Source organism: Rutidosis leptorrhynchoides, chromosome 6, assembly GCF_046630445.1.
Source record: "Rutidosis leptorrhynchoides isolate AG116_Rl617_1_P2 chromosome 6, CSIRO_AGI_Rlap_v1, whole genome shotgun sequence".
Classification (NCBI taxonomy): Eukaryota; Viridiplantae; Streptophyta; class Magnoliopsida; order Asterales; family Asteraceae; genus Rutidosis; species Rutidosis leptorrhynchoides.
In genome coordinates, this window is record NC_092338.1 from 424,826,002 (window position 1) to 424,898,090 (window position 72,089).

The following is a 72,089-nucleotide window of genomic DNA, read 5'->3' on the forward strand; positions in this document are numbered from 1 at the left end:
GGTAGGATGTACAGAATGTCCATGCTGGACATGGCCAGGGCCTTACAGATTTATACTCCTGGTGAGTTGCTATTACCCGATTGTACAAACTTGATTCATTATGGTGAACGGGTAGATAGTAACTTTGACGCTGACGCCATTTGGAGGCGTATGTCACATTTTGATGTTTTTACACGAGCAGGAGGACACTCCTATACACATATTGACAGGGCCGAGCTTCGTATTATTCATAGATTTTTGGCCAACTCGATTACACAAAGAGGTCATAATAAAGAAAAAATTACCTTATATGATTTATTCTACCTAAAGTGTATTCGGGATCCTAGAAGCTTTGTCAATATCCCTTACTGTGTTGCTTTTTATTTATCTAAAATGGTAGAGGGAATGCAGGATGGGAGTATAATAGGAGGAGGTATTTTTGTTACTCTCATTGGAGAGTATTTAGGTGTTGATAGGAACCAAGGGGGTCCATTACAGATTTGTAGAGAATAGGTTGAGCCCTTAGGATTGAAAGTTTATGTGGGTGCTAAAGTATTGAAAAGTAGACGTAACCAGGCAGTACCCTATGAGGGATCTCATCCTCAGGTAGAGAGAGGCTCAGACGAGGAAATGGAGGAGGCGGAAGACATTAGGGATGTCTTTCAAGATGCTATTCTTGACGTCCACGTTCGTATAGATGAGGAAGCAATGACGAACGCGGCAAGACATAGTATGTATGAGCAGTGGAACTCCGAGCGAGTATACGAGGATTATAGGCGACGCCAACACGATAGCTGGTTAGTTCATCAGCACCAAATCATGAGTCAGCTATCATATCAGGTACCAAATAACTATGTACCTACTCGACCTGCTCATTTTCCGCCACATAGCCCCGATATCCGACCACCCTTTAACCGGTATGACTATAACCAAGCCTATCAGAACACCTATAACCAACAATGGAACCCACCTGATGAGATGAACTGGAACCCCTATCCAGACTGATTTAGTTCCAATTGGTTATTTTTATGATTTTTATGTTTTTATCTTTTGACTTTTTCATGTTTAAACTTATGTTATTGGATAAATTTGTGTAATTTTTGTTATTTTATTATTATTGTGTACTAATATTTCATATTTAGAATTTGAAAGTGGGATATTAAGTCCCATTTCAAATTGCCATGCACGATTATACTTGTATGTATGTATATTGTCGATTGTTCAAAACAGGGTAAAACAGCGCATTTTCAAAGACTGGCATTAAGTTCAGCAAAAGCTACTAATTTTGACGACAAGATGACAAATAAATGTGATGTCACAACAGACGGAATGAACAAATGATGTGCACCATTTATCATTCAGCAAACAAACGCCAATATATTTGAAAACTTTGGTAAAATTTAATCATTTTCACACAAATCACCCTCAATAATTTAAATTGTTACTGATTTCTTGCAAATGAGGGCATTGCAAGATCTTAAGTGTGGGAAGGGGTTAAATTCTTTCGGATTTTAAAAAATTTTTTACTTTATACACTTGGTAACCATTAAAAAATACTAGTAACGTAGTAGTTGTATTAGAATCTAGTGCTCTCTGATAATAAAGAACAGCCCTAGTCTTATATACTGACTACCCAATTCTAGTAAAATTTTTCAAAATTTTCAATTAAATGAACTCAAAATCATGTTTATACATATTTATGAACGATAAAACTAGGTGTTAACACCGAAATTATTGTTACCTCGGAAAGGACATAAATTGAGAAACAAACCAAAATGTTGAAATTCATTTAAAATGGAATAGAGGACGATAAAAAAGGAAAATAAAAGCCAAGTGTGGGAAAATTTACCAAGTTATCTTAAACATATGTCACATATATCTGTAACAAATAACTGAAAATACTTTTGCTTTGGACTAAACTAAACTGTTTTACCCAATGAAAGAAAAGAAAAGATGGATCTACACGATGAATCAATTCCATCATTAAAAGGAAGTAAAGTCTTCCGAAAAAAGAAACGCGCTTCTTGATTTAGGTCATGAAGTTGTCGTCCAGATCAGCTGTAGGTTGACGAAAAATCTAGAAAAAGTCATCACTAAAATCAGCAGGAAATCCACGGACCTCAGCATTAAACAGGGTCGCCAAGTGGTCAGATTTATCCTAACCATGAGAAGGATTTATCTCGTACAATGGGGGGCACCATGCAAATTAGCTGGACAAGACTAATGAATCAGATCCCCAGAAAGGATAATCTCCTTTTAAAGATTAAAAATCAGCTTTTAAGACTGATATTACTCAATCCTTGAGATTGACTTTAAAGATTGAGAATTACAAACTCATGGAATTCGATGATATCTAAACTCGAGCTTGAACGAGAAAATATTTTGATCAAAATTACAAACCAATTTGTTTTCTGAAAACCCTATTTTCAATGCGTTCATTACCATTGAACGTAAAATCCTAGGAATTCACCTGAAATTCATTAGGTCACCTGAACTAAATCGGGTGTCAACCGTAAGAACGGTGGTTGCATAGCATGGTCAAAGACAGGACCTTGTGCCAGACCGAAAAATTATAAGGGTGAGCTTTACTATTGCTCCTACAAAGGATAGTAATTGCGTCCGACACGTTATAGACCATAATTAAAAGCATGTCAGGGGACATTGCCTTAACAGTTGCTTGTTCAACACTTTCCTTTACAACCGGACGGTAGTTTACCGAAAGGTAATATACGGGACAAGTAAACTGGACGTGTTGCTTTCCAAATACAAGGTTAGCAAGTGGGTGACACAAAACCATAAGTTTTGAGCTAAAATTTTCAAATCTGAAACCCACCAAACCCACAAAAATATTTTGCAAACACCGGTAAAGGGTTATTCCGGAAAACTTATCTAGGGTAAAAACTAGATTTAATTTTCAAAAGATCAAATGTTTTCATAAAGATCCAATTTCCTTAATGGATCTAAATTTTTATAGTCATGTGGGACTGTAAACCATATCGTTACTATCATTGTTTATACCGCCGTATAGAAATCACTGATGTACAAAGTATGAAGAATAAAGAAGTGATTCTAGTATTTCAAATACGATATTGCTTGAGGACAAGCAACGCTCAAGTGTGGGAATATTTGATAATGCTAAAAACGAACATATATTTCATAGCATTATTCCTCAAGAAAGACAAGCTTTTAGTTGCAATTGTTCTATTTACAAGTGATATTCGTTTAAATAATAAAAGGTGAAGACAAAAGACAGATTCGACGAATTGAAGACGCAAACGACCAAAAAGCTCAAAAGTACAAAAGACAATCAAAGAGGTTCCAATTATTGATAAGAAACGTCTCGAAATTACAAGAGTACAAGATTCAAAACGCAAAGTACAAAATATAAAATTGTACGCGAAGACGTTCGAAAATCCGGAACCGGGAACGGAGTCAACTCTCAATGCTCGACGCAACGGACTAAAAATTACAAGTCAACTATGCACATAAATATAATATAATATTTAAATAATTCTTATAATTATTTAATATATTATATTATTTATAAAACGTCGGCACAAGGAAACAAGCAACATGTGAGCTCTCCCAGCTGGCCATGCGATCGCATGGCCAGGAAGAAGAAAGTCCATGCGATCGCATGGCATGAAAAGTCAGGCCACATCTCCTATAAAATCGAGCTTTGGTGAACCAAAAATATATCCATCCACCTCTCTTCTCTCATATATACGTAATATATATATATTTATAATTTATATTTTTATTTTAATTATAATTCTAATAATAAGGGTATGTTAGCGAATATTGTAAGGGTGTAAGTCGAAATTCTGTCCGTGTAACGCTACGCTATTTTTAATCATTGTAAGTTATGTTCAACCTTTTTACATTAATGTCTCGTAGCTAAGTTATTATTATGCTTATTTAAAACGAAGTAATCATGATGTTGGGCTAATTACTAAAATTGGGTAATTGAGCTTTGTACAATAATTGGGGTTTGGACAAAAGAACGACACTTGTGGAAATTAGACTATGGGCTATTAATGGGCTTTATATTTGTTTAACTAAATGAAAGTTTGTTAATGTTAATATAAAGATTTACAATTGGGCGTCCCTATAAATTACCATATACACTCAATCGGACACGATGGGCGGGGTATTTATATGTACGAATAATCGTTCATTTAACCGGACACGGGAATGGATTAATAGCCACTAGAATAATTAAAACAGGGGTGAAATTACATTCAAGGGTAATTGGTGTAATTGTTAACAAAGTAGTAAAACCTTGGTTTACACGCAGTCGATAACCTGGTGTATTCATTAAACAAAGTATTAAAACCTTGTTACAATTCGAATCCCCAATTAGTTGGAATATTTAACTTCGGGTATAATAATAATTTGACGAGGACACTCGCACTTTATATTTATGACTGATGGACTGTTATGGACAAAAACCAGACGGACAGATTAAATAATCCAGGACAAAGGACAATTAACCCATGGGCATAAAACTAAAATCAACACGTCGAACATCATGATTACGGAAGTTTAAATAAGCATAATTCTTTTATTTCATATTTAATTTCCTTTATTTTATATTTAATTGCACTTCTAATTATCGCATTTTTATTGTTAATTTATTTTATCGCACTTTTAATTATCGTACTCTTTAATTATCGCAAGTTTATTTTATCGCACTTTTATTATTCGCAATTTCATTATTGTTATTTACTTTACGCTTTAATTTAAGTCTTTTATTTATTTAATATTTTACATTAGGTTTTAACTGCGACTAAAGTTTTAAAATCGACAAACCGGTCATTAAACGGTAAAAACCCCCTTTTTATAATAATAATATTACTTATATATATATTTGTATTTTTATAAAAGTAAACTAATATAGCGTTGAGCTTTGTTTAAAGATTTCCCTGTGGAACGAACCGGACTTACTAAAAACTACACTACTTTACGATTAGGTACACTGCCTATAAGTGTTGTAGCAAGGTTTAAGTATATCCATTCTATAAATAAATAAATATCTTGTGTAAAATTGTATCGTATTTAATAGTTTTTCCTAGTAAAATATAAACTATTTCGTATACACCTCGCAAAACATCAATACTTCCTCCGTCCCAGATTAATTGTCCCCAGACAAAAAATACACAGTTTAAGAAATGTCATTATCACACTGTACTTTCTCTGTACTTTTTTCTAACTTTACAGTTTTACCCTCAATCAATTAATTAGAAAACCCTCTATCTTTTGTAATTTAATTAATTCATTAGGGACAATATTGTAAACTTTGTTAAATTTACTTTCCATTTTTGGAAGTGGACAATTAATTTGGGACAGCCCGAAAAGGAATACTGGACAATTAATCTGGGACGGAGGGAGTATTTAATTAATTAATTAAATATTTATGTTATATTAATTATATCATTTAAACTTATATTAACTTTAATAATTCATTTTAATTTAATTAAACTTATGTTATGACATAATTAGACATATTTAACTTTAATAAACGTTATAACTTATATTATTATTACAACTTACACTTTTAAAATTAACGTTGACTACGTTTGACCAAGGTTGACTTTTGAGTTGACTTTCGGTTGACTTTGACTTTCAGTTGACTTTTGTTGACTTTCTAATTAAGGAAACTTTCCTAACTTATAAACTTTCCTAAAATAGCAACTTTCTAAATTTGAAAACTTTCCAAAAATAGAAACTTTCCAAAAATAGAAACTTTCTAAAAATAGAAAGTGTGTGTCCGTAAGCTGTTCCAATCAAACCAATGCATATTGAGTATTGTTCTATGTCTACTTGCAACATGTACAATAGCTATCATACTAAGACTTGAACTAAGTTAGTTATTTATATCGACCTGCTTTATTTATAGGTCGGCGTTGTGATCATTCCTGATCACTGTACTTCATTGTTGTTCGCTTATTTGTGTTGGTTACTTCGTTACTATTAAGGTGAGTTATAGTCCCGTTTTTACATACTTTTCAAAGTATATTTTTGGGATGTGATTACATGCATTTTATTTTACGTTTAGACACAAGTGACAATTAAATTTAAATTATTCATTGTGAGTTGGACAAAAATATTCCCTAGTCTGGTAACTGTAATCATTGGTTTCTACCGGTGAACGCGAATCCTACGGATAGATCTATCGGGTTTGACAACCCCATTTCGAGCTAGTCGCGCTAGCAATTTATAATCGAAATGTTTAGTACTTCGTATTTTGTTGTAGATACACTGTCCAGTGTATATTTTTATTGTGTTTGGCAAGGGTAAATAAAGGGTTAAGTGGTTAACAGGTGGCTCATTGATAATAGAATAATGTTTAATGTTTTCTAACATTTTTAAATCTTGTGGTCTAAAGTTTATTCAGTTATTTAAACCTATAATTCACTCAACCTTTGTGTTGACAGTTTACTCGCATGTTTTCACAGGTACTTGAGTTTATGTGATGCTTCCGCTGTTTTTAGAAGAGTCTGCATGCATTTGGGCAGATGTTAATGAAACAATTTATGAAACTTAATCTTGCATTCTGTTTTTGGATAATTTAAACTTGTGGCTTGTTGACAATGTTTCTTGTCAACTTTGGTTAATAAATATGTTGGGTTACTTTTAAACTACATATTTTGGTATGCTTTCCTTTTTGGGAAACTTTTGAAATAAAAGAATGCAATGTCGTTTGTTAAATTCATTTAAGTTCGATCAAGCTGTGGGACCAAGTGACGGAGCCGTTAAGTGTTTTGACGGGGCCATCACAGTTGCGATGGATGATGATGTGATGAGCATGAGGGTACCGATTTTGGAGACCATTAATGGCATACATGACAAGTTCTTCTTCTTTAATTGTAGAACCAAGATTCGTGAGCATGGCGGAGATCGAATCGATGCGTCTAAAGTATGCTTCTGCAGAATCGGCACCCATGGTGATTGAGCGAAGTTCAGCCATGAGTTCTACAATTTTAGAGCGTTTATTATCCTGAAACAGGTTCTTTAAAAATTTCCAGGCAGCGTGAGACGAGGTTGGTTGCGAGTTTAGAAGGCGTTCAAGAAGTGGTTCCGAGATTGTTAGATATATCCAACCGAGCACAATCGCGTCGGCCTTTTTCCATTCATCAGTTGGAGGATCTGAGGATGTCGCAGCCTCCAAGAATGTGTGAACATTGAAGGCCGCACAATGATTGCTGAAAAGCGTGCTCCAATGCGTGTAGTTAAGTTTGGATATGTCGAATTTGATAGGGATAAGATGTGTGACAGAACTCACGGTATATATTTTGTCATATTGCCCGGATGAGGCCATCGAATTGAGAAGCAGAGAAGAAGAAGAACGAGAGAGGAAGAAGTGTTTTAGGGTTTTGAGGCTAGTCTGATACCATGTTAATAATATCGATTGTATTATCTGTGTTTTACCAGCGGCCAATGCCTAGAACATAAATAGATGGTTACATGAAAATCTAGTGGACTATAGCAAGATAAAGGGGCCCTTATAAGTATGGGCCAATACAAAAGTAATCCACTAAAACTATATGTCTAACATACACATCCATCTTGAATGACCCCATGCGACATTACAACTTTATTGTAATTTGTAAAGATCGTGTATCACAAAATTAACGTTCAATTTTGGATGACTAAGTAGATTAAAATCTAGAAATTGTGATGCAAATAGATGAATAAAAATTCTTCTATACCTATGAGTAGAAGCGGCGACCGAGTATCATGGACATACATGGCAATATACTGAACTTTTGATGGTGATTTTTCTTTGGGACTTTTATGGTTTTGATTGTTGATATTTGGGGTAAAATTTAGTGGTTAACACGAAGATTTGAAATTAGTCTCAACAGTAGGATTTGGGGATGTCACACTCACCTAACCGTACTCTTCGCGACATCAAACGCAAATGATTCACCGTTTTAATGAAAAAAATGGATTTTTTTTAATTGTGTGACTGTATTTAAGCTCGTTAACTCAAATGTCAACTCAAATATATTTATCGGGTAATGTGATAAAATTGATTGAAAATTGGTTGATAAAAAAATAATAATAATAAATAATAAAAATATATTCTTCCTCCCGATGATTGGTTCCTTCTCTCTCACGTTCCCTCACTCTTTCGTCAATTTTCTGACTAATGTCGGGTGCCATCAAACTTTGACACTGCAATATTGCCGTCGCAATTCGTCAACCAGTGCCACCTCATCTGACTTGTTCGATTTGACGCTGCAGTGAAAGGAGCCTGAATGACAAATAATACCGGATAAAACCAGGCGTCAAAGCATGAATCTGAAGCTGATTTCGCAAAACTGACGCCTCTTGTGAGTCAGGACTGACACCGACAGGACATCAATCAAACGTCTGACGAAAAAGAACATTAGAGCCACGTTGATATTTTTTGACCAATTTTCAAACTATAATATTAAGTTTTATTTTTCTAAATCCCTATTTTCCATTTATAAATACTATATTCGTATTTCATTTTTTCATACTCGAACACACATTTCACATTTCATTTTACATTCACATTTCACTAATAATTTCTATATTTATCGATTCGTATGACCAGTATTTCGAATAAGACTCGAAAGATGAACTTATTGTTGAATGACACGTGTGGTTGTCGAATCCGCAAATTTATTTAGCATAATTTGATATGCTGAAGCCTAGATGCTTCATCTGCATCATCTATTGTACTTTTTTTGTTTTTAGTTGATGTTATTTGTTTTGGCATCTAACTCTAAATTAATATTAATAATTAATATTAATATTAATATTAATATTAATATTAATATTATTATTATTAATATTAATATTAATATTAATATTAATATTAATATTAATATTAATATTAATATTAATATTAATATTAATATTAATTATTAATACTATTACAATAGAGCAAATCCCATTTACTATTCATCACCAGTAGCGGTATTTTCGTCCGTTCTTCTTTTATACAAATTGTTTAAGGTGTCCTCCATTTTCCAGATCATTCCATCCCTTCTTGGTTTCTTCTCCACGCCATTTCTCAATCTCCAAATTGGTTTCTCTTGCACCGCCATTTCTCAACCTCTACATCGTTCTAAAAAACTTGCAAATATTGTTTTCGAAGGGGTTGCCGTCCGTCCCGTCAACAATTTTTTTATCGGACACGATCGATGCGTATGGAGTTTTAGGGTTTCGTTTCTTTTTTTTTTTTGTACGAAATGAAACGATTTTGAATCGGGACTCTCGATATGAAGGTTAGGGTTTCAATTTTTATCATATTTGTTCGTTTTAGTTTCTATATTATTGTTTGAGGGTTTGTTCTAGCTCAAAATTAAGCCCCTACCATGCTGTGTTATCTATGTTTCTTGAGGCAGAATTCGAAAAAAGGCTGTTTAGAAGGCTGTTCCTATCCCCTTTGGCGAAGGTAATTTTGTTTTTGTTATAATTAATGGTAATTTTTTTTGCCGTTGATTTAGTGTTTAAACTCAAAAGTGATTATGGATTATAGATTGTTTCAAACTTTTATTTTCAAATATTATTATTCTGTTTTTGATTCTATGTTGTTATCTTTAGCATTTCTGCTGTTATTGTGCCTACTCTTTTTCCATACAGTACTAATTGTTATATTTTTATGTTTAAGTTCATTCATTCATCTTGCTTATGTAGTTGAATTTTTTCATACAGTACTTACTTATTTGTAATTACAGTTGTTCATCTCTTTATCTTAAATTAAATTTCTCATTTCTCATTTACTTTTTCGAGCTTGCTGATTGTGTTTGCATTCTACATACCATGTTTTTGTAGAAATGTGTTTCATTGAAATGTTTAATTATGTTTCACTACAGATTGTATGGACTTTTGTATGTATATGCTGCTCAACTTAAAGGCATATTATCCCTTATCTAATAGACAAAGTTATGAATGGTAACCTCTAGAAACGTTGGGTTGCGACAATAAAAAAATGAATCGTATCTTGGCAGGGAAATCTACGGTTAGCAGCCATGGTGTGGCGTGGCAACTTACAAGTTGCAGCTATGGCATGGCGGGGCAACTTACGAGCCGTAGCCATGATGTTACATGTTGTTTACCTAGGATGTCTGCAAATTATTGAGCCTCAATTCTTTTTTTCTTATTTGAGATCGTCTGTTTTGCTATTTGTTTTTTAATCTCGGATTCATTCATCTAAAACTCAAAATTATTGTATTAAATGCAGGTACGTGATGATTGAGGGGATGTCGATTGTTGGTTATGCTGAAAGACTTCAGATTGTTTCAAGGAGCTTTGCTACCGTCTTCAGACATGTTAGCCACTATGCTTAGTTAGGCTGCAGTCCTCGGACATGGCGGCGTCTCTTTTTGTAGATGATCTAAGTAACTTTATGAAGCTACTCACAACTCCCAATAAAGATGAGTGAGGTTTATATAAAGAAGGTTGAAGAAAAATAGGCTATGATGAGTAACATATGGGAGTTGGATCGAGCAACAAAAAATTGAGTTCGTATCTTGGCGAGGCAACCTACGGGTTGCAGCCACGGCGATTCATTTTTTTTGCTTAATTTTATACACAGATCTGAGCCTGATTTATATTGGTTTTTTCTTTTTTAATTTCCATTGTGTTATTTCTTTTCAATAATATTTTTTTCAATGACAGATTTACGATGCAGATGTTTTTTATGTTAATATGCCTTCTTTGGTTTTTGGTACGGTTACTCACACATCCCACCGTCTGTATTTAATTCAAGGTAATATCCGAATGCCATCATGGTAATCACTATTATTAGTATGTAACGAAAGTAACTAAAATATTATCACACTTACTATTGATACTTCGTATTACTGCAGGTAATCCTCAAACGCGTTCGTCAGTGGCAAATTTGTCGTTTCCTTTCTCATTATATTATAAGGTGACTAAAATGCGATCAACTGTTTAATTTTATATTTTTGTACACTTGCTGATTATTTTCTAACGATGCCAGTGGGTAGTTTCTATTGATATATATATATATATATATATATATATATATATATATATATATATATATATATATATATATATATATATATATATATATATATATATATTAGTTTAAGTATATTTATCTATCATTTATAGTTTATTATTCTAACTTCCACTTATATTTTCCGTATTAACGAGGTTTAGAAAATATACCTTTTCAGGTTCTGTTGCGGCTCCATATTAAAGGCATTCATTTTAGTATCTGCTACCTTGACAAATTGGTATTCAACTCGAAAATCGATGATGGTATGATAGCTTCAAGTTTATTTTTCTTTGAATATATTCATAATTTGGTTGCTCATTTTGTGCAAAAAGTGTAGTTTTATTTCTTCAGATTATTTTCAAAATTAACCAAACATACCTTCTTTCTTCATGAAGTTTTTTTTACAAGTTCTTAAGGGAAAAACGACGACATTTAATCACAATTACAATTTGTGGAATTCATTTGAGTAGTATTTTTTAGGTCGAAACTATCATTGCAGGATTACTGGTGATGGAGGCTACCATGATGTTGCAGAGCAGGTCGGCACTCTTCTTTACTTGCCATATAAATTTTTCTCAACTAGGCTGATGCGATATTATTTTTATCCCGCATGTTAAAATAGTTGTTTTTCAAAATGCATGTTGAAAGGCAGAGATGTATTTTATGTTGATGTTTTTAGTTTAGTAATCTTTTGCCTGATTACACATATGTGGTTGGATATGATGAGCAGTCCGCAGATATTTTATGAGGACGGTGTTATATCACCTATGGAACTTCTTCCTTTTAAATTTGACTTAAGAGCTGTTTCTAGTTAATATTCATTCGTGTGTTGGTGATCCTTGGCAATATATGCCATTCTTGGCCCTCTGTAATGTACTTTTTATAATAATAATCGTAGTGCTTTTAAAAGAAAATTTTGATGAACTTATTCAAGAATATTTAGAAAAAAAGTCTGAGCCCGAGCATATTCCATGATCTTGAGGATAATTCCGAGATAGCTTGAGGTTGTCGCTTAACGCTTGTGGGATGATTATTATAATGAGACGCTAAAATATAAGCCGACAGAGTTTAAAACATGTTTTCGGATGTTGTATCAATTATTCCTTCGAATTGCCCAAAGTATAACTAATTTCTCTAGTAATGATATTCCTGAGCATTTTAGATTTTTTCAGAACATTATGATGCTATAGTTACAAATTAACTATTATTTTTGAACATATGTAGATAGATTAATAAACTTATAACTCAAAATGTATAAGAAACGAAAAGGTTTCTAGATTATCGGTATCAAGAACACCCATTAACTTTGAAGTTATGAGTTCGAGTGTCGTCGTGGACCAAAATTATACCATTCCATCCTATATCGGATATTTGAAATAAAGGGTTGATTGTGAGGGTCAATTGTCTCTCGGGTTGCGACCAACACGCGTTTCGTGCATCTTTTGTAACCGATTTAAGGGTCATTTCATTAGAGTTATATGTTTATGTGTATCGTGAACTTTTATGCGGCGTTTGCTTTTGTGTTTTTGTTTGTTTAGTTTGTCAAAGTTGTACTGTGATGTCTAGGTTTATCAACGTATTCCGTCGTTTAAGTTTTTTTCCCCTGATGAAAGAGGTTTTTTTTTTATATACTCCATCCGTCTCATCTTGATAGTCCGATAATTTTTTTGGGTTGTTTCAATTTAATAGTCCGATTCCATAAATAGATAAAAATAATAAGGTAAATTTCTTTTATGTGCCTAACTTTTGGATATAAGACAAAAGGTAGATAAAAAGTAAGAGGTAAAACTGTAAAGTAAAAAAAAAAAGTGCAATAATGAGGTTTTTTTAATTATTTGTATTTTGTGTATGTACTATTAATATGAGACCCATACACAATTTCTTTGGTAAAAGAAACAAAAACAAAATATTCTCTTTCGGGAGGTGATACTTACACACTCACTTTTGTTCCATACACACTTTTTATCATATAACTTACAATTATACTCTTATTTTTGTCTAGAGAGTTGAATTTTTATTATTGTAAGTAAGGATATAATAGTAACGGTGTGTATGGATTAAAAAAAATGAGTGTCTGTGATTATTATCTCCATCCTCCTATTAACATGACACCGCATGGATGCCGTTTTGACCGCACAACTGTATACCACAGAAATAAAAATATTCCGTTTCACGTGACTCCCCACATTTTACATTTTACAAGTTAGACCCCTCTCATCTCCCTTTATATTTATGCCCTAATCTTCATCTTCATGATATCAACTAGAAAAAATCCGACCGCGCGTTGCTGCGGTTGTATTCGACGCGCGGTCCAATTTGGATATACGATGTCCGTTTCGCGTATAGTTAGTCGTGTTGTATATGTATATATATGTATGTAATATAGCCCGAAATATTTATTTTTTTTAACGATGTCCGTTTCGCGTATAGTTAGTCGCGTTGTGTTCGTAAAATTATTTCGAGTTGAACGGTAGTCTCGAAAAAATTTAACTCGCACCGAGCGTGAATATAGGGCCCGTTATTTAGTGTTTTTTTAACGATGTCCGTTTTGCATATAGTTAGTCCCGTTGGGTTCGTGAGATTTTTTCGAGTTGAACGGTGGCCTCGGAAAAATTTAACTCGCACCGAGCAAGAAGATGGGGCCCGTTATAAATTCGGGTGGAGTAAGGTTTTTTTATTTTAATTAAATTGTATATTTACAGTTTTTACCTATGAAAAAGTGTAAAGTTGAGGGGGCGGTGTGTAATTTGTGCAAAACTTGAGGGGTCCTTTGTAGTGTGAACGCAAACTCAAAACGGGTTGTAACTGAAATGACAAATTGGGAGGAGGTTTAGTATATAAGTATAAAATATAATATAATATAATATAATATAATATAATATAAAGTATAATAAGGGTAAGTGTGTACCTTATAAAACCAGTCAAACTTGGGAAGATCTAAGAACTATGAAGCCAAAGGTTACATGGCATCATGTGATATGGTATCCTCAAGCTAATCCCAAACATGCATTTATCTTATGGTTGGCTAAATTGGACAGACTTTCTACTCAAGATAAACTTATGAAGTGGTTTCCTACTAAAAGCTTCAAATGTGGATTATGTGGTGTATGTGAAGATTCGGTTCAACATTTATTTTTTGAATGCTCCTTCTCTAAGAATGTATGGAAGGAATGTAAAAAATTTCTGCTCTTTCAAGGTCTTCCAGATACTCTGAATGAAATCATTGATTCTCTTGCTCGTTACCCATTTAGAAATCAAATTTGGGATATAATCAATCGCCTAACTGTGGCTGCTGTGGTGTATAACATCTGGAATGAAAGGAATTGTAGATTTTTCAAGGATTTGAAGAGAAAAGAAATGGATCTAGTGCATGTCATAATTGAAGGCATCAAATTGAAATTAACAACCTTTGTTGTTAAGGGTTCGAATGCAATTAAGATCGCTGAGAAGAAATGGGATTTGGTGTTGAAAGGAAGTCGATTGCAGATCAAGTCTAGCTGATGTTTAGTTTTGATTTGATGTTTGATGTACGAGGTTTAGGCATTGTTGTTTTCTGTTTTGGGGGTTTAGGTCATACCCTGCCCCATGTATTTTGTTATTTTGATTTAATAAAATCCTCTTTTTCGTAAAAAAAAAAAAAAAAAAAAAAAAAAAAAAGTATAATATAATATAATATAAACTTTCATCCTATGTTTTATTTTTTCGTCCCAAAATCAAAATAGCAATATATTTTCTAATTCAAGGATTCCAAAGAATCAATCGGTTATTTGATTTACTCCAAATCGCTGTTAGATTTTCATTGGAATCCTTCAATTCGAAAACGTATTTCTGTTTCGGAAAACCGTGGATCTGTCATATCGCTTTCGGTTGTAATTATTAATTATTCCTTTATTAATACAATACAAATACAAATACAATCGTACATATACATAGAATAAAGCATGAAACTAACTAGTTATGGTGAAGAGTAATACAGTGATCTGTGATCTAATCTTAATAAATCTTTAATCGATGTTCTGTAGCATATCTTCAGCCAATTTTTGTAACGCAATGAATGACGAACCGCCGTTTTTCAACGCCTTTCTACTTTTTTCACTTATTTCCTTCACTCGGTTCCGAACCGGGTTCTCATCATCCATCAACCAATTTATCGCTTTCTCTATCTGACCCGCCATCACCAATTCGGACCCGGACCCTCCACTCCGATACGTCATACACAAATCCACACCTAACCCCAACTCCTTCACAAGCAAAAAAGCATTCAACTGTTGTTCTGCAGACAAAGGCCAAGTTGCCATAGGCACACCATGCCACAACCCTTCCAAAATTGAGTTCCACCCACAATGTGTCACAAACCCTTTAGTCGCACCATGAGCCAACACTTCCACCTGTGGGGCCCACCCACAAACCATCCCTCTTTCTTTCACTCTTTCTAAAAACCCATCTGGCAACACGGTTTCTACATTTGTGTAATCAGTTGGTGCCACGTGTACCCCATCTGGTGGTGGCTTTCTAACTGACCACAAGAACCGTTGATTACTTTTCTCAAGTGCAATAGCCATTTGCTCCAACTGTGGCTCACTAAAACATCCCATACTCCCAAAACAAAGAAAGATAACTGATTTTGGTGGTTGTTTGTCGAGCCAGTTAATGACTTCGTTCGAACCGTTTGTCCGGTTTACCTTTTTATGGTCTAGTAACGGTCCAACCGGGTATACTGGAATTGGAGTTGAAATTGAATTAAAAGCATAAGGTTCAAGCTCAACAAATGAATTAACAATAAACCCTTTAGTTTCTTTAAACCGTGTACCGTGGTAAACAAAAGCATCGTACCCACCACCAATTTTTTCGAATACCGGATTTGGTAGCACGTCTACAGGAACCGGATTCCGGTAAGTGGATATAACCGAATCCGGATCCGATTTGTTAAACTCGACGCCAAGTTGGGTATGGCGCGTATGGACATGAAGCAAGAATCCCAAAAAACATATGTTGGACGTAAACATGATATACGAAGGAAGGTTGAATTTGTTGGCTACATCAATCATGCTAGTGCAGAACATATCAAGTACAAATCCAATAACTTTTCTTGAATCATCTGATACTAAATCTGTAACCGCTTGTTCGATTTGTGACTTGTGGCTCTCGATGAAGATGTGTGCAAGCATTTCTACTGAGATAGGTGATGAGATTTGAGAGAGAGGGTTGGTGGTAGGGGGAGGAACGATGATGAATCTGATTCGAGGTTCAGAAGCAGAAACAGATTTTGTAGCTTGATCGATGTCGGTTTGATTAGGAAGCAGGATGATAAGGAAAGTGATGGATGATATTGTTTGATCATGTTGGATCAAAAGTTTAGCAAACTGTATTGTTGAGGTTAGGTGAGTGGGAGCAATTAGAGGTATGAAAACAAGCTCCAGTTTCTTCATGTAATCTAATTAGAATTTCACAAAGCAACCAAATTTCAAACTTCTTTTTATCACTTAAAATCTAATCTATTTACTGTCTGTCTATTGTTATAATACATCAATTATTGAAGTAGAAGTCAAGAAATGGTGGCTAACAATTTTATATAATTCACAAAAGTTAAATATGTAACACTATTTGTAGTATAAATATGCATCAATATGTACAAGATAAATACACCATTCTTGAATAAGAATTTAATCTCTTCTTTCTTCCTTCATATTAGTATCTTCTTTCATAATTAGTAAAATATATGCCATATAAAGTATTAAAATTATAACACGTTATCAGCACGAAGAGCTCTCGTCGGTCACCATCCTCCATAATTGAAACTGCCGGAAGATCTTGAAAACTCTGATGTGTCTTCTGATCAAGAATTTATCAGCTTGTGTTCTTCCACTACTGAGTTATACTCATCAGGTATTCCAAAAGGTTGTTGACTTCATTTAATTAACATTTGACTTAATTAATTAATAAGAAAATCATTTTATATACGAATCAAAAGAATATAAGATTGAAGCAAGAATCCGTACCTGGAATATTAATTGTATGTAGTGTTCTTGCGATTTGTTAAATTATTACTCCATACTAGTTTGTAACTAACTTCGAAGTCAAAGAAAAAGCCTTCGACTATAAAAAAATTTTCAAAACAAGATATCCACAATAATTGTTATATATTTAAAATCAAAATAATTATATATTCAGTAACTTGTCTTTTTCGCTTACATGTTACTGCCGACAGTCTTGTGCTTTGTTAGGCTTGTACCTTTTGCATTATAATTTGTACATTAAGCGATTTGACTGTATTTGCATTTCCATGATCTTCAAATGGTTGAAACTTGAATTAGAAATTCCTGTGCAATACTTGTTTACGATATAATTTTACTAAATGAACTAAGAAATAAAAATAGAAACAGGACGTAAGTGTTTTGTGTGTGAGAGTATCTTCTATCCTCTCCTTTTACATACATATGTGTGTCTATATATATATATAATATGAATACATATTTGTAGTAGGCCTCAATTATTTTTCTCACTCTATAATGCAATTTTTATTTTTCTGATTAGTACTTGGTAGGGTCCATTGCTAGCACCATCATACTAGTGTAGATTATTATTGAAACTAATTTGAAAAATGATATGATACTAAAGTAACGAAAATTACGGGATTGTGTTGATTTTTGGTTAACCGTTGGGTTCCACAACTTTGCAAAGTGATAATAATTGGTTGGCATGTGCAAATCCACGTACAACATGTGGTCAAGACCATATGCTAGCATCATTTGTTATTGATGATTATCATTATTAATAATTCCCTATAAAATATAAGGTATTGATAACTAATATACTCCGTAGTAGATGATTAAGATATATAGAGATTTATTTAAAGGTATCAATCACTTTTACTTTTGATCATCTTTAGTTAGCTTTTAAGATAATTTGTAACGTGTGTTCAATAATGTTATTGGTTGGAGATAACTTTTTCAAAATTAATATTCCGATCAAAACACATTTAACTTAATTAATTTTAGTCCTTATTTACTTTATATCTTGGTTGAAAAAGCTTAAAAATTACTGTAATAACAATAAGGAATTAGTTAATGTTAATAGTTACTGTATAATTTATAATCATTATATAACATATAATATATGATATAATATAATATATTTCAATAAAACTCTTTGCTAGAACGTACATAGTTTATATATAAATTTCAATTATAATATCCATATAATTTGATAGAGAATGGTTTCGGTAATGGTATAAGAGTATAAGACACACTAATAAAGAAAAAATTACTCTGTATATCGTCTTAGAATTTTTTTTTTAATAAAAGGTGACGTTTTGACGTGAATATCTTGGTAGAGTGGTACTTTATTCTTGAGTAATAATTTACGAGTATATAAATTGGCCAGAAAAGTTAAGATTAGACGGCATGTTGTTGCTGTTTGTTAGATATTAGGTTCGGGTTTTCGTCCGAAAATGTGTATTACTAGTATTCTAGTCTAAGAACTATAGTTTTTGATTGGCTATTACCTAGATAACCATTTAACTATGGTGTCTAGATTAGAAACTAACTCTATATATATGCTTCAAAGGACTGGAGTTTATATAGTTGGAAAAATAAAGACCATGTATGTTATTAAGTCTTATATAGTACTCCGTAACCTTTATTAAAAAAAATTATGCAAATAATAGAGGTTAACTAATACAACTAAAACTCCATCCAAATATATGTTTATTAGGTGTTATCATTTATGTAGTGCGGATTGTAACTTGTTTGCAGCTAATAATATTTGATTATCTTGATGAAATATTTACTCATTATTTACTTATCTTATTTGAAGTTTTAATCTTGTTGAAATACAATATCAATTAGATGATAGAGATCTATGTATTGCGGATAGTGGTAACATACACACTATGATCAAATCTAAGAAATATTTCATTGATTTAAATCAAATGAAGGAATTATAAATGCTATATCAGGTCTTGCAAACTTGATACAAGGAACGGAAAGAGCAAAAATTCATATTACCAAATGGTACGAATTTTCTGATAAACAATGTCTTGTTTTTCTCCTAAATCAAAGAGAAATTTGTTAAGTTTCTCTGATATATATTATAATGAATATGATTATCAGTCAATGATAGTCGGAAATGAGAAATATCTATGTAGCACCGCAACGCATATGATGAAAAGCACATATGGTGACTAATGAAAAGTATATATGGTGATTAATGAAAAGTACATATGGTGATTAATGAAAAGTACATATGGTGATTAATGAAAAGCACATATAGTGATTAATGAAAAGAATATCGAGAAAGAATCACCAATGTTTCTTGAATGAATTCAAGGTTATATATATGGACCAATTCATCCATCATGTGGACCATTTTGATATTTCATGGTTCTAATAGACGCATCTAGCGGATGGTCTCATGTTTGTGTGTTATCAAGCCGTAATATGGCATTTGCAAAGTTTCTTGCACAAATTATTAAATTGAGAACACATTATTCTGATTACACCATTAAAAAGGATGAGACTTGATAATGTTGGTGAGTTAACATCTCAAGCATTTAATGATTATTATATGTCTACAGGGATTGTTGTTTAACATCCAGTTGCTCATGTGCATACACAAAATTGGTTTAGCTGAATCAATAGATAAACGCTTGCAGCTAATAATTAGACAATTGGAAATGAGTACAAAACTCTCAATATTTATATGGGGACATGTAAATTTACATGATGCAACATTAATTCGCATTAAACCAAGTGCAAGTCATAAATATTCTCCATTACCAACTTAATTTTGGTCAAGAGCCAAATATTTTCCATCTTAGAACATTTAGTTGTGCAGTGTATTTTTAATTACACCACCACAACAAATGGTTTCTCAAAGAAGGATGGAAATATATGTTGGATATGAAACATCTTCAATCATAAGATATATTGAACCCATGACGGGTGATGTTTTTACAGCACGTTTTACTGATTATTATTTTAATGAAAAATTGTTCCCTAGATTAGGGGGAGAAATGAAAAAAAAAAATAAATAAAATGATGTTTCATGATGTGAACATCAATCAAGGTATCTTGATACTCGCACAAAAGAATGCGAAACGAAAGTTCAAAAATAATGCATATGCAATAACTTGCAAATCGATTACGTGATGCATTTAAAGATACAAAAAGAGTGACTAAATCATATATAATAGCAGTAAATGCTCCAGCTCGAATTGAAATTCCAAAAGCTGGCAATAATGTCACTCTTGAGTCTTTGCCACGCATGAAACGTGGAAGATCAATTGGTTCCGAAGATAAAAATTCTCTAAAAGAAAATCAGCTGATAATGAGGTAAAATAAAGTGTTCAATAAGAACCAAATATCAATACTCCTTCTGCAGAGGATATTGATAATAAATACAGAAATTGCAATAAACTATGCAATATTATAGAACTGAAACGGAATAAAAAATATTGATGAGAATTTTTCATATAATGACATCATGTTTAAAGATGATGATCTAGAACCAAATTTGTCATTGAGTGTCAAAATAGACATGACTGAGCTCAATGGAAAGGAGCAATACGAGCTGAATTAGAATCGCTCGATAAAAGAAAAGTTTTCGGATCAATCGTTATCACTTTTAAAGATGTGAAACGTATGAGATACAAATGAATTTTTATCCGAAAAAGAAATGTGCAAATGAAGTTACAAGACAAAACTAGACTTGTAACTCAAGATTTCCCACAAAGACCGGAAATGAATTATGAGGAAAACTTATCCTCCTATGGATACAATTAGTTATTAGATACTTAATCAACCTGGTAGTTACTTAAATGCATCTCATGGATGTTGTAACTACTTATCTGTATGGATCACTTGATAGTGATATACATGAATATACCTGAAGGGTTTAAGGTATCATAAGCATCTAATGCAAAACCCAAGGGAATGTATTCTATTAAATTACAAAGATTTTTATGGGTCTATACAATCGGGAAGTATGTGGTATAACCGATTAAATGACTACTTGATAAGAAAAGTGTATACAAATAATCTTATTTGCACATGTGTTCTTACTTAGAAAACAATGTCTGGATATGTGATTGTAAGTTGTTTATGTCAATGATCATAACATCATATAAACAAATAAAGAGATCAGTATTACCTTGGATTACAAATTGAGCATATGCCTAATGTTTTACTTGTACATCAAACAACTTACACCGAAAAGTTTTTAAAACGTTTTAATATGGACAAGACAAAAACCATTAAGTATTTCTATGGTTGTTAGATCTCAATATTGATACTGATCCATTTCATCCTCTAGAAGATCATGAAGATCTTCTTGGTTGAGAAGTTCCATATTTTAGTAAAATTGGGGCTCTTATGTATCTTACAAATTGTACAAGACCTGACATTTCTTTTGCAGTTAATTTGTTGGCAAGGTTCAGCTCAGTTCCCACCAAAAGATACTGGAATGAGATCAAACACATATCTCGATACCTTCGAGGAACTACTGATTTAGGATTATTTTATTCTAACGAATCAAAACAAGATTTGGTTGATTATGCAGATACAGGTCATTCATCAAATCCTCATAAAGATAAATCTCAAACTCGATATGTATTCCTAAATGGAGTTACCACAAAATCATGGCGTTCTCAAAAACAAACACTTGTTGCAACATCATCAAATTATGCCGAAGTGATTGCATTACATGAAGCCACTCGGGAATGTTTTTTTTTTTTGGTTGAGATCAATGACACAACTCATTAATGATTCTTGTGGACTAGAACGCAATAAAAGTCCAACAACTATCTATGAAGATAATGCAGCTTGCATAGCACAGATGAAAGAAGGGTATATCAAAAGTGACCGAACAAAACACATACCTCCTAGATTCTTCTCATACACTCAAAATCTCATTAAGGCCAACCAGATTGAAATGAGATACGTTCAATCAACAACTCTGCTGATCTTTATACCAAAGCACTGTCAACTGCTATTTCCAGAACACACGTTCACAATATTGGCATGAGTCAAGTTCAAAAGATGTGACGACTCAATGATGTCTACTTGAGGGGGAGTCAACCTTATACTGCACTCTTTTTCCCTTAGCTAAAGTTTTTATCCCACTGGGTTTTTCTTTAGCAAGGTTTTTAACGAGGCAGTACAAGTTGTTCGCTACTAAAATTGTCATCCAAGGGGGAGTGTTATAATACATCAATTATTGAAGTAGAAGTCAAGAAATGGTGGCTAACAATTTTATATAATTCACAAAAGTCAAATATGTAACACTATTTGTAGTATAAATATGCATCAATATGTACAAGATAAATACACCATTCTTGAATAAGAATTTAATCTCTTCTTTCTTCCTTCATATTAGTATCTTCTTTCATAATTAGTAAAATATATGCCATATAAAGTATTAAAATTATAACATCTATATCTATATTTATAGTTATTTATTAGTGGTTGATGAACTGCCACAATTGCTACAATCACATAATTGAAAATAAATGAATAAATAAAAATGCTTGTTAAACTGTCACTTCATTACATTGCCATCCGCGCGTATACAAACCAAACTCATATCATGAATAGCTTTATCCGATTTTCAAGCATATACCAAGTACCAAAACGAATAAAACTCACATAATAGTATAATACATAACTCTTGGTTGTATTGTTTTACAAAATATGGATACAAATACATATATAGACTTTTTCTTAGTCCCTTGATTTGAATTTCATTAACCAATCAAGTTGCTTTATCCTTTCCCCAAAAAATGACTTTTCTTAAAAATAAGTCAAACATAAGATACAATGACTAGATAGATAAATTTTGCAAACAATCAAATATCTTCTCGATATATCAGTGTTCATAAATCGAATTTGTTGCTGCCAAAAGTGCTGCTCCAATGCCAGATCCATCTTTCGAATGCTCGACAACTACATGACTCGATAACTCAGGGCCTAGAAGTTCGGTCACCGCTTCTTTAAGGTACCTCCGGTAATAAGGGTGATGCTCATATAAACCTCCATCCATGGCAACAACCATACGTTTTCCAAAAACGACACCCTTTGAATCTTCCTCCATCTTTTGGAGTATTCCAACTATTCCTGCCCCGGCCAAACGGCCCCCACGCTTTGCAATCGTGTCACACACCTCCAGCACCAATTTTCGCGCATCCAAATTTGAGTTTACCTATTGTTGAGTTGATATTTTGTTTAGTAAAAATAATTTAAAAATCAGTTGTCCTTCTAGAAACAGTCCCATCGAGGTATAATTGTCTACATCCTACCAACCCATCATACCCTGCCTTAGCGGGATTGGGTAATATTGTTGTTGTTGATAAAGAATATCAGTTGTTAAAACTTTAAAGTATGTGTATATTTAGTAGAAAGTGTATAGATTACCCCTGTGGCTTCATAGAGGATTGATCCAACGGCTTCAAGATCTTCAGAGGTGTCCTGCTGCATAGAACTAATATATGGGGTCCTACAATTTCGATTCAGAATTGACCTTTTAGTTATCAATTTATATACTACCATTTAAGACTGTAATTTTATTCATTTGTTTTTCAGTTACCCGAGCGCAAATGGAGTTTGCAGCCTTTCGGGAATATGATTACCAAATAAAGAAGATGTTTCGGCCATTCTTACAAGTACCCGTCTAACAATTTCGCCAAGATACATACCCGAGATTGTTTTTTCAAATAGCTGTCCATAAATAATATAATTGTGAAGAAAATTTGAAGTTAGAGTTCTTTAGATAAGAAATTATATACATTTACAAGAAATATGATATAAACGAAATAAAAATTGTTGTCGTGTTATGATGAAGACATAAATAGTAATAATCGTTGAAACTTACCTGCTCACCGGGGTTTATACTCTCTGCATCCATCTCTCTGTCAAACTCGGTCAACGGAAGCCCGTTTGAGAATGCTCCCCACTCAGTATTTACAATCTGACAACAGACCAACTTTGAATAACTCAGTATGTATTAAATTTTGAACAATGCTAGTGCAGAGTCTCTACATGAGATCAACATTATATGGGCTAATGGGCCATCACGATGTATTTGGTATGATGTCGTTGGTTATGCTGACCCAAATCGAACTACATTACCATAAAATGGCTGATCACCAGTTGTTGTGAAAGTGTTATTACTAAATAATGATATTTTTATCTAATCTAGTCCCTTTTAAGGCAAAATATTTGTTGATTTAGTGGGTTTAATGCATAAATATATATACTATGGTGACAATCACGGGTTTGATCAATTCGTCGGTTGAAGGATGTAACGTGTTCATATTAAACTAATTTTCTTTATTTTATCTGTTTGACCCGCTAGATATAAACAGAACCTGTATACGCTCGTTTATTAGTAAATGGGTCAAAATAATGGCCTGAATAGATGGGAACAATAACCCACAACTTTGAATGGGTTGTTATTCTCCTCAGGGGATGACCTAGCTTTACTCCAGTGGTAGCACGAGCTACCACTGAAATATGCGATGCAGTAGAAATTTTTTTGGACTTTTAACTAGTGATAAAAATTTTTTGTGTGACAACACTGGATAGTGTAAATTTTTTTGAGCTTATAACTAGTGACACCACTGACAACGAATCCTAGATCCGCCACTGATTCTCCTTGTTCTTTGTACGGAATGTAACACTGTAAAATGGAACTGATAAACAAACCGTTTTTCCAGTTCTGGATTTGTGCCCTTGTAGTTTAGGAATGGCATTGACAGATTCGACGTAACAAGCATTGGTTCCAGTCCCGAGAATCACGGCAACCATTACATCATTGTCCCAATATCTTGCTCCGGCTAGTGTTGCTACCGTATCATTAACCTACATTGACAACTTAAACACATTATATTTGGATTTATTACGATGCATCAAGAAAATATATACAATAGTACATAAAGGATAACCATACCAATGCAGAAACCCGCATATCGAGGCCTTGCCTTCCCATAGCTTCATTTAAACACGCCACAATATCCTTTCCGGGCTGAAACACAATAACATATTAGCTAAACCGGTATACTTTTTTCAGCACATGTATACACTTCTAAAATTCACTGATCAAATTTCCATATTCATTTGGCTGTAAGACAGAATTACGAACCGTTCCAGAGACTGCAAAACCCTTTGTCCATTTGATTAGTATCCCAGAGTCGATGGAAGTTTGCTTCACCGGAAAAGAGAACGTAAATCCCGTCTCTCTAGTTCTACCATTCGGCAACACAAACTTTCCGCCCTCTTTCTTCACAAATTTTGCTAATGCAGAAGCAATAAAATCGAACAGCTCCTACAAATTCATCTAACCGTGTATCAACACATCAATCAATAAAACATAAATAAATTACCTAAATTTTGAAATATGACTATATGAGAATTAATATGGACCTCAGATGTGCCAAACATCAGATCTTGTGGTATAGAAACTTGCTCAAATTCAGTGTCAAGCACCCTCTCATCCTTTCCCCCTAATTGAGTTCGAAGAACTCGAAAATTCGTACCACCAAGGTCCAATGCATAAAACAACCCACTTTCATTCCTACATTCAACCACAACTCAATAATTGCTTTAATGAAACAGAAATAGTGTCAAAGTTTGACTTTTCAGAGTCAAATGTGATGCTTCTAACAATCAAAATTCACATACTTAAATACTTTGTCATAGTTTTATGTTCAAATATTTTCAAAATATTACAGTAAAACTATTTATAAGGAAACGTGTATTGTTTAAATTTTGCAACTGATAATAAACTTATCATACTGGCTAAAATTGGAGTTGGTAAATTAACAAAGTTGACATACAAAAGTCAAACATGGACTGTTTTTCAGATATTTTTTCTGTAGTAGTAATCAAACTTTCTAACATAATGTATAATTTACATAAGTCAGAAGCCATAACAATAATTCAATGAGTTAATTAAAGTCCATAAACACAATCAAACAATAATTACTTGTAGTTAATGATATTCAATTCTAGTCTAGTCTATCATTTTTAGTATTCAAAAGTAATAACAATAAATTTACTAATTTAGTGTACAAATAATATGTTTGACAACAATAACTATTTTTGGTAGTACCCAGTTGGCAGACAATCCGTAACTATTTTTGTATTCAAGTCAAAGAAAGTCAACACTAAATCAAAGAAATTTCATACCCAGTTGGCAGACAATCCACATAACTGAGGATCATTTTAAGATCACTGCCGCCGTCAGCCGCAAGGCCAGCGCGCATGTCATTAGCCATGGCATCTGCCACGTGGCGGAGGAGGGGTAAAGGGGTGGCGCAATCATTTTGTAATTTGGTCAGTATAGGGAGAGCAGCAGCTGTGGAGACTGAGACACCGGTGCTGGATCGAAGAACCATGGTGACACGTGGCGTACGGGAGATGGGTGATCGGGAAATGGGGAATGATCGGATGACCGGCGGTGAGTTAACGGTGAATGACATTGTTGATTGACGGTGAAATCAAGGTGGAGTTTTGGTTGGGTGGATATTGGAGACAAGTACATGTGTTGAAACACGAGGTTAGTTTACTTTTATTTATTCAACGGGTAATTTGATCGTACATTTTTTTAGTTAATTAAAAAAAATTTCAAAGAATTAATTTTATACACTTAATTTACACAAAGAATTACACTTAATTTATTGGTTTTGTGCGAAAATCAGTTAAGAAATTTAGTTTGGTGTGATTTTAAATTTTTATATAAAAGCACACTGAATGAATATTACGGAGTATTATAAGCTACATTTTTTCCCTTTTAACAATTATCGCATGTAAATTATGAAGAACACTAATTGATGTGTTGGTTTGGTGTTGAAAAGATATTTTCCAACAATATGTCCGTGTCATAAAAATATAATATTAATAACTAGCAAAATGACCTGTGAAATACTACCTCCGTCCCAATTTAATAGTCCACAGACAAAAAACACACAGTTTAGGAAAAAGTGACTGTCACATGTACTTTTTGTCTACTTTCTCCCTACTTTCCAGTTTTACTCATTACTTTTTACCTATACTTTTGTCTTACTTAAATAAAGCAAGGGTATATAAGTACTTTAACCAATTATTCTTTTCTATTTATGGAAGTGTACTATTAATTTGGGACGGACGAAAAAGGAAACGTGGACTATTAATATGGGATGGAGGGAGTAACAGATTTTTTTAAACGAAATAATTTAATAACATGTTTTAAGTTTTAAGTTTTAAGTAGTAAGTGAATGTAAATGCTAAAGTTATTTACTATAATGACCCGTTAAAAAAATTGATTATAAGAAAGTTTTTTAAACTGAAAAGGAATAAAAATGGCTTAAATGTAGCCAGCTATTATCTTTAGATTAGAGGCGCCTCGCCGTCTTTGATTGGATGGAAACAAATATCTAAAGTGTGCAGTGAAAGATCTTTATATTATAGGTAGCCAACCAAAGTGCTTACCTTTCATCAAAGGGGCCGTAATCAGCCTCAAGATTTTAGATTCCGTAACTCAGTGAGTGCCTTTCTAAGAAAGAAGGGCATGGAAGAAGAAAATGAAATACGAACAACAGCACTGGTTGTAATAGATCGACTTTCATGCTAGTTCTTGCTCCAGCATAAAAGTTCCATTTCAGGGAAGGACGACGTATTATGATACTTTCTGTTTTGTCGAGCCTTGCTTTGGTCTCTGGTTTGATGGTTGTACGTGATAAAAAACCAGGTGTAAACTGTTAACATTAAAAAGAAGTTTTACACACATGCTAGTGTACTCCACCTAAATTAAAACAATGAAGGAATGAGGCAAGTAATGAGGTCAACAGCAGGTAAGTAAGTCAATAAATGTATAGCAAAATTATTATGAACTAAATTAATCATCCAAAACAGAATACACACATGCTACTTCAATAACTAAGGAACATCCTTGATACACAAAGAGACGCTACTCAATTCAATCTACATATATTTATATGTATAAATTATAATGGATAAAATTGTTTATTCAAGAAGATCCTAACAACTAACAAAAAAGAAATGGGTAACAAACTTTCCTGAAATTATGGTTTGACGTGGAATGGACATACCAATCGTGTGTTATGGCCCAGATGTCTCAATGTCTGTGTGCAAACTACCGGGTAGCCTACACACTTGGCTAAGTTTGAAGGGCTTACATGTGAACGCGGTTTTGAGTCTTGCAAGTGTTTCATCACATCATCCTCTGTCCGGATGGATAGCCATACATGTTGCAACTCTGTTTGACTTGCGAGTGATTACGTCTTTAAACCTTTCTGATGTTTCTTCTTGGCATGCTCTGTTCGGACTATCTTTTAGGCGGCATACGCTCTGTGGCTTCGTTGGTTGACTTCTAAACGGCTTATATACCGGAGTTAGTTTGACATTGTCTCTTCTTTTCGTCCCCGTTCTTCCTCTTGGCCAGTTACGACTCCTTATTTATAACCCAAAAAGGATTTTGTTTAAATGTGTATTAATCTTATAAAAAAGACTTTATTTAATACGTGTCGAATATGTGTGTCATGGGTATAATTTACTCTCTATGCCAATCATTTAATTTCAAAAAAATATATTAAAGGATTGGGATAGGGAGTATAATTTACTCGAACGTATTACCCGAACCTACTTTTGCCGGATTACACTAATCGCGAAATGGAACATGTAGAGTAAAGCAAAATCCCATATGTATACTACCAGCAGCTTCATCTATAAAACAACAATAAAAAATTAATGTTCCCATATGTAACCCAACCAAACATTCAGTGCAAGTGAAGTGCCCGCAAAGAAACGAAGCTTCTCATTCTCTTATCAATTTTATTATAACTTCACATACCATCTCACTTTCACACACACATTCACTAATCACTAATCACTATTCGCTAATCGCTAATCAATGATGAGAAGAGCCGAGATCGATACTAGTGCTCCGTTCAAGTCTGTCAAGGAGGCAGTTGTGCTCTTCGGTGAGAAAGTTCTCGCGAGCGAAGTTTACGCCAATAAACTTAAGAAGGTTATTTCCATTTCATTAATTGTTTCATTACTTACGATTACAGATCATATATAATCTCAACTAATATGACCGATTCTTGTATTTGTAATTCTTGTTATATTGTGATTATAATGCCATTTAAAAGCATGTTACATTTTTTGTTGCAATGGTAAGTAATGTAGTTTAAGTAATTAAGTGAGTATATACCTGTGAAATATATCTGTTTATCTTAAGAGATACCTGCAAATTCAAATATTCAAATATACTTAATATAAAAATTGTTAATTTGCTTATATTATGTGGTAATTTTATTAGTGATACAATATCTGAATATGAGTACGGTGATAACTGATGAGTGCTCACAAGTTGTTTTTTGAGAATTAGTTTTATGTTACATATAGTTTGCTTTGTTAAAAAAAAAAAAAATGCGCACACATCTCACTACTTATCATGACTATATATGCATATGTTAATATGGGGATTGAACCTTTAACTTCATGATTGAAAGGACACTGCAACACCGACAATTCATAATATGTTACGGAGTAATTTTTTTAGAGTAACATTAGGTAAATTCAACTATATAGACAAACAGATAAACGAATAAGGTTTTTCGCTTTATGTTACTTAAAGAGGCTAAGTATTGATTATTTATACGATCTAACCAAATTATCTCTCGTGACCATCTTTAACTTTTTCCTTGTCACCCCAATACGTGTTACTAGTGAAATTTGAAGGCATGAGGCTATTATTATGAGAATATTAACTAATAACCATCTTGTATGATGATAGTAAATCGAGTACATAGATATTAAATTAAATTATCTTTGTATTGTCATCTTCAATATAAATTTTTTCTAATTAACCGGAACATATCATTTGTAAAAAGCATTAAAGTCAAACAACAAAAGTTGGCGTGGTGATAGTTACTTGCTTTCCAATATGAAAGGTCAAGGGTTCAACTCCGATTTTTACCACACAGTGAGTCATAACCGCTGTTAAAAAAAGCACTAAAGTCGTTCGAACACACTTTATATTATTCAACTGAAAAATCGGAGTATATTTTATATGGATAAAAGAAAGGGGGTTGCTTAAAAGTGAGTGAAGGCATCCTTTCTGACTGATCCATCACGCACTTGGGCCTTGGCCCACTCACGATAATAGACTTCTTACCTTTATTGAGTTACTCGTATTATTTATATATTTATATTTATATTTATTTGTTGCAAATGTTTTTACTTTTAACTTTATTTGAGTGTTACAAAACATTCATAAACACAGATGCAAAATGAAGAAAACGAAAATGAAGTTACACCAGTCACAATAGAATTAAAGGAGACGAAACAAAGGCTAGAGGAGGCTCGAGAAGATCGAATGATAATGGCAACTTGTCTTTCTTCACTACAACAAGAGCTCGAACGTACCAAATATGAGTTACAACAACTTAAAGTTCACGACTCCAAGAATCACATAGACATTAACGAGGATCTTAAGTTTATCGAAGAAGATATTACAAGTCGTGATACAATGTCGGATGTGGAGTTTCAAAAGAAGAGCTATGTGACGTTTGCAAATGCACCTTCGGTTGCACAAGTTATGATGCAACCGTGTGATGAAAACGTCTTGAAAAGGAATGAATCTTTAAGGAAAAAGAAGAAGAAGCAATTGATCCCGCTCATTGGTGGTCTTTTTACGAAAAAGAAAAATATAATCCAAGTTTAATCTACAATATAAGCTCAATAATAACAAGAAAAAGTTGTGCATTTCTAGTATGAAATGAGATTTTCTAAAGTTTGTGACTTTATTTATGTGTATGCACAGAGAAAGTTTCTTGTAATAACTAAGGCACCCTATGACATATTTTTTTTTAAATCAAAACAATCACCTGAGTATTCCAAACAGGCAAAACCTTCTATCAAGTATATATATTTTTTTTAAAAATAACAAAATCTCGCATATCTATTTTTTATTGAACTTGTTATTATTACTCTCACTATATTCCGGATCATTTTATATTATTTTTTTACAATAATGCCGCGATTAGAAACATGCAACTTTGAAGAGGTTTCAGAAAAGTGTTAGGAATGACATTATGCGTTCATTTGGTATATTTCTTAGTAGGTTTGTGACCTTAAAAACTAGTGCAAGATCTTTTGATAACAACAAAACAAGAGGTCCAAGGTTCAAATTTCTTTTAATGCAAAATAAATCCTCTTGTGACCACAGAGGTTCACTCACGATGATTCTGGGCTATCTGCAAAGCGGGTGATCGCTTTGGGTTAGTCGGTTCACAAACAGAATCGGAAACTTAGGTATACAAAAAAAAAAAATTGGAAGGTTTGATTTGGGCCTGTACCATCTACGCTACGGCTTAAAGCCCATGTTCACGTACAGCCTCAAATTTAAATATTCTATAATGGGCTTCTATATTTCTATTCAAATTGAGAAGACTAATGAATGTGTGGGCCGAGAAGCGTAACAGCAAGGATTGTTAACCAAGTACTCGAAGTTAGAAGTTACTTTGTTAGAATTTTGTTGAATTTAACATATTTTTACCACATTTTATTTTTATTTTCAAAGTAAATTAAATAAAGTAAGTTAAATAAATGATGGAAAATAGTATATAAGGGTAAATGATAAACTTAATAATATGTAGTGATTATCTCTCTAACAAATAATAATTATTATAAAAAATTATATAAGTATTAAGATATATAGTTTTTTTAGGATGGATCGTGTATGTACAAGTTATTATATTTGATATACGTATTTAACTAAGCTATTTTTATTATGACGATTTTCATATCATAGAGTTGTTTTCATATTTTAACACATAAACATATATTTATACCAATCTATTACTCCACTTAATATGATTATGATAATTTCTATACCGCATAACATATTAACATGTAAAGTACTGTAATATTTGTCTTCCAAATGTTTGATTTAAAAGTACTCATTATTTTATTATTATAATTTATTTATAAATTTATAATTATCATTAAAATTACTAGTCTATACGAAAAATAGTACTTTACGGTGCACTTTTTTTGTGTAAGAGGTGTGCTGTGTGTATAGAACTATAGATACATGTATCTCTTGTACGTATAGGTTTGTGTGTAAGATAGATAGAGCGAGTCCGTTGTATGATTTTTCCTTTACTTTTTTGTGTAGCTTCTCTTTCTTTTTTCTTCTCATTTTATTCCTCGTCTGTTACATATTCTCTCTCTACTCTGTGTGTGTGTGTTTTAGTGTGTGAAATATTCTCCATATCATTCCGTTAATGCTCATTTCAGTAAGCTCTCAATTCATCTGGGTTTTTGCTAAATTTTTGTGGGTTACTGTTAATTTTCTCATATCTTCGTCTTCATCATCCAATTTTCAAGATGTATGCGGTTCTTTTTTTATTTTATTTTTTGATAAAGATAAGAACTTTGAAGCTAATTTCATCTGGGTTTCCGTTAGCTTTCTAATATCTTCATCTTTATCGTAAATTTGAAGCTAATTCAAGATTTTTTTCCGTTCTAATTTCTTCAACTTTTCAATAAAGATTGTAAATTTGAAGCTAATTTCATCTGGGTCTTTCTTATTTTTAGTGGATTTCTTTAGATTTTTTCGTATTCAAGACTTTTGCCGTTCCAGTTTCATCATTTTTCTAAATAAAGAATATAAATTTGAAGCTTAATTTCGTCTGGGTATGTTTATTTTTTGACTTCTTGAATTGGGTGTTCCTTGAATTATTCAATTGATCCCTGTACGAACTGCGAGATTATGGGATCCTGTGGATTCTTTCAACATCTTTTCCTTCCAAAGTTCTTTAAACTGTGTGTGTTTTTAGTGTGTTTACTGTGCGTGTATATTTTGTTAAAAATGGTTCATTTAATTTTTTTGTTGAATTTCAATCCTTGAATCATATTAATATCATCAATTTTGCAGAAATGAGGAAAGGATCCACTCGATTCTCAGATGTGATGCGACAAACAGGTAAAAATCTCATCTTTTTGCTGTTTACAATTTTACCCCTGCTCTTGATTCCAATCTCAAAAAACCCAATGAATTTTTTTATATAAATGTCTCCCTTTTTTATGTTTTTATCCGTAATTAGTCATTAGTCAATTTGTTGTGAAGTTATCCTGTTTTATTTATCACATATAATATAATATATTAAATTATTGGAGTAATATATAAATTTTTTGTCTTTGTGATAAAGGTAGGGGTAGTGATGGAATTTTGCACAAATCATCAAAGAAGCTGAAAACTTTGAGTTCTGTGGGTGAAATGGATACATCTTCCTGTTCCAAAACCCTCAAACTTTCCAAAAAGGTAATAATAACAATACTAATAATCGTATTCAGTTTTGACCTCATATAAATTCATGTATACATATGATAGTTATAGTTATGGGGGGTTAGGTTGTGCATATTTTGATATATTCATACTGTGAATGAAGAATTGGATAATGAGCTGTTTTAAGAGTGATGAAGAATTGGATAATGAGGCTATTTTAAGAGTGATATCATGGTACTTTCACATTTTGTGTCAATGAACATAAAGGGGTAGTCTGGGAATTTAACTATGTGTTGATGAGGTTATCCAAATTTTGACCAAATAATGTTTACTATACACCCCTTTACATGAGCCTGGTTTTGTCTTAAGTTGATTTAGTATAATTTTCTAATCATGCAGTTTAGTTATTGTCCTTTTTCAATTTGCAGATTTTGGATGATTGTCATACAGTTAATCATGTCTTCGTCCCAAGAAAATTACGCTCAGGTCTGTTTAATTTACATGGTACTTTGAGCTTTCTTTATTAGAAATTAGGGGCTTTGACACCATAAAGTTTCAATCTTTTCATATTTATTTGGTATTTTATTGAATTCTTTATGTATTTTCAGGATTTATATATGATCTTGAAGAGTCCAATTTTTCCTTAAGAGTCCAGTTTTCTGGTTATATTATGACAAATTTATGATAAAAAAAAAATGTGAAAACAAATTGTCAATTCTGCTCTTCTATAGTATCTGATTTGCAATTCTATATACAGCATTGGTGAAGCGACAACACGAATATGTTTCTCCAACAAATGGGATTTCTACATTTAAACTGTCATCAGAAGTTTCCAATAAAAAGCTCGAAGCTAATGCGGTAAGTATCCCGAAGATTGTTAATTTCTTTAGAGGGTAAAAAGGTAATTTCACACACAAAAGTGTCTTCACTAAAATTCTTTTATTTAATATTGTGCAGGTAACGAAAGATGAAGAAGAAGCAGTTGCCGGTTTGCTTGCCTTGGCCAGAATATATTTTGGAGATAATAATTCTCCTCAGATTTATTTAAAAAAAGAAACTTCAGAAGCAGAAACTTCAAGATCCAAAGATTTGGTTCCAAAATGTGCCCAGATTGATGTGACGAATAAATCAATAAATGCAGTTGAAATAAAAATGGTACAAACAAGTTATTATTGCTAGTTTCCTATATAGGCACAATTCTTGTGTTTAAGCTTTAACAAATTGTTTTTGGCAGGATTATAACAATGTTATTAATGGTGGAAACAAGTCAAGAAAGCGATGTGCTTCACATGTTTATATATGCAGACTTATCAAAGATATGCAATTCATGGAGGGTAATATGGTAAATTCACACAAACTACTGAAAACCGAGACAATCTCTTCAGAGAATAATCTGAACCGCAATGTTGGTATAGACTTGAATGAAGGGATCACGGCTAGCAAAACGATAAGTCAAGATCAGCATTGTGCTTTTGGGGTGCAATCGTATTTTGGCAACCCGTTTTCTGACCCTTCGCAATGGTCGAGACCAGTGTTACCTAAACAACAAATATGGGTTAATTCGTTAATGCCACCTCGCTTGAATCCTCATGTACAACCGTCAATGCGAGATGTACTAGCAACCAAGCAGGAGCTCCGGTCTTTGGGATACCAAGAAAATGGAGATTTGTTTCGTGTTGATAACCCTTTGACATTGAAGTTAACATTGCAATAAGGATCTTGAAATGGCGTTTTAGGTCATTCTTGGAAGTTATATTAGTTGGTTAAACGACTTGTTGACCTATGGGTCCAAGGTTGAAAAGGTGTACAAAAATATATAACAGGATTTTGATTCAACATTAAAATAGTTTCTGAGATGGTGATAGTTGTGTTCCAAATGCACGTAGTCCTTGAAAAATGTATTTGGGCAACTCTTTATTATTATAAAAAACTTTTGCAGCCAAGTTATACTAGTATTTCGTTTGAACATATGATAATTCTAAAAGATTACATTATTCTTCTCTCTTTTTTTGAAAAGCAAGAAAATGATTTTATTACCAAAAATTTGACAGTACATCAGTACATGTAGTCTACAAGCCGAAGACTATACAAGACAATACATCAGCGAGATCGAAATCTATGTAAATATTGAAAAAACGAAAACGACAGTACGAACATATGTGTCTACAAAAAGATTAACAGGGATCTACGATCAGATTTAGATTTGAAATCCATTGAAGCCATTCGATATTTCCCTTTTTTGATCTATTGCTTATCCATTTAAAACTTCGAGTTTGGATTTCCTGAAAAGCAATCGGCATAGTCCATTTTTGATTTCGGGAAAAAAGTTTGTTTCTGTTTTGCCAAATTATGTATGAAGCCCCACGTACAACCCTGCCATAGCTTCTTATTCGAACCAAAGTATCCACACGCGCTGGATGAATTTATTAAATCATTGAACGAAATGGACTGCTGTCATAACTTCTCTTGTTATAAAGACCATTCCGAATCGGGATGCAAATCCCTCGCCAATGTTACGTTTTAACTTTGCCAATTGTATAACGCTGATGGCAGAGCTCCGTCTTCCTCTCACCAATTGTCTTTCGTGCTCTATTTCGCCAATCTAAAGCATACTGCATTACGCGATATATGTTATACTCCGAACATTATTATTTGTAAATTGGTTTAATTAATTAATTTGAGTGTGAAGAAAGGGTTATGGTTATGATTGAAATGGGTTAATGATGAGAATGAAATACGGCTCTCATCACTTGTTATAATGATTCATGAAATAGATAATTCATACCTATATAACCACATTACAAGAAGCGTTAAATGAAGAATTACAACAAAGTCGTTGTAGTATAGTGGTAAGTATTCCCGCCTGTCACGCGGGTGACCCGGGTTCGATCCCCGGCATCGGCGTATTATTTTTACTGTCATAGTATTTAACACACTACTTCCATATTCATATGCAAGGTTGCAAAATTCGTTATTCGGGGATTAATCGGTCGGGATTTTGAGAGGATTAATAGGCGATTCGGAGATTATTCGGGGATTAATCGGATTGTACTGTATACATTTAAATACTAAAATTTAAAAATTATATGTATAAATATAGAAAAAAATCATAAATATAAAAATAAACTTCAATATAATTGTCTAAAATTGTTCATGCTCCGAAACTATAAAGTTCTGAGTTAAATTCATGTTAAAATGTTAATCGTTTTTGATTTTGACCGACTTTGATTATCAAATTCGATTAAGACCCATCAATTGACGTTGATCGTTTAATTAAACGGATTTTTAGAAATCGGAACGCTTTGCTCATAAAAATGATTAATCGAGGATTAATCTGCGAGTAAATGGGTTTTTTACAACTATTTAGAAAATGAGCTACACCACAAACAATCCTTCCTTTTTCTTTATTCCTCACACGTACTGGTAGTATAACACGCAAATCAATACTGTATCTAGCCGTGTTAATATTAGCTTGCAGCTAAAATCTGTGTCATTTGATACTATTTATATAGGTTCATTAGTAAGTGGCATGCTGGTTGATGGTTTTCATTTTGGGGTTCTCTATTAGACCATCTTTAACCCGGACGTGTTGGCGTGTTGCTGAGTAGGGGTGGGGTGCTTGATGGGCGTGCTAGTAAACTGGAAAATAATGGGGTGGAGTGTTAAGTGGCGTGTTGGGTGATGTGTTAAAATCTGATTGGAAGTTGTATGGTTTCAACCAATAACATCTCAGCACACCAAATTGGTTTCATGTGCTTGGAGCACACACGCCAGGAGCACACACGCGAGCACGCCGCGTTAGCCAGGTGTTGGAGAGGGTCTTATGCCCACCAACTGTTTGATTAAATTCCTCTAAGAGTATTATTCAAAGCAAACTGCTTTCATGTATGCAATTGGAGTTTATGTAATTATAATGACGAATATGCTGTGTTACTAGGAATTTGGAGATGGATCCATAATGCTAGCAAGGAGACTCAGGCATGGGAACTCAAAGGTTCTATATGCTGTTGTTCAAAGCATGTTATCTTGCAGTAACATGCTGCTACGCTACACAAATGTACAAAATATTCTTGTTACAACAATATTTAAGGTTTCCCAGAACCAAACAAGTTGTTACACTAAAAAAAACCAGAAACAGTGACAACTTCGATCCATATACTTATGAATGAGTTGCTTCAGACTGTGTTAACCCCACCAAAATCAGTCTCTCTATTCCATCATTCATCTCCATTTTTTATGCTACTATCTGGTCACTGTTCTTTAGATGTTTTTCAATTGTATCCAACAACATATAAATTTCTTTAGCTTTCATGTGCGATTTGTCCCCTTTTCTGAATTCATATACCACACCATCCACTTCAACCGAACTACATCCCGGACTCTTTCTGACATTACGTTCTTTCATAGTCTTTCGTAACTTAAACGCATCCCTCCATCTATACGAAGAGCAATATAAATTCGACATAAGTACATACGCACCATCATCTATCTCCGTATCCATTTCATCTACTTTTTTCATCATCCTTTTTCCGATTTCAATGTTCCCATGAGTCCTGCAAGCAGCTAATAATGCTCCCCAAACTACACCATCAGGTTTCGTAGTCATTTTGTCGATAAAATCCTCAGCCTCGTTTAATAATCCCGCTCGGCCCAAAAGGTCAACCATACACCCGTAATGCTCTTTTCGAGGCGTTATATTATGCACCGTTATCATGTCTACAAAATACTTGCAGCCTTCCTTTACAAGTCCAGCATGGGAACAAGCCATCAGCATCCCTACATATGTCACATCATTCGGTACAATTCCCGTTTTCGACATTTCAGAAAAAATTTCAACGGCTTTTCGCCCGTTTCCGTTTATCGCAAGTCCAACGATCATGCTCGTGTATGTAACCACATCTCTATGCTTCATACGCTTAAACACACAAATGGCGTTTTCTACGTGTCCGCACTTCATGTACATATCTAAAAGCGCATTCCCTATAAATCCATCCGCTTTTACACCGTTTTTGTCAATATAAGAATGTACCCATTTCCCCTGTTTGTATGCGCCCAAATTAGCACAACAGTTGAGCACACCAACAAGAGTAACCTCGTCATATTCGACACCGTTATCCTTCATCTTTTTAAACACGTTTAACGCCATCGTGAACTCCCCTCGTTGAACTAGTCCCAGTATCATTGAGTTCCACGTGACAACATTTTTCACAGGCATTTCAGTAAATACTCGAACAGATAAATCAGCATCACCGCATTTCATATACATATCAATTAACGCGTTACCTACATACACGTCGAGATTCAGCTCATGATCAATCATATACTTATGCAATTTCTTACCAAGATTTAAATCTCTCAACTTGGCACAAGCTGAAATTAGAACCACCATTGTCATCTCATCTGCTCTAACACCCGTTTCACACATTTGATAAAACGTCTGCACCCCTTTCTCGTAACAACCCATGTCCATGTAGCCTTGAATCAACGTGGTCCACGTCACCAAATCTCTTTCAGTACTTTTATCAAACACCTTCTGGGCACCTTCCATAACACCACATTTTCCATAGAATCGTATCAACATGTTCACAACATACAAATTCAACACGAATCCGTTTTTAAACACGTGTGAATGTAGCTGTTGGCCTTCTCTCAACGCGCACATAAGCGTGCACGATTTAAGGACAAATGGGTACGTAAAAGTATCCGCAACTAAACCTTTTACATGTAAATCAGTATAAAACAAAAATGCCAACAGAGGATTATGATTTGAACGAATGAACGATTTTAAAACGATGTTGTAAAGATCGATTGTGGGGTTATCGAGTTTAGTAAGAACAGAGTGTAGGTAATTGGTATCAGGAATGTGGTTATTTGATGACGATGTAGCAGAGATGGTGATGATTTTGGTGTACAACAATTGGAGGGGTATTGTTGGAGATGTTTTAATGATATAAGAATGGATTTGTTTGAGTTGATTTAAGGACTTGCATGATTGAATAGTATGAATAAGTGAGGATATAGGTGAGTCTGTTTTGTTATTTGTGATGGAATAAGAACATGGAGAACTTTTAAAGATGGTTTCCATTAACAAAGGTAAGGTATTTTCACTGGACGAGAATGATGATCAGGGAGGGCATCAGAAGACTACAAACACTTTATTTGTGGATATATACTTGTTATATTGTTGCCACGTCACTATATCTTAATTTTATTTTAATCCTATTTTTTTAATTATTCATTTGAATTAATATATACTTAACGTTTAACAATTTATTTAACATTTTACAAGGGGTCCCAACGGTTTATTTTCCAAGCTTTCTTAATATTCCTCATGGCGACACGTGTGGCACCATGTGAGTTCTGGCGAATGCGGGGTTTACGTTCAGTGTAGAAAGCTTAAAACGGGATGAAGTTTAGTTTCGAAACACCTTTGCGTGTGAACTGTTTTTGTTATCGTTGTAGGAACTATTAGCGTAAAACGTTCTCTTCGACAATGATTGTAATAGAACACTAATTACCTTAAAAGAATAAAGCCAAAATGAATGAAAATTGAAGAATTTGGTAGATGTAGAAAACACATGATACAATGAGCATGAGAGCTCCTCGGTGTCTGCCGTCGTTTTCGCCGTCGCCACTCACCGACACCGAGATCGACCGTTGGTTCGACACCACGCTGGGCGTCGATCTTGCCGTAGGTCTTCGAAGTCGAGCCATCAACGGTGGATTTTTTTGACCGTTTGAGATTTGATTTTTTAAATCTAAGACTTTAATGCCTAATTTTCAATTTAATTATTTTTTTTCCTCTATAAATACTAAAACTCTTTCAACCATTTTCTCTAACACTTTCATTTGATATTCTATCATTTTATTCACTATTCCCTTCAATATTAAAAAATCAAAATATCATTTTATTTGTTTTAATAATTTAACAAACAATGTCGTCTTCTTCAAGTTCTTCCTACGACGATTTCACAAACTATACACTCAATGATCTCGATTCTTTTGTTGATGAAATAAACTCATGTCGTTACATACGTCGTGATCATTATGGTGGACATGATCGTTTAACGGACGATTATTTTGACGAGGGTTACAAATATCACGATGAAAATTTCAAACGGCGCTTTAGGATGTGACGACATGTTTTTCTAAGAATTGTGTAGGATATTCTAAGCTTCTCTACTAATCCATTGCCGTCATATTTTAGATGGTTTCATCGAAAACAAGATTCACGTAACAAATGGTGTATTAGTAAGAAGTTTAATTTAATAAAAAGCAATAATTAATAAAAAAAATAATTAAATTATAATAAAATATAAAATATAAAAAATTGACACCGATATGAATACTGAAATTAACACTGTAAGCACCCCTAACCATGTCACTGAAAGTCAATTTCGAGATTCATTTTAGACCTTAAAATGGAAACTGAAAATAGAAACCTCATGCTGTGAGTTCATGTTTGGCATCATTTCATACAACAAACCAAACATCATCATATCATATATCATATAAACGGTAAAAACAAACATAACTTTACACAAGCAGATACAATAACTCCAGAATACTCTAAATCTTTAGATAACTAAAAAAAAACTTTACACAAACTTAACAGGGTAATAATCTTGTTAAGATAAGTAACTCCCATACAGTCACATAATAATCTACATAAGATCGATCCATGACAAAAAGAGAAACAGAAAAATAACAAACAAAATGTTGCTTACTATCTCTATCACGGGGAGTTACTACTCTAATAAACCCTGCTCTCTTTTTAACCGATATTAAAGCTCACACCACTCCAGATGGAAGGCGTAAAACGAGTTGCCCGCCCATAACACTGCAATCAAAAGTCATCAAATCATAGTTGGTATTAGAGGTGGCAAATGAACGAAACGATTAAGGTTATGTTTGATCTCAAAACGGCAATTAACTTTAAGAATGGCCAAAATGTATCACTAACGGGTCAAAAGTTCTCTAAAAAAATTGTTGGTCTGCCAGAATTGGTATGTCATGCTACAAGACTACCCATTTAACCAACCCATCTTTCCTGCCCATATTGTCACCAATGATCAGTGTCATTGTATTGAAATCGAAAAGATAATGGAAGATGTGGCAGAACCTTTGAACATAGTAATAGCAGAAGTCAGCAAGTATAAATGTTTGGACAATTTCGGAAAGAAGGACCATCGATGGCCACAATCCATAACCTAAAGCCGTCAACAGGCGTCCCCTAGTATCCAAAACCTGTACGAACGTCAACCAACATTCATCAGAATTAAATCAATACCTGTACGAATACCGTCTTTTCATACATAAAATGGTTTTGATTTTTAAATAATCAAACTTGGATAATCGTTGTTTGACGTGTTTGACATCTCTTGACTTTTTTTTTTTTTTTTTTTTAAAAAATTTGTACAAAGGGGATACACACCTTGTGAGACCATGATAAAAATATCTCAATATAGGTTTAAAAAGGGATAATTAGGTAACGTAATTGTATATAGCCTAAATTGAACTCCAGACATGCTTTCAAACACATGAAAATTTGAAACTATCATTTTCATGGAGTCTCTTTTGATTTAATTGTTTATTTTTCTTTTACTTACTTTTATAGTTTTTTTTTTTTTTTTTTTTTTTTTTTTTTCCTTTTGGCCGGAGGTCCCCTTAGAAGCAATCTCTTTATCCGTCGGATAGAGAGAGGGAGGACTTTCTCGATTCTTGGAGTGTTTCACTCGGGGTAGAGAAATGACCTCTCTTTATCCAAAGATAGAGGTAGGATTGTCTACGTCTCACCTCCCCCATACCCCACGCATGTGGGATTGGGTATGTTGTTGTTGTTGTTGTAATTGTATATAACTGATTATCAGACATAATCAAAAACCTCATCTTTTAATCCAATTTCCAAACTCCTAACACTAAAAGCTTATTTAAAATTGAAATAAAAAATTACGCGGTTGGTCCTTAAAGTGTATACAAGGCCTAAGGTTTTTTTTTTGACATGGATGCTCCTGAAGTTTGCACATCTTAAGTGGTTGGTCCCTGTCACTAACGGACTTACACTAACGTTCGTTAGCGTTGGGGACCAACCGCGCAACATGTGTAAACTTCAGGGGCATCCACGTCAAGAAAAAACTTTAGGCCCATACGTGCAATTTTGGACAAACTTTAGGAACCAACCGCATAATTTTGTCAAACTCAAATCTAAGAACCTTTCCGAAAACACGTAAATTTGTTTCAGTATGTATAACGTGATTCACGTCTACTAGAAATATGAGATGGAGGCTATATTTATATACCTGTAGAATCCAATGGGCACAACTTAGAAACCTTGCAACCCCCAATGCAAACACGTAATGTGCTGTGAACGGTTCAACAATCTATACAAAAATAAACTCGAGTTAGTAAAAGTAACATATAAGTTTCTGTGAAATAAAAATCATGCTAATTTTTTATTTATTAGAAATTAACCTTGGTATTTTGCATAACACGAAGCTGTGGTAGTACAGAAACAGCTTCCAGAAAAACACAAAAAGCCCACAAAATCCTGTTTATAATGTGATGCTGTGTTGTAGGATGAACCACTAGAGACAATATAGCGCAAGGAATCACCTACATGTAAATCATTAAATGTGACGGTTTTCAATAAAATCGCGGGCTCTTAAATATGATTGTTATGATCAATAAAATAGTAACTACAATGCCCAAACGAGAAATAATAAGATCATTAAAAACTTACCACATAGTAATTGGTAACATTGTCTTTCTCATGCATGTAACTAGAATTAAGGTTAAACCGCATCATATAGATGACCCAAACGGTAGCAGCCAATGTAGCCAGATCTAGTAAAGTGTGTACGTCATATTCCATTACAAAACTGCAATAGAGTCTAGATCCCAAGAAAATAGCTGTAAGTTCTTGTGATTTCAGCGAAAGACCTGCAAACGAAGAATGATAACAAGAAAATACATTATAAACTTGTAACTTTTATTTCCTTGATAATTACATAAAAAGAAACGAGTGGGTTTTGCCACTGCATACTCCTATACAGAAATATCGTGTGAACCAAAAAGGTAAAAGTTCATTTGTAACCAGGGAATGTTAAACAATAATTACACATATTATGATGCTACATTCAATTCAATATATTATCTTATGTAGGGAAAGATATTGATCTTTAGTAACCGAAAATGACGTATCTTATAAAACTATGTAATCAGCTATATCACATATTCACATCTAATTACAATAGTTTCTTGTAACCCTATACAGTCATAAGATCTACTTAACCGTATAACTAATAAGCAGAAGCAATTATCCCCTGATAACTACATCTACTTCTCATCAAATAAACCATAAACATGTCACACTTTTGTTTGACCAAATTATAGTAGCTCAAAGTTTTAGAAAAATTGGTACGGGTTATTTATTTAAAATCAAAAAGTATTTAGATTAGATTCAGTAGATAAAAACTGCCTCAAAGCTGCATGCAAAAACATTGCTTTCCAACAATTACAAATGTACATTCAACTATATATATATCTAGGATCAAAACGATCTTTCATTTCTAGCGAATAAAAGCTTTCACATGAATAATAAGCGGAATATCATTAATGAAATATCATTAGAAAACACTACAAATTTGCACAGAATGTTTAGCAGGAAATAATTTCGCATGAACAATACAATATTCGCATAATTTAATTTTTGAAAATTTTTTCCCATACATATTTATGAATAACAAATCATTAAACCCCAAAACAATTATATTGAGAATTCTAACCTTTCTGCACAAAAACTAAATTAATATAAAATCATTCAAAACCCACCACAATTGTATTTATATAAATTAAACACCATACCTGATAAAACGATTATATGAATTGTAAAACTAATCCATATTATTCAACTTCCAGCAAAATAACAAAAACGATCATTTTGTACAAAATATTAAAAAATAATAGAATAACTGAAAATTTATAATGATTACCGGCACAAGTTTTCTCGGTGGCAAGTTTATAGATAAGAACAGCGATACCGAGGGCATGTACGGCTTCGGCGGCAATAAAAAGATTATCATGATCGTAAACCACCATACGAATAAAAACAAGAGCAGCGATTGCAATTAAAAACGCTAAAAACACCTTCACTTTCGGTGGTTGCCTTCGTACCCATGTCCGTACCACCTGGATCGGCCGTTTCGTTGTGTTCCCTTTCATCCTACCTCTGTTTATTTTTTTTCTAGAAATTTACAATCGATTGATTTGAGGTTTTCTTTAAAAAAAAAATGGTTTTGGTTTTGAGAAGAATTAAGGGAAAATGCGAGTTTTACCACAGAAATTAATGAAGGGTAATTAATTAAATGTAAAATTTAAGTTGGTGGTTTGTTTTGTTTTGATTTGATGATGATGTGTACCTGCCTTTTAGGTACTTACACGTCAGTTAGGTGGGACAATGCAACAAGAAAAGTGTCAAATTTTTCACAATTTTTCTTCTTATTTTCTTCAGGTCAAGTTAACAATTTTTTCCTTCGGGCCCAATTCATTTTTCATGTCGGATACTCGTAACCGAGAGCAGTTAAAGTCATGACCGATATGGAGCAAGTGATTAACGTTCGAACCTCATTATCAACATCTTTAGGGCGAAATATATTGATTATATTAATTTTAATGTAAGTAATACACAAAATATGTGTTGTCAACAATATTGACAATATCCTGTAACGAACAAATCCTATTTTTCGAGTTCAATTGAATTGTTCACCTTTTTAGTACAAAAACATTATTCGAAACTTAAATTTCATCAACCTGCATTGTTCCAAGCAATTAACGAAACCCATGTTAACGGGTATCGGTATAATTATACGAACATTAAAAAGGGGAAACGAAGCAAATATATATAAAGATTGAAGTAATCAATCAATCAAAAAGCCCAGGAAGCAGATCTTTTCATTTGGGGTTTCATCTGTTTGTCTTCTTCAAGTGATATCATGCCCAAATGAGACGGATCTTCGAGCATCATTTTAGCCACCAAATAACCTGCTATCGACCATGTTTGATTCTTCCGAGCCTGCTTTCCTATAAACCGACCAAGCTTTCCATCGTAATATTCAGGCCATTGGTCCATTAATAATCGGCTTTCGGCTAACTCAATTGCTCGTTTTGCAATTTGAGGTCGTCCTGCCTTGATGCATGCTGCTGTGAGTAGCCATATGAGAACTGTGACAACCAGAAAAAAAGGGTGTCAACATCAAAACAACATGCAGAAAAACACATAAACCACCTTTCGTAGCAAAAAATAAATACTCAGGAGATACACTTGATAGAAAATTACTTTATAATCATTTACACCACGAAAAACTAAAAGATAAACTGCAGAATACGTATATGTGCCTAACATAACATGAAATGCAAAATAGTAGTCTCTTCGTCTCAATTTTATAGTCCAGTTTTTCGTCCCAAATTAATAGTCCACTTCCATATATATATTAGAAAACGTTCAAAATGTGTAGGAAGCATAATGGCTGATTCATGCTTCCTAACAGAACTAACTAACATTAAAAGCCACAATTTTGACTCACTCACAGTGGCGAAACTAGGATTTCTTTCACCGGGGGCAAAAAAAATTTTTTTAACCGTAGCAATTTTTTTGGACAAAATTTGAAGATTTTGGGACAAAAGTTGGATATTTTGGGGCAAAATTTGAAAATTTTGGGGCAAAAGTTGGAGAATTTGGGGCAAAATTTGAAGGTTTTGGGGCAAAATATGTAGGTTTGAGGGCAAAAAATAAAATCCACCGGGGGCAAAGTCGAAAAATCCAAAATTTTTACACTGAAAAAAAAATCCACCGGGGGCGGCCGCCCCCCCTTGCCCCTTAACACTTTCGCCCCTGCTCACTCATATTGACCCAGATTATATTTTCCAAATATAGCTTAAAGAAAGCAGTCAAAACTCAGAAAGTCGCCCACTTTACATGTTTCATAAAGCTTTCTAATTTCAATTTATTCTGAAGATTATACTATTATTCAAAATGTTATACGGAGTAGCACATATTTGACACTGATTAAATACTGAAATCAGTCAGTCAGATTTGACCTGCAAACAGAAATTACCCCTTTGACCCAAGCCCATTTTGATTTGTTACACAACCCACTCACCTGCCTATTTTGCAACATTTACCTACGATAGGACTACAACACAAACGCACAATATGGCTGCAAACATGAGCAAACCTACATATTCTATACAGTGATATGCATGCGTGTGCATCCCTTCAAATATTATTTGTAGTGACATAGACATATTTGGTACCTAGTATCTAGTGACATCTATTGAAACAAGTTTTTTATGGAAGTGCATAACCGTGAAATTAGCTAAACACTTAAACATCTCTTAAGCGCACGCGAAACATTTAACCTTACTATTTGAATAAATCAATACTATTATTGTGTCATATTTTTTGCAACTATAACTAACCTCTAACATGGAAATTATTCATAAAAGATATCAAAAAGAAATTAAAAAATGTAGGAGAGTTTTCACCTGGCCAAGATCCGCCATTATGATAACTCCAGCTCGTATTCTTTGGATCACACCCAGTTACAATTCTCCATTCATGACTCTCCATTGCCGGATAACAAATCTTTAACGGCATTTCACCCACAAGTTCTTGCCAACGCGATTCGATAAGATCCATAATAGCCGAACTTTGTTCGGGTGTCGCTAAAGAAGACAAAATAGCTACACAATTACCTAAACAAAACCATCGAAAGTCCATTTTTGCAGGGCTTACGTTACCAATAAAGTAACCTCCTCTAGTCGGCATGAAATCGAAAACCCATTCGGGAAGTGAGTCGGGAATAACATTGAACTTGTTGACCGCGGTATGAGAATATTCCTCCGTTTTGTAACGGTATATATCATTTAGTTGCTTAATATCGAGCCAAAAGTAACTTCTCATGTGAAAGCTTAGTGCGTGAAGACGTTTGACTATTCGGTCAATGCATTCTTCGCTTTCACAATCGTCACGCTTTAAAAGAGCCAATGCACATCTTAGAGCCATGAAGAATAATGCTTGTATCTCGATTGGGTACCCATATACACCCTAGAGAGACACGAAACAATCCAAGTTCAGATAAATAGTCATTAAATGTTTCAAATAAGTAATCATGATATGCCTATTAGCATCTTTGACATCAGTAAATATCTTCAACAAGTAATTAACACTTCAAACCATCATATCGTGTCACAAATCAACAACAAATTTGTGAAATAAATAATACTCATAAAGATTTTGCTAATGAAAAGGGTTGTCGTTAACGCGCTTTAAACAGTTGTACATAGCGGTTACTTATTAATTGGTAGTGGTAGTTACATGAATGTACAATTGTTTAAAGCGTGTTAACGACAGCCCGGTCGTTAGCAAAATCTTAATAATAATAATAAAATATAAAATAGAAGACAAGATATAATAAAATATAAAATAAAAGACAAGATATACTAGTAAACTAACCATTCTACGATCAATCATACAGCACCCATCAGCACAAAGCAATGTCGGAAACGTATCAAATCCTTCAGACAGGCACAAAGTCAAAATAAGACGAATACCCCTTTGGCATTCGGGCATTTCAGCTAGAGTCGTATCCCCAGTTGACTTTGTATAAGCTCGCAACAAAATAATCCACCAAAAACCCGAGTCAACCGGAGCGACCCGCCCGATTGCACTTTCACCATAATCTGCTAATATGGTCTCTGTGTTCCTAACAGGGTCATGGAGCACTTTAAAACTTGCTGGCATCACCCCTTCGCCTAATTTGAACTTGTCTACCTTTTTTTCTCGTGATTGAAGGAACACGGTTTTTAAAAGAAAATTCTTTACTATTTCGGGTTCACCGTTCATTAAGAAGGCCAACGCGCTAGGCACAAAGTCTCTTACGAAAACCTGCATGAAAAAAAAAAAAAACAGATTTAGAATGAGGAGAAGATATTTCACTAATATTTTGTAAGTCAAGGCAATAAAAAGCCAACTAAATAAAGCTTTTATATATTTATATGAGACGTGCCCTGAGATATTGTAATCGACGTTTTCCTTTTTAAACAAAATGACAGGCAGATTATAGGCTTAAAGTTCACCTGATCATAATTAAGTTCCTCTGAAGAATTATCAATTGCAGCAATAGTCCCGACAGGTTGACCACGAAAGTTGACCAACGATCGTCTCAACGCCTCCCAAGCATCTCCTACAATCGGATGAGGTTCAAAGTAAGCACTTCGAGGGGTCCCGGTCCATCTGCCCGGTGAATAAACACCTTCGAGATTTTCAAACGCACGTGACGAATTATCACTCATTTTATAAAAATTGTTTCTTGGTGACATTGTGATTGACATTTCACTAAACGATCGTTCATCAAACGATCTTTTTCTCTCTATGTTAACAGGCCTCGGTTTTTCTAATAATCGAGATAGATCAGAGTCCATAAGATCGAACAAAGAAGGTGCAGTTCCTTCTTCTTCCTTCTTTGTAAAACCATTCCCATCTACCGTTGAGGGAGCCATTGCTCGTAAAATGTTTCAAATTCAGTGATTCGAATATCTACAGATTTCACCAAATACTGCAAATCAGGTGGAATGATCTTCAATCTTTTAACATAGAAACAAAAAATATTAGTCAAACCAAAAGTCAACAGTCAAGCACTAAAACTACTAGGGAATGAAAGATGTGAGCTTCACCTGATTATTTGTTTAATATTGTAATTTGAGAAAATTAATCAGCTCGGGGTAAGAATAAACAAATTATTGTTTCAATGAAATATTACCTATTTAATCCTAGCTTTATGAGACTCTTGAATACCAAATTTTGATTATTCAATAACAATGATCAATCTACAAAATTTACATAAAAAATCTATGACTATCAAACTTCATCAGATGTAGAGACACTTATATTTATAATTTATTTAAAAAAAAAGGGTTTAGGATGTTTCTTTATAAAGGAAAAGATTTATATTATACTGTATAAATCACAATTTACAAAAGTCAAAAACAAATCCTTGAATTCAGATCTGGTCAAACATCACCACCCAAGGAAAATGTGCAAATCAAGCAAATAAAAACTAATCAATTAAACTCACCCACTAAAGCATGTTACTTTATGAACATCAAGCAAACATCTTTTATTCTTTTAATTACAGGTATAACAACTTTCCCATTGGATCAAGCAAGTATATCATATTACCAATTATAAACTTAGTTTATCCGAACTTTTAGAAGTGGATAAGCAAAACCCACAAATAATATCATAAATCAACTACCAAGAATAATGTTAAGACCCTAAAAATTGAATCTTTATACAATAAAAGGATTAGAAAGATAGAGCAAAACTGAAAACCCATATCCTAATTCATGGGCATGAAAGATATGGAATGAAGGAATCATACCTGGCAAAAGTTGGTAGATGAAGAAATTGATGAAAACTAGAAAAGGGTCATTGATGGTATCATCAAACTTAACGAAGATAGATCAAAAGAAGTGTACTCTTTATTCAAAATGAAAGAATGTGACCTCTTACTCAACAGGTCTATATATATAGGTGACCAAACAGAAGAGTTGTGATGTAAACCCTAAAGTTTATATATTGTTCAATTTAGCCCCCAATCTTTATTCCCATTCAATTGGGTTAATTGCCAATTTATGAACCAACTTGCTGAAAACAATTGTTTATACTTTATGATTGTTATAATTCAGTAGGCTTATAACTACCTTTAGTGGTTTGATTCTTGATGTTATAATTCAGTAGGCTTATAACTACCTTTAGTGGTTTGATTCTTGATTTAGAATACTAATAATGAAGTGTAAGAACAAAGATGATAATGGAGAGAAAGAAAGAAACACTTTGTAAGTGTGAGAAATGGTGCGAGTTTAATGCTTGCATTCATGAGTATTTATAGCCTAAAATCTCAATATAAAAATACATACTTTGTGTACCAAAATTGACTATATGTATACACCAAAATTGACTATCCATATCTATATTATTATTATTATTATAACACTCCCCCTTGGATAGCAATTTTATTTTGTTGAAGATCAACTATAAATTACTGCCTCGTTAAAAACCTTGCTAAAGAAAACCCAGTGGGAAAAAAACTTTAGCTAAGGGAAAAAGAGTGCAGCATGGAGTTGACTCCCCCTCAAGTAGACATCGCTTCAGCTGTTACATCATTTGAACATGTCTCATGCCAATGTTATGAACGTGTGTTCTGAAAATAGCAGTTGGAAGTGCTTTCGTGAAAAGATCAGCAGAGTTTTTGCTAGATTGCACATATCTCATTTCAATCTGGTTGTCCTTAATGAGATTTTGAGTGTATGAGAAGAATCTAGGTGGTATGTGTTTTGTTCGGTCACTTTTGATATACCCTTCTTTCATCTGTGCTATGCAAGCTGCATTATCTTCATCGATAGTTGTTGGACTTTTATCGCGTTCTAGTCCACAAGAATCAGTAATGAGTTGTGTCATTGATCTCAACCAAAAACATTCTCGAGTAGCTTCATGTAATGCAATCACTTCGGCATGATTTGACGATGTAGCAACAAGTGTTTGTTTTTGAGAACGCCATGATATTGCAGTACCTCCATTTAGGAATACATATCCAGTTTGAGATTTAGCTTTATGTGGATCAGATAAATAACCTGCATCTGCATAACCAACCAAATCTTGTTTTGATTCGTTAGAATAAAATAATCCTAAATCAGTAGTTCCTCGAAGGTATCGAAATATGTGTTTGATCCCATTCCAGTGTCTTTTGGTAGGAGCAGAGCTGAACCTTGCCAACAAATTAACTGCAAAAGAAATGTCAGGTCTTGTACAATTTGTAAGATACATAAGAGCTCCAATTGCACTAAGATATGGTACTTCTGGTCCAAGAATGTCTTCTTGATCTTCACATGGACGAAATGGATCAGCTTCAACATTGAGTGATCTAACAACCATAGGAGTACTTAATGGTTTTGCCTTGTCCATATTGAAACGTTTCAAAATCTTTTCAGTATATGTTGTTTGATGTACAAGTAAACCATTAGGCATATGCTCAATTTGTAAACCAAGGCATTTCCGAGATCTTTCATTTCAAATTCTTTCTTTAGAAGTTGAATGGCTTCATGGATCTCTTTATTTGTACCTATGATGTTAAGATCATCAACATAAACAGCTATGATCACATATCCGGATGTTGTTTTCTTAATGAAAACACAAGGGCAAGTAAGATTATTTGTATACCCTTTGCTTATCAAGTAATCACTTAATCGGTTATACCACATACGTCCCGATTGTTTTAACCCATATAAAGATCTTTGTAATTTAATCGAATACATTTCTTTGGGTTTTGCATTTGATGCTTCTGGTACCTTAAATCCTTCAGGTATCTTCATATATATATCACTATCAAGTGATCCATATAGATAGGCAGTCACAACATCCATGAGATGCATTTCTAAATTTTTAGAAACTGCCAGACTGATTAAGTACCTAAAAGTAATTGCATCCATAACAGGAGAATAAGTTTCTTCATAATCAATTCCCGGTCTTTGAGAAAAACCTTGAGCTACAAGTCTAGCTTTATACCTTGTAACTTCATTTTTCTCATTTCTTTTTCGGACAAAAATCCATCTGTATCTTACAGGTTTCACATCTTTAGGAGTGAGAATGATGGATCCGAAAACTTTTCTTTTATTGAGTGATTCTAATTCAGCTCGTATTGCTTCTTTCCATTGAGCCCAATCATGTCTATTTTGACATTCAACCATAGATGTTGGTTCTGGATCATCATCATTATTCATGATGTCATATGCAACATTAAATGAAAATTTCTCATCAAGATTTTTCATTTCATTTCGGTTCCATAATATTTTTGAATATGCATAATTGATTGCAATTTCTGTATTGACATCATCAATCTCCTCTGCAGTAGGAGTACTGATTTGTGGTTCTTCTTGAACACTGTCTTTTACTTCATTATCAGCTGATTTTCTTTTTCGAGGATTTTTATCCTTTGAACCGATTGGTCTTCCACGTTTCTGACGTGGCAAAGATTCATGAGTGACGTTATTGCCAGCTTTTGGAATTTCAATTCGAGCTGGAGTATTTACTGCTGGTATATATGATTTTGTCACCGTTTTTGTATCTGTAAATGCATCAGGCAATTGATTTGCAAGTTCTTGTATATGCATTATCTTTTGAACTTCCGTCTCGCATTCTTTTGTGCGAGGATCAAGATACTTTAATTGAGGTTCACACCATGAAACATCATTTTCTTTATTTTTCATTTCTCCCCCTAATCTAGGGAACAATGTTTCATTAAAATGACAATCAGCAAAACGTGCTGTAAAAACGTCACCTGTCATAGGTTCAATATACCTTAATATTGAAGATGTTTCATATCCAACATATATTCCCAACCTCCTTTGAGGACCCATTTTTGTACGTTGTGGTGTCGCAATTGGAACATACACTGCACAACCAAATGTTCTAAGATGGGAAATATTTGGCTCTTGACCAAAAGCAAGTTGTAGGGGGGAATATTTATGACTTGCACTTGGTCTGATGCGAATCAATGCAGCAGCATGTAAAATTGCATGACCCCATATAGATACAGGGAGTTTTGTTCTCATTATCAATGGTCTAGCGATTAACTGTAAACGTTTAATCAATGACTCGGCTAAACCATTTTGTGTATGCACATGAGCAACAGAATGTTCAACAACAATTCCTATAGACATGCAATAGTCATTAAATGCTTGAGATGTAAATTCACCAGCATTATCAAGTCTCACCCTTTTAATGGTGTAATCAGGAAAATGAGCTCTCAATTTAATAATTTGGGCAAGAAATTTTGCAAATGCCACATTACGGCTTGATAACAGACAAACATGAGACCATCTGCTAGATGCGTCTATTAGAACCATGAAATATCTAAATGGTCCACATGGTGGATGAATTGGTCCACATATATCACCTTGAATTCTTTCAAGAAACATTGGTGATTCTTTCTCAACCTTAAGTGGTGAGGGTCTAGTTATCAATTTTCCAAGAGAGCAAGATGTACATGGAACCATTGTATCATGATGGATTTTTCTATCCTTTAGTGGATGTCCATGAGTACATTCAATAATCCTTTTCATCATTGTTGATCCTGGATGGCCTAATCTGTTATGCCATAAACTGAATACACCAGGATCAATATATTTTTCGTTAACTACCATATGTATTTCTGGTACATTTATATGTGTATAATGTAATCCAGAACTAAGTCTTGGCAGTTTTTCAACCACATGACTCTTGTCAGTGATACTTAAATATTTCTCATTTTCTGTTGTCACTGACTGATAATCATACCCGTTAAGGTATATGTCGGAGAAACTCAATAAATTTCTGCTTGACTTGGGAGAAAATAAGGCATCATTTATTAAAAATTTTGTACCATTTGGTAGTATGAAATTTGCCTTTCCTATCCCTTTTATCAAGTTAGCAGGTCCTGATATTGTATGTATAGTTCCTTCCGTTGGTTTTAGATCAATAAAATATTTCTCGGATTTAAGTATAGTGTGTGTAGTTCCACTGTCTGCTATACAGAGATCTCCACCACTTGATTGATGTTGTATTCCAGCAAAATTCATATTGAACTTCATATATAAGAAATAAATAGTGAGTACATTAATATTACACAATATTTTAAACGCAAATAGATAGTACTGAAACATTTAGCAAACATAATGACAAAGACAGACGATATTAAATCGTTTATTTTTCAAAAAACACACAACTTAAACATTCAAGAAACCTTCATATAAATCAGATGGTTTCTCAGTGACTGTTGGATCAATATTATCCACAAAATTTACTTCCTTTTCTTTACCTTTCAGCGAATCCTGATACATCTTAACAAGATGTTTAGATGTTCGGCAAGTATTAGCCCAGTGGCCCATTCTACCACATCTGTAGCAAGATTCTTCAGAATTTTTAGAAGAATTTTCTTCAACATCTTGTTTAATGGGCTTGTTTTGTGGTTGATATTTATATTTTCGTGGATTACTATTTCTTTGACCACCACGGCCACGACCACGACCACGTCCACGCCCATTACCATTACCATAAGGATGGTTTCTACCATAGTTATGGCTTTTGGCATGATGATGGTGATGGTTATTATAACCACGACCTTGCCCGCGTCCTTGTCCCTGTTTATAATTATTTGCAGTATTTGCTTCAGGGATTGCAAGTGTACCAGTAGGACGGGATTGCTGATTTTTCATTAATAGCTCATCATTTTGCTCTGCAACTAAGAGATATGAATTAAGTTCAGGATATGTTTTGAACTTTAGCATTCTCAAATTTCTTTGCACTGTGATGTTTGCAGCATTCATTGTGGAGAAAGTTTTCTCCATCATGTCTGCATCACTAATTTCATGTCCACAGAATTTAAGTTGTGAACATGTATTATACAGAGCTGAGCTGTATTCATTTACTTTCTTAAAGTCTTGGAACCTTAATGTTCTCCATTGTTCCATTGCAGCTGGAAGTAAAATTTCTCTTTGATTATTGAATCTGCTTTTGAGACCTTCCCATAAAACATGGGGATCTTCTACAGTCACATAATTATTTTGTAAGCATTCATCAATATGTTGATGAATAAAGCAACATGCCGTAGCTTGTTCTTTTTCAGAACAAGTGTTGTTTTCATTTATGGTTTCAAGAATGCCCATTGATTTAAGATGCATTTTTACTTTTATAACCCATGGCATGTAGTTGTTTCCAGTTGATTCTAAAGGAGTAAATTTAAGCTTTTCCAGATTCGACATTTTCTATTATCAAAAATTAAAACAAACATCATGATAAATTAGAGTCAATTTATATTCATAAGTATATAAACATTAAACATAAATTTAATATAACATAAATGATAAGTAGGTGACAGTGTCGACCATGTGTAAGTAATCATAAATAAATGTTATATAACAAAAATATAAATATTAGTAAACATAAATGAAAATTTGGCGACAGTGTCGACCATATATTTTTTCAGGTGGTATAACCGACCTATATCATTCTGGTGGTATAACCGACCATATATCATTTTGGTGGTATAACCGACCATATATCATTTTGGTGGTATAACCGACCATATATCATTTTGGTGGCAGAGCCAACCATATTTAGTATTAAGATTATCGTGCTGATAACGTGTTATAATTCAGTAGGCTTATAACTACCTTTAGTGGTTTGATTCTTGATGTTATAATTCAGTAGGCTTATAACTACCTTTAGTGGTTTGATTCTTGATTTAGAATACTAATAATGAAGTGTAAGAACAAAGATGATAATGGAGAGAAAGAAAGAAACACTTTGTAAGTGTGAGAAATGGTGCGAGTTTAATGCTTGCATTCATGAGTATTTATAGCCTAAAATCTCAATATAAAAATACATACTTTGTGTACCAAAATTGACTATATGTATACACCAAAATTGACTATCCATATCTATATTATTATTATTATTATAACAATGATAATATAAACCAACTTGCTAGAGAATACTTAAAGTTCTTATTGCTTGTCTTGATAATAGTATATTTCGATTGGTTAAATATTTAGACCAGTATTAATGTGTCATTGGATGCCAAAAGAAACGCCCCCAAATCTGAATTGACATGCAAGGTGGCACAAAATTTGACGTTCTAACTCTTTTAACCCTGAAGCCCCTGGGGCATCGGTGAACAATCTGACGGAAAAAAGGGTAACGTCACTTTTTCCCCACCAAATCAGAATCCACTATTAATTTTCATATATTATTAATTTATACCCAACTTCCAATCATATTATACAACATCACTCAAAATCTCTTCACTCACTCAAATTTAACCTTCACCACTATTTAACTATATTGCCACGTCACAGTCCAAAATTCACCTTTTCACCTAACTGACTACACCTCAATGTTAGGGTTAACAGTGGTCTTAGAAAGTTGCAATTGCGATGTTGCTTTTTATATATTATATACGGAGTATATCTTAAGTCACTACCTTCTTATTAAATGTCAATAACCGTCCTACTCTTAATAAAAAGATTTTTCTAAGTTCTCGTTAAGGTACTAATATATTTTGTACATCTGACTAATCGTCATCGGAAAATTGATAATAACCGTTATATATAATAATTTTATGCATGTTAACGACATGTGGTAGCTCTAAATGTTGTCTTTAAAAAAATATACGAATAAAAATGTCGATAAATTTTATTAAAAAACTACCGTTAATATATAAGTTTTTTTTAAAGGTTGTCACTTTAGTTTTCAAACCAAATTTGTATATGAATTGTAGTTTTTCGTTTCAATTGATGTCTTTGAAAAATCTGTATAAAAACATAAACAATTGTTTGTTATTTTCTGATTACCTAACAACATAGATCGCAATACTTTATTTGAACTTCCACTATACATAACTCACTTAATGGCTAAAGATATTTTTAGACGTATGTTAGTGATCAAACCAAAATTGTCTGGTTCGAGTGCAGGTGAGTAAAAGAATGAGCTAACCTTCATAAATGGTTCCTTCGGTTATGTGGGATATGAAGGGTGTGGTGTTGTTTGTCTTTTGCCGAACCTCCAAGGTAGGGATGAAAAGAAGATTAGAGTGTGTGTGTGTGTGTGCGCGCGCGCGCGCGCTTGATTAGCCTTCAAATGAGGCTTAGAGCCATTATTTATAGGTAGATAATCGGCGGTTATGCAGAATAACCGCTATAATAATGTCCACTCTTAATAACTGCCATTAGAACCTTCTAATCATGCCTACAACCTACTTCACGTTCTCCACGTTCCTGATTTGTAGGACTTTGGTCCAGCTCAGCAATACCAAGCCAACCCCGTTAGAACGTCACGCTACCAGACACGTGGCGTTGACTTGAATATGTTGTTAAGCTCGACCAAGGATTAAATATAAGCTGGTCGTGACGCTCACGTGACGCAGCGTGATGTGACGGACGTCATTAGTTAGTAACAATAAAGGCAGAACATGATACCATGCAAAAAAGATCACTTACAATTATAAGTTTTTTATTTGAAGTCAAAGAAAATTTGCTTGAATATAAATAGAATTTAGTAGGTAGTATATGGGGAAAAATATTCCTTATAAGTAATCATAATTTAGTTTAAATATTATATAAAATATAAAATAACCTTAATTGTTAAATGATACCGTACTTATCAGTAGTTATCAGTTATTTTAACTAGTAAGGAATATAAATGACATGTTATATATAGTTTATTACAACAACAACAACAACAACAATAACAATACCCAATCCCGCAAGTGGGAGGTATGGGGGAGATGAGATGTAGACAATCCTACCTCTACCCTATAGTAGAAGAGAAGTCATTTCTCCATCCACAGGCAGGACCCGTGTTCAAAGAAAGTCGTCCCTCTCTGTACTCGAGAGTAGAGAGATTGCTTCCGGTGGACCTCCGGCCAGAACTGAAACAATACTAAAAACAGAAAGCGATGCATACCTGAGTGTGTCGTACGGAGCTCATGGAAGGCGCAAGCAATGTTACACCAAAATAACGATAGACAAGTATAGACACATATAAACGTATTTAGATGCACATACAAAAAAATATACATCCATACACATACATATATAAACGTATATAGTTTATTAACTATTCTATATCAAAGGAATATATATTAGTTGTATTTTTATTCATTAAAAAAGAAGTAATGTTTGATTTGAACTGTTTGGCACTAAAAACAATGACAAATGGCTCAACATTGAGAACGTTAATTTCAATTAACAAAAAGGCAAGCTTTGTAAATTGGGTAAATTTAAAGGTTTTCAATGTAAATTTTGTGGAGCTAAAATTGGTACGAGGGTTTGACGTTTAAAAGCTTGAAATTTTAAGGAAGCAAATCAACCGGACAAACCGGATAAGTTAAAAAAATGACCGACACGTGTAATAATCATGTAAGATCCGACGAAAGTGTTAGGAGAAATCTACGTTCATGTTGTCTCTTTGTAACATGAGTTTCGAGTATCCGATTTACGGAGACGGATTTACCGATTTAGCATTACCATAAATACTGGGGCATCAACCACCTCTCTCGCGCCCCTAAATAAATATCAAGGTGGCATCTCACTTGGCAAGCCCCTGAAGCCTGTAACGGGGCGTCATCCTTTTGAGGCGTCGGTCAAAAATTTGACGAAAAAAAGGTAGGCGTCAGAATTTTATGAACCAATCAGATTTCTCCATTAATTTTTATATAATATTAAATTATATATTTTATACCCAACTTCCAATACCCCATCACCCATCAAAAATTTAATACTCAAATTTAACACTCCCTATTAAAAAAACATCTTGTTACATCACCCCATTTGTCTTTGACATCAAAGTGAGGGTTAACAATGGTTTTATATGTTTATCATAAAATAAAAACAAAAGTTTTAAAAAGTGAATGTTCCTTTAACATGAAATTTGGAAAAAATTATTGTTCACTATGAAGAAAAAAAAGAAAAAAAAAGGATATGATACATATTTATAGAAAATAGTATTATTCCAGTGTTGATATTTGGCAAATTTAGAATTAGTCTGAAACAACCCAACCCGTATTTAACACGAGTAATTTTTTTTTTTTTTTTAATAAATACTACCATTAACGCCCAATAAAATGATTGCATAACGCAAACCGTTCCATATAACCCATTTAAAACATACAACAAGTTTAATGTTTACAATAAGAGGCACAATGTCTTTAAATCAATTGTTTGCAAGTTCGACCCATTAAAATGATAGTTTTAATCCAAACTACACCCGAGCATGATTTGGGGCTAAACTACCCAAAACGCTAGGTCGACTTCAAAAGCTTCACAAGAATCCAACATGGGGAAGTAGTATCCAACAACCCCCTTCCCTTTGTCCGCATCTGCATCTAAAAAGTAAACAACGAGAGGGGTAAGCTAACGCTTAGTGAATGCAATAATTATACATATGCATATATAACCTACTTACTTGCAATCACTTACACAATACCGCATACAAGCTAGCAATTCAACAACCATGCAAACATCATGCATAAACTACTAACCGCAATTCACAATAAGCTAGCAACATCAATAGCATATAGTTCACAATTTAATATGCCAACGCAATTTCGCACAACCATGGTTAACCAATAGAACAAGGGAACGGTGCTTGAAAGACCGTTGGAGTTCATAACATCCATTAGTGTACTTAATCACCGCGTAATCACTAATTCCCCGGGTGATGTCTTAAACACCGCGACTAACTCACCCCCATGACAATGTGGTGTCTTGAACACCGCGACTATCCCACATGTCAATCAAGCCTATGAGTGGTGTCTTGAACACCGCGACAATCCCACTCCCATGACAATGTGGCGTCTTAAACACCGCGACTATTCCACATGTCAATCAAACCAATGAGTAGTGTCTTAAACACTGCGACAATCCCACTCGTTACGTAGAATGTGGTGTCTTAAACACCGCGACTATCCCATATTTCACGCTACACAAATAAATACATTATATACGTACACGCATAATTATTCCACTCACCTTATCGCCTTTGGTGAACTAGGAATCAAGCTCGCGACCTTCAATGCAATGCACCTATCACATTATGCATTTAACTAACATACAAACTAGTGGACTAACCACAAACACTTAACACTTGAGCATTTAATGGCCTAAAAGCATTAAATGACTCACATACAACAAAACCGCCCATTAATGGCCATGAATCATCATAAATCACTAAAAGCTAGTGATTATAGTCTACTAATACCAACTAACACAATTTATGAGTATTTCATACCCATCTCACCCAACTAGGCTAACCATTACTCATTTGACCCATTTTAACACTTTGACTTACAAGTTTTGGTCAAACTTAACCCATTAACAATCTTTCATCATTTAATAAGTGTATCAGTGACTACAACACAATTAACACTTACAAAATCCCAATTACATGACCAAACCCTAGATTAACACCATTTGGATTTCCTTACATCAAATTAACCCAAATTCACCCATTTAAGTCCCCAAATGGGTCTTACAAGTCTCAAGTGACCAACCCTAGCCATAAATTACTAAAACTCAAAACATGGAGTTAAGACTCACCAATACTATCCACTCGTAGCTAAGAGCGAGGAGAACAATTTCACTTCTTGCTCCAAAAATCAAATCTCAAATCTTCACGCTCAAATCTCACTTTGAATCTAAATGGGTTTTGTGTTTTGAGAGGAAATAGAGAAAGAAAATGGAAAAGAAAATGAATAAGTGAGATAAGTGACTGATATTTGAGGCACAAATCTGATCCAAATGCGAAAAGACGAAAATACCCTTGATTCACTCTTTTTTAAAAACTAAAATCGGAACCAGTTCAGCAGGACCCTCGCGGCGCGACCCCAACTCTCGCGGTGCGACATTAAACATGATTTTCGAACTGTTTAAAATGGAACCTGAATTTGACTTGTGTTCAATGTCGCGGCGCGACACTACCTTCCCGCGGCGCGACAATAGGCTTCATCTGACAGTTTCGACAGCTTTAAATCAACTAACGATTTACACGACTTGTACACTTCGTTCCTGCTATACATATTCGCCTAAACTTCACCAAATAGTCTCACAAGACTTACTACACTCTTAGACCGTGTGTATACTCACACACATATACGTTCTCATGAGTAATATATATATATATATATATATATATATATATATATAGGGGCAGGATCAATGGGGAAGTAACCAATCGGGGGAAGCGGGGGGAAGCAAAAAAAAAAATCGTTTTTTTTGAAATTTTTTGTTTCCGGCATCAAGATCACACGAAAATATGAACATTTAGAAGAGACACTTCGTGATGAATGTTATTATTTAGGCGGGAAAATGATCGACAAAAATAACATTCAAGATAATATTGTTCGTGAAGAATATGAACGTTTTTTTCTTCATGTTTTGTGAAGTAAAATTTAGCCCGATTTAGAGTTTAGGGTTTAGGGTTTAGGGTTTGGTGTTTTGGGTTTATTTCATAAACCCGAAAATAAACCCAAAACACCAAACCCTAAACCCTAAACCCTAAACTCTAAACCGTTCGTGTTAAAAACTCAATCTAAATCCTAAATCTAAACCCTAAATCTAAACCCTAAACCCTAAATTTCTAAACCCTAATATCTAAACCCTATAAACCCTAATATCTAAACCCCAATAGCTAAAACCTCAAAATACGCTCGAAAAGCACGATAATTGTTATATATTACTTCTTCGAGCGTTTTCCCGCCAAAATAAAAACATTTATCACAAAGTGTCTCTACTAAATGTTCATATTTTCATCTCACCTATAATGTTCGTGAACAAAGTTTTTTCAACAAAAAAAAAAGTTTTTGCTTCCCCCCGCTTTCCCCCGAATGGTTACTTCCCTCTTGATCCTACCACTATATATATATATATATATATATATATATATATATATATATATATATATATATATATATATATATATATATATATATATATATATATCGTACACATCAAATTAACACTTTATTTCATTTAACCACATAAACAACGAAACATAAATGTACTAATGATTAAATGTGTACCTTAATTCACGTATGGGAAAACGGGATGTTACAACTCTCCCCCACTTGAATCGGAGCGCGTCCTCGCGATCCAAGCCACTTGACAAGCCGGAAGGTAAACCAAAACGAACTCTTCGGATTCTCACGTAAACTCGGAACCCTTTCGATGACGCCATTGCACTTTGAAAGTTCTAACTTCCTTGTTTCGCAACATTTAACCTTTTCATAAAGAATAGCTATCGGTTCTTCAACATACTCTAGCTTGTTGTTCAAGAAAATCTCATCTAATGGCACCCAAGTCGAGTCATCCGCAAGACACTTAAGGAGATGGAAAACATGAAATGTGTTATGGATTCCCGCAAGTTCTTCGGGCAACTCTAGTCTATACACAACCTCACCAACACGTGCGAAAACCTTGAAAGGACCGATAAACCGAGGAGCTAACTTGCCTCGTTTTCGAAACCGAATAACGCCCTTCCATGGCGAAACTTTAAGCATTACCATGTCACCTTCTTGAAACTCAATTGATCGCCTTCCTTTGTCGGCATAAGATTTTTTTTCTATCTTACATCGCCTTAAGTCGAGCCCGAATCATCTCAATCTTACTATTCGTCTCCAAAACCAAATCGGTACTCCCGATTTCTCTTTGACCCACTTCACCCCAACAAATCGGAGTTCGACACCTACGCCCATAAAGCATCTCATAAGGTGGCATTCCAATACTAGCATGATAGCTATTGTTGTACGAGAATTCCACCAAAGGTAGGTGCTCATCCCAACTACCACCAAAAGCAATAACACACGCCCTTAACATATCCTCCAACGTTTGATTTGTACGCTTGGTTTGACCGTCCATTTGAGGATGATACGCTGTGCTCATTTTCAATTGAGTACCCATATCTTCATGAAACTTATTCCAAAATCGAGACGTGAAACGAGTATCTTGATCAGAAACAATAGATATAGGAACCCCATGTCTCGATATCACCTCCTTGATAAACAACTTAGACAAAGTCTCTGACGATATCGTTTCCCGAATGGGAAGAAACAAAGCACTCTTCATCAATCGATCAACTATCACCCAAATCGTATCAAATTGGGTCTTCGCCGTATTTGGTAACTTTGTAATGAAGTCCATGGTAATGTGCTCCCATTTCCATTTCGGAACTTCCAATGGTTGTAGCTTACCGTATGGATTTTGGTGTTCGGCTTTAACTTGCAAACACGTGACGCATTGTTCAACATACTTAACAACATCATGTTTCATGTCGGGCCACCAATACTCTTTCTTCAAATCATAGTACATTTTTGTTGCACCCGGATGAACGGAATACTTTGACTTATGTGCTTCATCAAGTAGCACCTTTCGGTAATCGCCCATCTTAGGTACCCACACTCTATCTTGAAAGGAAAACAAACCATGCGGACCTAAGGTAATGGACTCCGTTTGTCCCACGATTCGCTCTTCATACTTGTTGTTTACAAAAGTTTCAATTTGGATCTCGCCAAGCTTAACAAGAAAATAGTTAGTAATAATTATGCGTAACGATCCTACTTATATTGCCGGATGTTGACTCTTTCGACTCAACGCATCCGCGACCACGTTCGCCTTGCCCGGATGATAAAGTATCTCGCAATCATAATCCTTTACCACATCATCCACCTACGTTGACGATAATTCAAATCTCGTTGGTTAAAGAGATGTTTCAAACTCTTATGATCCGAATAAATCGTACACTTGACACCATACAAGTAGTGGCGCCAAATTTTCAACACATGAACCACCGCCGCCAATTCAAGATCATGAGTCGGGTATCTCTTTTCGTGTTCCTTTAATTGTCGAGAGGCGTAAGCGATGACTTTACCTCTTTGCATTAGAACACACCCAATTCCATTTAATGAGGCATCACAATAAACTGTCATATCTTCGATCCCCTCCGGTAATACCAACACCGGAGCTTGACACAATTTCTCCTTTAACAATTGGAAAGCAATTTCTTGCTCGTTTTCACAATTAAACCTCACGTTCTTCCTCGTCAACTTCATTAACGGAGAAGCAATTTTTAAAAAGTCTTGGATAAACCGTCGATAATAACCAGCCAATCCGAGAAAACTTCAAATTTCCGTAGGCGTAGTCGGTTTTCCCTAATTCTTCACCGTCTCTATCTTCCCCGGATCTACTTGAATACCTTCTTGATTCACAATATGGCCAAGGAATTGCACTTCCCTTAGCCAAAATTCACATTTGGAGAATTTAGCATACAACTTCTCCTTCCGCAACGTCTTCAACACTTCACTCAAATGGTGTTCATGTTCCTTCATATTCTTAGAATAAACAAGTATATTGTCAATGAACACAATTACCAACTTGTCCAACATAGGTTGGCACACCCGGTTCATAAGATCCATGAATGCCGCCGGTGCATTCGTAAGACCAAAAGACATAACTACAAACTCAAAATGCCCGTAACGAGTTCGGAAAGTTATTTTCTCTATATCTTCCTCACGGACCCGTACTTGATGATAGTGATAAGGCTAAAAAGGAACATATATTTCATAGCATTATCCCCCAAGAAATACAAGATTTTAGTTGCAATTGTTCCATTTTCAAGTAATATTCGTTTATATTAAATAAGTGCGAAGACAAAAGACGAAAACGACGAATTGAAGACACAAAGGTCCAAAAAGCTCAAAAGTACAAGATACAATCAAAAAGGTTCAAATTATTGATGAAGAACGTCTAAAAATGACAAGAGTACAAGTTACAAAACGCAAAGTACACGATATAAAATTGTACGAAAGGACGTTCGAAAATCTGGAACCGGGACATGAGTCAACTCTCAACGCTCGACGCAACGGTGTAAAAATTACGAGTCAACTATGCACAAGAATAAAATATAATATTTAAATAATTCATAATAAGAATAATATTAAATAATAAAAAGTTGTTAATTGAGCATAGTTCAGGGGTCGTAAATGAAAATTTCAATTCTAATTTTGCCTAAAGGCTATGTAATACGATCAATTGAAAAAAACCTCTTTCTATCATATTTTTCTATATATCGATCCATCTAACTATTATCAATATCAATTATCAATATCTATATTCTATATCTCTATCATAATGTTAACTTAATAAGATATAACAATAATCTTAATTTTAATTTTAAATTATGATAATAATAAGATTTATGATAGAGATCGTTTGAGTGTGTAAGTCGAAATTATGTCCGTGTAACGCTACGCTATTTTTAATCATTGTAAGTTATGTTCAACCTTTTTACATTAATGTCTCGTAGCTAAGTTATTATTATGCTTATTTAATCCGAAGTAATCATGATGTTGGGCTAATTACTAAAATTGGGTAATTGGACTTTGTACCATAATTGGGGTTTGAACAAAAGAACGACACTTGTGGAAATTAGACTATGAGCTATTAATGGGCTTTATATTTGTTTAACTAAATGATAGTTTGTTAATGTTAATATAAAGATTTACAATTGGGCGTCCCTATAAATTACCATATACACTCAATCGGACACGATGGGCGGGGTATTTATATGTACGAATAATCGTTCATTTAACCGGACACGGGAATTGATTAATAGCCACTAGAATAATTAAAACAGGGGTGAAATTATGTACAAGGACACTTGGTATAATTGATAACAAAATATTAAAACCTTGGGTTACACTCAGTCGACATCCTGGTGTAATTATTAAACAAAGTATTAAAATCTTGTTACAGTTTAAGTCCCCAATTAGTTGGAATATTTAACTTCGGGTATAAGGATAATTTGACGAGGACACTCGCACTTTATATTTATGACTGATGGACTGTTATGGACAAAAACCAGACGGACATATTAAATAATCCAGGACAAAGGACAATTAACCCATGGGCATAAAACTAAAATCAACACGTCAAACATCATGATTACGGAAGTTTAAATAAGCATAATTCTTTTATTTCATATTTAATTTCCTTTATTTTTATATTTAATTGCACTTCTAATATTCGCATTTTTATTGTTATTGTATTTAATTGCACTTTTAATTATCGTACTTTTTAATTATCGCAAGTTTATTTTATCGCACTTTTATTATTCGCAATTTCATTATCGTTATTTACTTTATGCTTTAATTTAAGTCTTGTATTTATTTTTAATATTTTACATTTGGTTTTAACTGCGACTAAAGTTTTAAAATCGACAAACCGGTCATTAAACGGTAAAAACCCCCTTTATAATAATAATATTACTTATATATATATATATTTGTATTTTTCTATTTTGTGTGCGTTAAACTTCTCGAGCTTTTCCTGTGGAACGAACCGGAATTACTAAAAACTATACTATAATACGATTAGGTACACTGCCTATAAGTGTTGTAGCAAGGTTTAAGTATATCCACTCGATAAATAAATAAATAACTTGTGTAAAATTGTAGCATATTTAATAGTATTTCGTACTAAAAATAATACTATTTCGTACCCCATCCCTACAACATCAAGTATTTTTGGCGCCGCTGCCGGGGAACGCCGAAGCGAAACGCCACTACGAGAAAAGTAAAAATTACAAAATAAATAGTTTAAGTTGGGTGAAACATTTTAAGTTCAATTATTGAAATTTGGTACGTAAAAAAAAAAATTAATAATTTAAAAAAGCACGCATCAACTAAACACTAATAATTTACATAGTGAGTCTTGGTCAACCACATGAAGACTTGACATAGTCATTACACATCATTTAAGACCACTCCCAACCATGACATGCTTCTTTAAAAAAACGGACTACCACCTCAGCGTCCCTTCAACACTTCTTTAAAAAACCTAAAAAAAACTAGATGTTACCAACCATTACATATTTTTTTTTTGAGTGGATCCAGCCATTTTTAATTAAAATCAACTTCTTAAAATATACAATACAAACTTTAATTGAACATATATCTTGAAAAAAAAATATTATGGCTCACAACTCACCACCTAGCTTTGTCAAATACAAAAAAGAGATTCCAAAAGATATTATGTCTGACACCCCATCGTCTTTATTTGTTTACACCTAGCTTTGTCAAATACAAAAAAAAAAAGAGATTTTAAGATATATTCGAAAAAAAAAAAAAAGAAAAAAAAAAAACTGCTATAGTATCTTTCTCGTGAGCTGTATATGTCCCTTCTTCAATTTGAATAAGACTCACCTAGTTTAAAAGTATTATATTACATGTGGTGGTTTAGACTCTATGGCCTACACCAAGCAATCAAACTTATTTACAAAAAAAAGAGATTTTTTTTTATTATTATAATTTTTTTTAATTTTAATTATTATTTTTTTTAAAAAAAAAGAAGTTAAAAAAAATTTTAAGTCTTCTTACCTTTAGATTTTTCGAATCTAGTCACAACTTTTAGTTTTAAGTCTAGTTTTTTTTGCCGTAGTATTTTTTTTTACTTCTAGAATTTTTAGGCTTTGCCGTAAAATCCCTTAAGTGCTTATTCCTTAAACTAAGTTTTAGGCGCTTTAGAATTTTGCGACGCCATTTTTCGTGCTACTTTCTTATTTTTATTTATCTTTCGACGCCGTTTACCTATGTATCAATTACAATTCCAATTAGTGATCTCTATTTGTAGTTTTAATTTTAAGATAGTGATAGTTATAAGGTTGGATTAACCGCGTGTTTACAAACCACTCTTCGTCTTTTTCATTTTTCGACACTTTTCGACGCGCACTCTTTTTCTCTCTTATTTCTCGCCATTCTAGTTTTTAGGACTTAGAATTTTTTCTACCTCTTCTCTAAATTTCTTAAAATTACGAAAATTTATTTTAAGTGGTTAAATTGATAGACATCAAAATTTTCTGGTTCGTAGTAATAGTTGGATTTGTACGTGGACCGGGTTATTGGAGCCAAACAGTCCTCAATTATATTGAGACCAAACTAATCCTGCCCCTCTGCTGTATCTTTTGGCTATTCGAAACGTGGGCAAAATCAGAAAAGTCTATTGATTGGATAACTTATATAATTTTTCTTTCCTTTTTAAAAACTAATAGGATATTCAGTGAATGCATCGAGCAAGACGTTCACCACCTTTTGTACGTTCACCACCTGTAACTAAATCAAGACATTTAGCAAATATTGTCGCCGTTGATTTTTCTTTAGAATCGTCATCCAGTCGACCAAGTACTCCAATTCAAATTTCCGATAATCCATTTTTTGAACCCAACCTCACAATTGAGAATTCAGAGAATATTCAGGAACGGTTCGTAGATCCTGAACCATTAAACTTTCCTCCAGAACCACCAATCATTCAAACAGAGATTGTTGAGGAACGAACCATTAAATCAGAATCATCTAGTGATACCGATTCAACAAATTCAATTATGGAGAATCTGGAACCTCTAAGTATGGAAGACCGAATGAGAGCTAAACGCACTGGCCAAGGACACGCAATTACTCATCCAGACATTAATGCGCCAGATTATGAAATCAAAGGACAAATTCTACACATGGTGACTAATCAATGCCAATTTAGTGGTGCGCCGAAGGAAGATCCAAATGAACATCTACGTACCTTTAATAGGATCTGCACACTATTTAAAATCCGAGAAGTTGAGGATGAACAGATATATCTCATGTTATTTCCCTGGACTTTAAAGGGAGAAGCCAAAGATTGGTTGGAATCGTTACCTGAAGGGGCGATCGATACATGGGATGTTTTAGTTGACAAATTTCTTAAACAATTCTTTCCTGCATCTAAAGCCGTAAGACTTCAAGCAGAAATTGTTACGTTCACACAGAAACCAAATGAAACTCTATATGAGGCGTGGACAAGATATGGAAAGTTATTAAGAGGATGTCCGCAACATGGTTTAGACACCTGTCAAATAGTACAAATATTCTACCAAGGATGCGACATCACTACAAGGAAAGACATAGATATAGCAGCTGGTGGTTCTATTATGAAGAAAACCGAAACTGATGCTTACAAAATTATTGATAACACTGCTTCCCACTCACATGAGTGGCACCAAGAAAAAGATATCGTTAGATCATCTAAAGCAGCTAGAGCCGATTCTAGCCATGACTTAGATTCCATTTCCGCAAAGATAGATGCTGTGGAGAGACGAATAGAAAAGATGACTAAAGATATTCACTCAATACGAATTAGTTGTGAGCAGTGTGGAGGACCACATTTGACAAAAGATTGTCTCAGTATTGAATTAACAATGGAACAAAGAGAGAATATTTCATACATAAACCAAAGGCCTGGAAATAATTATCAGAATAATTATCAACCGCCAAGACCTATTTACAATCAAAACCAGAATTATAACCGAAATATTCCATACAACAACCAACAAGGTCCTACCAATCAACAAGTATCTAATAACAATTACAATCAGCAAAGACCTAATTTTCAAAACAAACCACCACAACAAACCGATGATAAAAAGCCGAATTTAGAAGATATGATGACGAAGCTAGTTGAAACTCAAACGCAGTTTTTCACATCTCAGAAACAAACCAATGAACAAAATGCTCAAGCATTTAGAAATCAACAAGCTTCGATTCAAAATTTGGAACAAGAAGTAAGTAACCTAGCAAGGTTAATAGGTGAAAGAAAACCGGGAAGTCTACCTAGTGATACAAATGCTAACCCCCAGAATGAAACAGCTAAAGCCATTACCACAAGAAGTGGTATTACACTTAAACCACCTGAAATACCTGTAATTTCAGATGATTCTATTCCTACTCCACAAGAACCACAATCTGAACAAGATAAGGAAAAAGAACCGGTAGTTGAGAAGGTTAATGAAGATAACAAAGTTAAGGATAAACCTTATGTTAAACCATACCAACCACCACTTCCTTACCCGAGTAAAATGAAGAGAGAAAAACTTGAAGCCGAGCAATCCAAATTCTTGAATATGTTTAAACAGATAAATGTAAATCTTCCTTTCATTGATGTGATTTCAAGAATGCCTAGATATGCTAAATTCTTGAAAGATCTAATCTCAAATAGAAAGAAAATGGAAGAACTCTCGGCTGTTACTATGAATGCTAATTGTTCAGCAGTACTGTTGAATAAGATACCAGAAAAACTATCTGATCCAGGAAGTTTCACAATTCCATGTTTTCTGGGTAGTCTTAGTTCAATAGAAGCATTGGCAGACTTAGGTGCTAGTATAAATCTAATGCCGTATTCACTATACACTAAACTAGACCTTGGAGAATTGAAACCAACAAGAATAAGCATACAACTAGCCGATAGATCAATAAAATATCCTAGAGGGATAATGGAGAACATGCTAGTTAAAGTTGGTACTTTAGTATTTCCAGTAGATTTTGTTATTTTGGACATGGAAGAAGATTCTCAAGTTCCTCTCATATTAGGAAGACCATTCTTAAACATAGCTAAAGCAATGATAGACGTGTTCGGTAAGAAATTGACCCTAAGTATAGAGGATGAGAGTGTTACCTTTTCAGTTGATAGAGCAATGCAACAACCGCAATCTGCAGATGATACATGTTATTATATTCAAACTATAGATGCACATGCAGAATTATTAGAAGAATTTCCAGAATTACAAGGAACAGGAGAATGTTCTTTAGGAGAAGGAACAGAACAAATTGATGAAGCTGAAATGTTAGATACACTAATAGCTAATGGATATGAACCAACAACAGAAGAAATCCAAATGCTAAAAGAAGAAGACAGATATCGATACAAATCATCGATAGAAGAACCTCCGAAATTAGAGTTAAAGCCACTTCCAAACCATTTGGAATACGCTTATTTACATGGTGAATCTGAATTACCTGTAATAATATCGTCTTCTCTTACTGAAAATGAGAAATCACAACTCATTTCTGTGTTGAAAGCTCATAAACCAGCCATTGCATGGAAGATTCATGATATTAAAGGAATAAGTCCTTCGTATTGCACACATAAAATCTTTATGGAAGAAGGTCATAAAACGTATGTGCAACGCCAACGAAGATTAAATCCTAATATGCAAGATGTAGTTAAGAAAGAGATTATTAAACTGCTAGATGCAGGTTTGATATATCCAATTTCTGATAGTCCATGGGTAAGCCCAGTTCAATGCGTGCCTAAGAAGGGTGGCATGACTGTCATTACAAATGAGAAAAATGAGCTTATTCCTACTAGGACTGTAACAGGATGGCGTGTGTGTATTGATTATAGAAAATTAAATGACGCCACCAGAAAAGATCACTTTCCCTTACCTTTCATTGACCAAATGTTGGAAAGATTAGCCGGAAATAGTTACTATTGTTTTCTAGATGGATTTTTCGGATATTTTCAAATTCCAATAGCACCCGAGGACCAAGAGAAAACCACATTCACGTGCCCTTATGGTACTTTTGCTTACAAACGCATGCCATTTGGACTTTGCAATGCCCCTGCAACCTTTCAAAGGTGTATGATGGCGATTTTTCACGACATGATAGAAGAATGCATGGAAGTATTCATGGATGACTTTTCAGTCTTCGGTGATACATTTAAATCATGTCTAGTTAATCTGGAACGAATGCTAATTAGATGCGAACAATCAAATCTAGTTCTTAATTGGGAGAAATGCCATTTCATGGTTAAAGAAGGCATCGTTCTTGGACATAAAATTTCAAAAGAAGGAATTGAAGTGGATAGAGCTAAAGTAGATGTAATTGCTAAACTTCCACATCCCACCAATGTTAGAGGAGTTAGGAGTTTTCTAGGGCATGCCGGTTTTTACCGACGTTTCATAAAAGATTTTTCTAAAATTGCCACTCCTATGAATAAACTCCTAGAAAAGGATGCTCCATTCATCTTTTCAGATGAGTGTATCAAATCTTTTAATATTCTTAAAGAGAAACTCACTAATGCACCGATCATGATAACACCAAATTGGAATCTACCATTTGAACTAATGTGCAATGCAAGTGATTTTGCAATGGGAGCCGTTTTAGGACAAAGGATTGAAAAACGATTTCAACCTATATATTATGCTAGTAAGACGTTACAAGGAGCACAAACAAACTATACAACTACTGAAAAAGAACTCCTTGCTATTGTCTTTGCTTTTGACAAATTTCGATCATATCTCGTTCTAGCAAAAACGGTGGTCTATACCGACCATTCTGCTCTTAGATACCTATTTTCAAAACAAGAT

General features: G+C 33.9%; 8 protein-coding genes and 1 non-coding gene across 13 annotated transcripts; 4 read left to right on the top strand and 5 right to left on the bottom strand.

Annotated features, from left to right (window-relative positions):
- Positions 1 to 13,933: 13,933 nt before the first annotated feature.
- LOC139855193 (uncharacterized) lies at positions 13,934 to 14,488 on the top strand. Its single transcript, XM_071844436.1, has one exon. The coding sequence runs from the start codon at positions 13,934 to 13,936 to the stop codon at positions 14,486 to 14,488; it is 555 nt and encodes a 184-aa protein (XP_071700537.1).
- A 338-nt stretch (positions 14,489 to 14,826) lies between these two features.
- LOC139852065 (anthocyanidin 3-O-glucosyltransferase 2-like) lies at positions 14,827 to 16,470 on the bottom strand. Its single transcript, XM_071841283.1, has one exon. The coding sequence runs from the start codon at positions 16,414 to 16,416 to the stop codon at positions 14,992 to 14,994; it is 1,425 nt and encodes a 474-aa protein (XP_071697384.1). The 5' UTR covers positions 16,417 to 16,470; the 3' UTR covers positions 14,827 to 14,991.
- A 5,952-nt stretch (positions 16,471 to 22,422) lies between these two features.
- LOC139851674 (hexokinase-2, chloroplastic) lies at positions 22,423 to 26,521 on the bottom strand. Its single transcript, XM_071840775.1, has 9 exons — positions 26,167 to 26,521; positions 25,402 to 25,552; positions 25,121 to 25,303; positions 24,929 to 25,003; positions 24,685 to 24,840; positions 23,852 to 23,947; positions 23,567 to 23,697; positions 23,395 to 23,476; positions 22,423 to 23,182 (listed from the first exon to the last, which is right to left on the bottom strand). Exons 1-9 carry the CDS (start codon positions 26,457 to 26,459, stop codon positions 22,850 to 22,852), a joined length of 1,500 nt encoding a protein of 499 aa, XP_071696876.1. The 5' UTR covers positions 26,460 to 26,521; the 3' UTR covers positions 22,423 to 22,849.
- Positions 26,522 to 28,888: 2,367 nt separating this feature from the next.
- On the top strand, positions 28,889 to 30,740 carry LOC139851673 (WEB family protein At1g75720). The gene is made up of 2 exons (XM_071840774.1): positions 28,889 to 29,005; positions 30,266 to 30,740. The coding sequence occupies exons 1-2, from the start codon at positions 28,889 to 28,891 to the stop codon at positions 30,704 to 30,706; spliced, it is 558 nt and encodes a 185-aa protein (XP_071696875.1). The 3' UTR covers positions 30,707 to 30,740.
- A 1,417-nt stretch (positions 30,741 to 32,157) lies between these two features.
- Positions 32,158 to 35,196, top strand: LOC139853443 (uncharacterized). 3 transcript variants are annotated; one of them, XM_071842839.1, is made up of 8 exons: positions 32,221 to 32,282; positions 32,584 to 32,682; positions 32,924 to 32,971; positions 33,198 to 33,310; positions 33,703 to 33,760; positions 34,032 to 34,132; positions 34,232 to 34,429; positions 34,509 to 35,196. In XM_071842839.1, exons 3-8 carry the CDS (start codon positions 32,926 to 32,928, stop codon positions 34,986 to 34,988), a joined length of 996 nt encoding a protein of 331 aa, XP_071698940.1. In that variant the 5' UTR covers positions 32,221 to 32,282; positions 32,584 to 32,682; positions 32,924 to 32,925; the 3' UTR covers positions 34,989 to 35,196. The 3 variants fall into 3 exon arrangements, with proteins under 3 accessions (XP_071698938.1, XP_071698940.1, XP_071698939.1); XM_071842837.1 differs by lacking the exon at positions 32,584 to 32,682 and having other exon boundaries at positions 32,158 to 32,282; XM_071842838.1 differs by lacking the exons at positions 32,221 to 32,282; positions 32,584 to 32,682 and having other exon boundaries at positions 32,829 to 32,971.
- A 910-nt stretch (positions 35,197 to 36,106) lies between these two features.
- On the top strand, positions 36,107 to 36,178 carry TRNAD-GUC (transfer RNA aspartic acid (anticodon GUC)). The gene has a single exon. It is a non-coding gene; the product is annotated as a tRNA-Asp (tRNA).
- Positions 36,179 to 37,508: 1,330 nt separating this feature from the next.
- On the bottom strand, positions 37,509 to 39,391 carry LOC139855961 (pentatricopeptide repeat-containing protein At1g08070, chloroplastic-like). Its single transcript, XM_071845198.1, has one exon. It carries the CDS (start codon positions 39,357 to 39,359, stop codon positions 37,509 to 37,511), a length of 1,851 nt encoding a protein of 616 aa, XP_071701299.1. The 5' UTR covers positions 39,360 to 39,391.
- Positions 39,392 to 40,828: 1,437 nt separating this feature from the next.
- LOC139852499 (uncharacterized) lies at positions 40,829 to 44,565 on the bottom strand. Its single transcript, XM_071841801.1, has 6 exons — positions 44,266 to 44,565; positions 43,014 to 43,213; positions 42,746 to 42,886; positions 42,574 to 42,654; positions 41,397 to 41,521; positions 40,829 to 41,114 (listed from the first exon to the last, which is right to left on the bottom strand). Exons 1-6 carry the CDS (start codon positions 44,492 to 44,494, stop codon positions 41,066 to 41,068), a joined length of 825 nt encoding a protein of 274 aa, XP_071697902.1. The 5' UTR covers positions 44,495 to 44,565; the 3' UTR covers positions 40,829 to 41,065.
- A 402-nt stretch (positions 44,566 to 44,967) lies between these two features.
- Positions 44,968 to 49,819, bottom strand: LOC139852497 (probable alkaline/neutral invertase D). Of its 3 annotated transcripts, none has more exons than XM_071841800.1 (5): positions 49,714 to 49,819; positions 48,410 to 48,888; positions 47,787 to 48,218; positions 46,817 to 47,378; positions 44,968 to 45,493 (listed from the first exon to the last, which is right to left on the bottom strand). In XM_071841800.1, exons 2-5 carry the CDS (start codon positions 48,830 to 48,832, stop codon positions 45,198 to 45,200), a joined length of 1,713 nt encoding a protein of 570 aa, XP_071697901.1. In that variant the 5' UTR covers positions 48,833 to 48,888; positions 49,714 to 49,819; the 3' UTR covers positions 44,968 to 45,197. The 3 variants fall into 3 exon arrangements, with proteins under 3 accessions (XP_071697901.1, XP_071697899.1, XP_071697900.1); XM_071841798.1 differs by having other exon boundaries at positions 48,410 to 48,916; positions 49,714 to 49,817; XM_071841799.1 differs by having other exon boundaries at positions 48,410 to 48,869; positions 49,714 to 49,815.
- Positions 49,820 to 72,089: the final 22,270 nt, after the last annotated feature.

Coding starts and splice junctions, on each gene's coding strand:
- LOC139852065 (XM_071841283.1), bottom strand. CDS start 16,416: ATGAAGAAACTGGAGCTTGTTTTCATACCTCTAATTGCTCCCACTCAC.
- LOC139851674 (XM_071840775.1), bottom strand. CDS start 26,459: ATGTCATTCACCGTTAACTCACCGCCGGTCATCCGATCATTCCCCATT. Junction 25,004..25,120: donor GTTTTGCAGTCTCTGGAACG/GTTCGTAATTCT, acceptor ATTGTGTTTCAG/CCCGGAAAGGATATTGTGGC. Junction 23,183..23,394: donor TCCTCTATGAAGCCACAGGG/GTAATCTATACA, acceptor ACTCAACAATAG/GTAAACTCAAATTTGGATGC.
- LOC139851673 (XM_071840774.1), top strand. CDS start 28,889: ATGATGAGAAGAGCCGAGATCGATACTAGTGCTCCGTTCAAGTCTGTC. Junction 29,006..30,265: donor ACGCCAATAAACTTAAGAAG/GTTATTTCCATT, acceptor TCATAAACACAG/ATGCAAAATGAAGAAAACGA.
- LOC139852497 (XM_071841800.1), bottom strand. CDS start 48,832: ATGGCTCCCTCAACGGTAGATGGGAATGGTTTTACAAAGAAGGAAGAA. Junction 48,219..48,409: donor AGGAACTTAATTATGATCAG/GTGAACTTTAAG, acceptor TTTTTCATGCAG/GTTTTCGTAAGAGACTTTGT. Junction 47,379..47,786: donor GTATGATTGATCGTAGAATG/GTTAGTTTACTA, acceptor GTGTCTCTCTAG/GGTGTATATGGGTACCCAAT.
- LOC139853443 (XM_071842837.1), top strand. CDS start 32,926: ATGAGGAAAGGATCCACTCGATTCTCAGATGTGATGCGACAAACAG. Junction 33,311..33,702: donor CCCTCAAACTTTCCAAAAAG/GTAATAATAACA, acceptor TTCAATTTGCAG/ATTTTGGATGATTGTCATAC. Junction 34,133..34,231: donor AAAAGCTCGAAGCTAATGCG/GTAAGTATCCCG, acceptor AATATTGTGCAG/GTAACGAAAGATGAAGAAGA.
- LOC139855961 (XM_071845198.1), bottom strand. CDS start 39,359: ATGGAAACCATCTTTAAAAGTTCTCCATGTTCTTATTCCATCACAAAT.
- LOC139852499 (XM_071841801.1), bottom strand. CDS start 44,494: ATGAAAGGGAACACAACGAAACGGCCGATCCAGGTGGTACGGACATGG. Junction 43,214..44,265: donor CACCGAGAAAACTTGTGCCG/GTAATCATTATA, acceptor CTTCGTTTGCAG/GTCTTTCGCTGAAATCACAA. Junction 41,115..41,396: donor TGCTATTACTATGTTCAAAG/GTTCTGCCACAT, acceptor TTTTGATTGCAG/TGTTATGGGCGGGCAACTCG.
- LOC139855193 (XM_071844436.1), top strand. CDS start 13,934: ATGAAGCCAAAGGTTACATGGCATCATGTGATATGGTATCCTCAAGCT.